Raw genomic sequence first — 71134 nt, 5'->3', positions numbered from 1 at the left:
TATCCAAGCACCCCAGGCTTCCCAGCTGCCTTTGTTCACACAAACCAATCAGCTTCCCCTCACCAATGGCAGCAGGACAAACCCCAGCTCCACACAAAACAAACAGCGGAAGCTGTGATTTGACAGAATACCTGCAGCTGCCAAGATCTCACAGGAGATTGCTCACCATTTACTCAGTAGATAGAGCTTGTCTTTGCCCACTTGGTCCTGTGCCAGGCACACGCTGGCACTGGCTGCTGCCCATTGCTTCAATGTGCTGATTGCCTTCCGAAGTATTACATGGATCCAACTTGCATGGGGCCAGCTTCTTCCTCCCTAATGTGCCTTCTGCTTTGATCCAGAACACCCTGAACACGCAGGACCTCTCCTGTTTGGCTGAGGTTCTGGAGCTGCTGGGCAGGAAGGGGCCATGAACAGGCCATGTGAATGACGTTGTTAGGCCACAACTGCAAAGTGGTCCCCATTTCTCTCCCCATTAGGGTGGCTTTTCCATCACACCAGAACCCTCTCTTGAATGCTCTTGTTCTTTGGACAAGAAATGTAAAGACACAGGGTTGAAACTGTTCTGCTCTCCTCTTGCCTGTGTCTGAGGGAACTGGCCATAAGGGGCTGCTGTGGAAAGCACGTGTGTGGCACAGGTATGATTTGAGACCTTCTAAGAGAGAAGTCATCTGAAATGTGGGTTTTCTTCCCCCTGTTTCTTTCCTGATGAGTCTAAGGCTTAGGTGTTTCTCTGGGGCATAGACGGATGCAAGACACACACAGACACCTGGAATTCTGCCTGGGAAACCACAGACAGAGATGCCAGGAGAAACAGAGCACAGGCTTCATTCTGCAAGAGCTCTATTCCCTCCAAGCTTGCACCTTCCCTCCAGGCAACACCACAGCCTCCAGCAGGTCACTGGCACCATGTGTGAGCAGACCCCCAGAGGCAGGCCCCAAGAGCTTCAGTCAGCTACTGCACATTGCTGAATGTTGGGTGCAAAAGGCACACATCTTCATCAGCATCCTCCAAGGAAAAGGGTAGTGCTTTCCCCTTAGCAAAAAGGACTGGATATAAGGAGTGTCTTTGGGAGAAAGCAGTTTTTGCAGTTCCTGGTATCACCTTGACTTACAGCTTCTGCCAGTCCTGTCATCTCTTTATAGATGGAAACATGTACTATATCTTCAGTCCCATTGCCCTAACACTCCATTTGAGAGATTCTTCAGAGAAATACAGCAGCAAATCTGCAAGTAACAGATATTTGTAGGTAGGTCATTCCTGAAACAGCAGGTACCTGGAAGCAACTGTTTTGACTAATGTGCTATCACATACCATGAAGCAGCAGGGCAGAAAGAATAATAGTCATGTTATCTGATTGATCAGAAGTTGGCACAAACCTCTGATGGGGAGCTGGGAGCATGACCAGGAACATTTGTACAGGAGTTGAAGGCTGAAAACAAAAAATACTGTATAGCCAGACACACCATAAAAGTTGCATTTCAAGGGTAAAAGCAGAAGTGGGGGGAATTTCTCACTTGGTCTTTTCTTCCACCTGCTGAGGTCAAAACAGGAGGCTTCCAAAGCAAAGGGCAGACATGACTCAAGTGTATATGAAACTTCACAAGGAAGTTGTCTCAAGTCCCACAGGAATCACATCAGAGCACCTCATCCGCAGCACTGTGCTGCCCCACTCAGATGCTCATACACTGTCTGTGTGCACAGGAGGAGCTCTTGTTTTCAGATGGCCAAGTCAGCAACGGGTGGGGTGGTGCACCCAGCCTGAAAGTGCTTATCTAGAGCATAGCTTGGGATAAAGGCCTTGCTCCACTGGTGCAGTCAGGGCAACCTGTGCATTTGGGCATCACTGCCACAACAGTGATGCCTTACTTTAAAAGCAAGCCCTACAAAACAGATACGTATACACACACATTGGTTGTGGTGGAAACGCCATCAAAGATGCCTCTACATGTGGTCTTGGATTAGGAATAATTTTGTGAGGATGATGAGGCACTGGCACAGGTTGCCCAAAGAAGTGATAAATGCTCCATCCCTGGCAGTGTTCATGGCCCCGTTGGACAGAGCCTTGGGCAACATGGTCTGGTGTGAGGTGTCCCTGCCCATGGCAGAGGGGTTGGAACTGGATGTTCTTAAGGTGCTTTACAACCCAAACCATTCTGGGAGTCTATGCTAATGTGTTGAAAATACTGTTACCTGTTATCCTTGTTCAACAGAGCAGAAAGTGTAGGTCAGAAGCAGCAGTGGTTCCTGGGCCGTAGTAGTTGCAGATGTGCTTAGGCTGCCCAGAAGGTGGCAAAACTCCTAGGGATCCATCCTCTCAGCTCCTCAATGGTGCTGTGGCCTGCATGTGGTTAGAAATCCTTTGCAAAGCAGGTATGTGGGCCCTGCCAGGAAGAGGCTTGACTCACCCGATACCTGCAGGGAGGTTGCTCAGGGTGGAAGCTGGATGTCAGTTGCCCAACCGTCCCCTCCAGCCTTCCCATTGAAGTGCATAGCGTGCAAGATAAAATCATCTCCAGACAGCTTATGACAAAAAGTGGAGTATAGGTGTCTGGGAGGTTGGAAAGAAAGAACAGAGAAAGTTTGTTCTTATCCAAGTGGATTTCCTGGAGTGATGAGTGTGTCTGGCATGTTCCTGCTCTACATTTGTACATCTGGGTGGGCTGACACCACCTCCATTTTTACTGAGAAGGGAGCAGTTATCTTTCCAAGTACTCTATTAGAGCCTGCTCTGGCATGGCCTCTACTGCACCAGTCCCAGCACCAGCCCTTGTACACCTTCAGGAGGGAGCATGGGAGAACTGACCTGTACTCACCTGTGACCGTGGCAGACAGGAGAAGCCCTTTGCTCATTCACCAGGTGTCCTAACACATGCTGTCTTCTCTAGCCAAACACCCAGGAAAGTGTTTTTTCCACCAACAGATGTTTAAGAAAACAAAAAGAAACCCTCCCAACAAATAAACAACTTTCTGAATTTAAACCTTTCAGGCAGCCTGTTCTGCTTACTGGTGCTCATGTGAGCATAAACATTGACACATTTTACACTGAAAAATGTGGAAGCATTAGCAGTGGGGTTATTTCCAGGTTTGATTGGTTTGATTTTTTTTTTCTATTTTGTGCTTTAAATCAGCTCAGAAACCTTAAACTCTCTCCAACACTTTCCCTGCCACTCACACCCTGGGTCATGTCAACATTTCTGGTCAGATAAAGCTTTTCATTCAATCTGGGTGAGTTTTTACTAGCAACTCCCTGATTTCCTGAGACATAAGTGAACAGCAGCCCTCCAGTCACCTCGCAGTGAACTCAGGAGCAGCAATTTGACGCAAAGGAGCCAGGAAGGGGAGGACGGGGCTGGGAAGGCAGCACCAGTGTCCAAGCTTGTCCTCAGCCTGCACGCCAGCTGTGCTGCCTTCTCACCTGCAGGAGTCCCATAGCCTGAGATGTTGGGTCTATGTCCACAGACAGCACAACGTGCATCAAAGGAGTCTGCAAAAGCCCAAGCAAGAAGGTTGTGTGGAGGTTGAGGCAAATCAAGCTCTTCATCTGCAGGGGTTGCACAGTGTATCACTAACAAAACAGGCCTTTTAACTTGATCCAGCACCCTGCCTGGATAAGATCCTCTGTTCATTCTCCATTGAAGAGTGGAAGGACAGGCCTTCAGGTTTCCATGTGGGCAGGTTTGAACCCAAGTTTCCTGTTCTAACTAATGATTAGGGACAAGGGGACAGACCACCTCACCAATCTGCACTGAGGAATTCAGCAGAAAAGCCTTGGTTGCTGCTTAAGGTGTGCACCAGAGAAGCCCCAGGATTTGAGTTACTGCACTGGCTGTGCTCTTCTGTGGGTGCATCCTAGGAGATGGCACAGCTTTTCCCTCTGTAAGTTATATTATAGCCCTTAGTCCTACAGCTCTGTTTAAAAGGAAAACTAACCATGTGATTAGCTTGGAAACCCTAAACCCTTCCACTCTTCTAACCCCCGGGTTTCCAGTGTGAATCTCAGGGCTGCTCTGGTTCTATGCCGTGCATGGGAGCACCGTGACCTCTGGTGGCCACGCTGGAGCTCGGCAAGCGTTAGAACAGCTGCTGCCGTTCCCCCGGAATCGCTGTGGTAGGTTCAGATGGCTACAAAGATGTCCCTAAGGATAAACAAGGTCTAACTAATTGCCTTAAGAGCTTTCTCCCTCTTGAGCCACAGAGAGAAGAATGCAGCCTGCAGCAAACCCACTGTCCCTTGCAGCATCGTTTTGGAGGCTGAAGGCATGCAGAGGAGAGTCAGGGATCCCTGTGGAGGGGACAGCTTGGGACTTTGTGCTTTCATTTCCCAGCGTGTTTGAGTCATGAGGGAGATGACCTGAAGACAACATTTGGCTGTACTTTGCTCTCAGTTTAGCCTGAATTTTGTTGTGAGTGTCCAGCAGCAGGTATTTCAACCAGCTGAGGTGCAGTGTATACTGACAGCTTAAACCAGTATGTGTTTCAGGGCTCCCCTAAATAAGTGGGGAAACTGATCTGAAGACATCCCTGCTCATTGCAGGGGGTTAGAACTAGATGAACTTCGAAGGTCCCTTCCAACCCAAGCCGTTCTATGGTTCTATGATTTCTCCTTTGCCTTTGAACTGTATGTGTATCCGGGAGTGGAGCTCTTTACCCAGTGAAATGACCAAATCAGTGATGGATGTACTGGTGTGAGTACACACCCCAGGGGGAGCCAGTACAGCCAGAGATGTGGGGTTGCAGCAGCCTGGGCCTTCCTCCTCTGAGGCAACAGAGATCCTACCAGTTTGCACCTATTTTTTATCTTAAGCTGCAAATAGCAGCTCTGCAGCCCCTTCATTCCACTCTGCACTTCAGTGTGACAGAGGAGGTATGGGTAGACAGGACAGGCTAAAACGGGGGGTGAATCAGATATAGGTTGAATAAGAAAGGTCTTTCAGGTAACATTGCTTTACATGTGTTAAGATACAGGCAACAAATCTGTTCACAGGGCCAGGAGCAGTGGATTGGGAGCTCAGGGAGCAAATGTAGAGTCATGCAAGTGCCAGCAAAGCTTCTCCTTAGACTTCTGCACTTCCACAGGCTGGCTCATGCTCCATCAGAGCTCTGGGGCCAGCATGATTAGGAAGTGCATAAGCACCAGCTCTGCCTTTGGCCCCTATGTGGCCCAAATGAAGAGTCAAGAAGCTGAAGAGCAAGCTGATTTCCTACTGTGAGTGCAGAACTTGTGTTCCTCGGGCTCGTCACACAGCTCCTGGGGTAAGACAGGATGTGTAACAATCTGCCCAGAGCCTTGGCTACACCAAACAACTCAAGGGCCAGCAGGGAAGCTCTAGGAGCCCCTCACTTGGATGAGAGCCTTTTCACTTTCTGGATGTGGGGCACAGTCCTCCTGTTGTCTCACATGAGGGCAGAGAACACAGAGCTGGTCACATATCAATACTTTCCAGCTGGTTTCCTTGGTGACACGTCCAGGCACAGCCAGAGACTTGCATGAAAGTCCAACTGTTCTTCCCTTGCCTCAATGGAGACACAGCAGCAGAAGGCCCAGAAACGGTTCATTCCTGTAGTGTGGGACTGATTTTGTGACCTGGGTGCTGGGTACCACCTCCTTGAGCTGGGGAGCACTTCTCTCACCCAGTGCGGCACGTAGGCTCGACACTGGGGTCAGTGAGGAGATAGTGATCTGTCTGCAATGGCTGGGGAAGACTCCTGTCCTGTGCCTCAGGTCTCACCAGACATCAGGGCTGAACTCATCTGTCACTTACTGTCACAGGGCTCTGTCTGAGGCCCCTCTGTAGCACTGATGAGCTTTCTCAGGGATCATCCTGTGTGGAAAACAATGACCCTGGTTTTCTTCATCAGCCTGAAGAGCAAGGGCTCTTCTTGAGTATCTCCCTCCAATCAAGCAGGCTGTCTGTCCTGTGATTTATTATCCTGCTTCTAGTGAAACATGTCCTGTCTGCTGATGGCCACTGGCTGTTCCCACTTTGCCCAGCAGTGAGATTTTCAGCTTCAAGGTGCAACACTGTGCATCGTGGTATTTTCAGCCTTGGCCTGACCTTCACATTAGCCTCAGGGTCAAAGTCTGTTGCATCAGTTTGCTGCCACTAGAATGTCCTTTATCAAGAACAGTGTCATAAGGTTATTGGTTTCTTATGTAAGTGGTAGGAAGTGATCACAGGCTTGTCCAGACCCATTTATTGTTTCTGAAACATCAAATAAAGGTGACATTCATGGCAGAGAGCAGTTTGTAAATGCCACAACTACCCTCTAGTGACACAGACTCACCACTTACCCCTACAGATACACCTGTGGTTTCTCAAAGATCAGTTTAGTGGGATCTGCATGCCAGGTGGGGTGTAACATATCCTATGGGGACTCAGGCTGTAGGTGGCACTTCCAAACACCCGTTTCTTCAAAGGGTCACTGACAAAGCTGTTTCACACACACACACAGAGTGGTGCCATGAGGTAGGAGGTGGGATTTAGAAACATGCCAAATGCTGGAACAGATTGAAATCAGAAGTATGACAGAGTCCCACCTTAGATAGCAAATATGAAAAGTGTTTCCCTTCTCTTTTCACAATGGAGCCGTACTGCAGGAGAAAGCACCCACCTCAGCCAAAGGGACATGGCTCTGGTTTTATGGCAGTTGTCTTTTTGCAGCTGCTGTCCTTTTGCTCCTGAATGCACAAGGCTGGCATAACCCATAAAGTGGAGATGCTGTTTGGTGAGCACTTGGGCACTCAGGAGGAACAGGAGAAAAGGTCCTGGTTCTCCTCCAAGTGTCTCTTGCGGCTGAGGGAGGAACCACAACTTATTCCTATAGTTTAAAAAGTCATAGAATCATAGAATAGTTTGGATTGGAAAGGACTGTAAGATCGTCCAGTTCCAGCTCCCTGCCATGGACAGGAGCACCTCCCAGTGCACCATACTGCCCAGGGCTCTGGGCTTGTACACTAAAAAGAACATTCTTCCTAGTAAAGTATTTTCAACAAAAGAAAAAAATCTAAGTGCATTTGCACTGCTGAACACTTTGTTCATTTTCTAGGAAAAACTTCACACAAATGAGGAGGGTTTGGCAGTTTTTGAGCTTGCAGAAGACCAGCAGCAGTCAGAGGCTGCCTAACACAGGTAAGGCTGCTTTTGCTTCCCTGAAGCCCATACTTTGCAAACAACTGATCCAGAAAAAAGGTGTAGCAGCTGTATTAAAGAAATTACAAAGACTTTCTGTGTTCAGACCAAGCAAGCCTGGACTTTCCTAGAAGCTCTTCCCATATGAAGGGACTGATACTGCCTGGTCTGGACATGGAACCTAAGCACCAGCTCTGGACTCCAGGTGGGTAATAATGTTCTACTGTTAACATACAATAATCAGAACTACTTCTGATGTTCACTCCTGGTATTCTCTGCAGCTCAGCACCTCTTGGCCTGTTTACTTGTATCAGTTTGTGCAACAGGCAAGGTAGAAGTCTATTGATATATTCACCTCCTCAGTGCCATCAGCTGCTTGCTTTGACAAAAAGGCTATGTGGAAAGGATCCAGACACTGCAGAGTGAGGAAAACCACCCTGGATTCATTATGTCCCAGTCATGCCGGGACAAGAAAAGATTCCAAAAATTCAGAATAAATCTTAATTTTCATGACACAGCCGAGAATTCACAGTCAAGTGAATACCTTCTGGGCAAAAGCCACCCATTTGACAACAGTACAGTTATAATCCAGACACGTCTACTACCAGCAGGAAGATATGCCACTAGGATGGTGCAATGAAGTAAGCAACAAAACAGGTTTTCTAATTGGGAAAAGCATTTTGAATAGGCTGCTTTAGAACCTGTTTGTAACCAGTTTGGCTGTCTCCTGAAATTGCTACCCCACCTAGTTTTCTCTTCCCTCATTTTTTTGCAATTTCAAACATTCTGAAGTTGTATCCAAAAGGAAGAACTTCCCAAGTATAACACTGCAGAGAAGTGCCACAAAAAAGTGTTGTAGCATACTATCATTTGGGAGTGGCACTGACATCCAGGTGAGGTTGGCAGATAAACAGCTCCCAGTCTAGATCACACCAAGCTAGCAATCACAGGCCTTGTGCTTTCACATCCTGAGTCTGTGTTTATGTTTGCTTTTCAAGTGATTCTGTCTCATCAGTGTAAGGAAAAGGTGAGTTTCTTTTTCCTCATCTTCCTTTCTCTTATTCCACTTCCCTCTGTTCTGGAGAGGCATGCTTGCTTCCCAGGGCCTGATCACATACTGACCAACAACTTCCAGAAATACCTGTTTATTTCTGCCCACAGCATTTTTAGAGACCTCTCAGAAAGACATCCAGAAGACAATAGAATCAAAACATCTGGGACAATATAAAAGGTGAGTAGAACAGAGCTTGCAAGGTCCCAGCTCACCTAGCGGACACAGGTAGGGAAGAGCAGGTCTCCCTGCTCATCCAGTTCTACAGGCCATATCAGCTTGCCAGGCTCTCCATCCATGACAAAGCCACGAGGCTTCCTAACATCACTGCTTCTCCACTGCCACCTTGGCTCTCTAACTGAAGGAACCAAAACTTCCAAAGAAAACACTGCTTCACGGGACAGCTGACAGTGATGGGGAAAAGGTTCAAGCAGATGTAAGTAGGTTTGTCCTGTCCGAGTAGGGTAGGACAAACTGTCACCAACTCCCTGGGGATGGTAGCTGCAGCAGCAAACAGCAATACCAACGCCCACAGGGTACCTGGGTTGAAGCTGTCACCCTCTACTAGCGTACATAAAAAAAGGCATTTTTAAAATTGACTTCCCAAGGCATGCATAAAGGAGCTCCCATTTCTTCAGGTGATAACACTGCTGACTGAATCACCCAGTGCACATTTGAACTCCCTAACAAGTGAGCATGCCCTTCATGGTGCTATTCAGACCAGTGTGTGGGTACAATCACCTGCCTAGCAAGCCCAGCTGTAGCCCTGGTTACATCAAACCACTTCTCACTGACCTCTAGGAACCCTCAAGTTAGGCTCTGGGTTAGAATAAAACTCTCACTGCAATTCTTATCAACACCATTTATGTAAAAGACATTGGAATTTGCAAGACAGCTCCAGCCCCAGTCTGATTCTAATTGTATGCTTCAATCATGCTGGGATAACAATCAGGGAGAATAGATAATAGGTCTTGCATCCACGTGGTAGCAAGTAAATACAGCAGTAAGCAAGACCAGAACTATCTCATGATTAAACACACCGATAGGAGAAACTGAAAGGCACACGTCTTCCAACACTCAGAAATAATCTAATTTAAAGCTTGCAGAAGACATTGTGATTACAAAATTGAACTTAGGCAAGTCTAGCTTAACCTGAGTGCCAGAGGACCTGACAACTAAAATGATCTAGATCATTATATAAAATCCACATCATGAAGTCCAGATTTAAAGTCATTGTTCTGTCATTAACACCATGCTTAAAGTCTTCCCTGCATCGTGCCTGAAGGAGAATCCCAGTCACAAACAGAATTTTCAAGGGCTAAGAAATACTAGCCTATAACCATGTACACAGTGAGAGCTGGGTAGTTAAATTCTTCAGCTATTTGTAATACTCCCATCTTGTGACAGTAGTATCTGTGAATGAGGATGGCAGCACACCATTGCACCTACTTCATAACTAAGTCCCAACACAATGCTTGGGCATTAAGTTACACTGTGTTTTATTATTATTCCCCCTACTAACTTCCAAAGTCATGCCTCACTCAATTCAGCTTAACGCAAGAGCTCCAGAATGCCCTTAGCAAATCAAACACCCTTAACACCTTTGCACTGAAGAAAAAAAAACATAAATCAAGTCCCATTAGCTGTTACACTGCTATTGTACCACCTTCCACTCAAACACTGGCCACAAGGTATCTTCTTTCTTCTCCTTCATGTCAAGAAGAAAATACAGTCATGCTAAGAAGAGAGTTTAAGTCACTAAATTGGGCTGAATTCAAGCCCTGGCTTTTCTGCCTTTTTCTGTGCAGCTCCTGGTTTTAAAAACAAAGTGTAAGAAAAATGGAAGAACTGCCTCAGAATCAAAATGTTATATCTCTCTGCACAAATAAATGTGGCAAAGGCATCTAGAGGGGCTTTTTGGGGCATCCATGCTTCTGCCCTCATTGGATTTTGCATAGAAAAAGCAAAGCTTGACAGGCAGTGCCTCCAAGCTACTTGCTCTAATCTTGCAGGTGCGCAGTGTTCAGCAGAACACAAGTCACACTGAAGGAAAGAAGCAGGCCTTGTTGGATGGAAGACCCCACAGCCACATCATGCTTCATCTCCTGTTCTGCTGCTTCTTATCATACTTGCTCTTCTTTCCCCATGCCAAAGAAATCTGCCCAAGGATGGAGTGCAAGTGTGGAGCCTATTTAAAACACTCCCAACAACTACATGTTAAACACACACCGAGGGTATGAGGTACCTTTAGATGAGTCTTTTCTAGTATTCCTGAAGGGATGGTGATTTTCTAGTTTAAATAGCTCTGAGGAAGTTAAGCAGCTACTGGTCTGTACAGCTAAAAACACAAAACCTGAGCCAGCACCCCTATGCACCGATGTGATGACAGCCCCAGTACAGGGTATATTGCTACTGGCATCCACTGCCCTACACTTGTGTTAGGTCACTTTACCTGTGTAATAAAATATATTTTATTAAAGCAGGATAAGTCACTGAATGAGTACTACATGGACATACCTATTTTTATTAAAAAAAAGAACAATTGATGCATGTACTGTATTCAGTCTTTTAAAATTTTTATTCACTCCTCAAGAGTCAATAAGTTATATAAATCATAGTAGTTTTCATTTCCTTACTGAAGTAGTCAACAAGATCTTATATTTATGCTGAGTCAGCAGCACATTAGATCTTTAGAAAGAGTGTGTTGGGGTTTGGTTTTCCAGAGGTTCTTCTTAAAAACACTACCTCTCTGCATGAGTTTCCATGAAACCTCTTTTTCATTGCTAGCACAGCACTGCAGTTCCCCAGGAGGTTCCAGAGCCACTCCAGGTGTCAGTCACTTGGCCCTGTGCAGGCCCATTCCCACCTGGAGAACCAGCCCTGAGGCCAGCAAAGTGGCAACCACACACCACAGCCACCCAAACCCTTCCACCTTGCCACTGCTCTTGGAAGGAAGTCACAGACTGCACTGGAGCTCCCTGCTGAAGGTAGGGTGAATGATTTCATTTGACAGATATTAAACCAAATACTTTTGTATTTAATTAACAGTTCCAGAAGGTTAAAACTGTAGATGAACACACAGAACTTCTGTCAATGACAATGAACTGAGGCAGTAACATTGTCATCCCCATGCTTTAAACAGCATCTAAAGCAACTTCTAAGCAAGTATAATTTGGGATACTCTTGTAGAACTTAAGCAGTGATTTCTGTTTGCTTTACCTAGTAGGAAGGGTTTTCAAACACTTTAGTAACTTATAACTAGTCCCACAGTTGTCATTTTCCCATCTGCTGCTCATAAGCAGATGTTCTGCGTTGTATACCAATAATAGATTTCCCCCCCCATTAACGATGCAATCTAGTTTTCGTGGTAACACACAAATGCATTCTACTCTTGTTCCTCTTCCTCCACATCCTCATCTTCATCCCCTTGATCTCCAGACTCAATATCGTCTTCATCTTCAACCTGAAATTAAGGAAGACCTGTTGTGAGCAGGAACATCCCTTACTCCATTCCAGTCTTCTGAAGGCAAGGCAAATGCTAACAGAGCAAAAACAATCTTCAAGCTAATGTAAAGTTCTCATGGAGTATCAATTAGTGCTTAATAAAAACAACTGTCATCTTGTCAAATCAACTGCCCATAAGGCTCCCCAAAACTGCCCTGACAGTTCACAGTGCTGCTTAAAAAGCAGACTAAAGTTATCTAGTTATCACTTGCATTATTTGTGGAACGATCCTTAGGATTGTATCACAGCCATCATCTGCTTTCGAGTTAGCAGCCAGAATGAGCTACAGCAAAGCATTATTCCAAACATATATGTGAAAAGTGGTTTTCCTCACAGGAGTTTGGCAGGTACCTCTCAAGATCCCTAACTTGAGAATGCAGTGGACCTGTTATTTTGCTTACCGGTACACCAAGATCTTTCAATTTGATCTTCAGTGCAGACAGTTTCTGGTCCTGGTCAGCCAAAAGCACAAGAAGATCATCTTGTTCTTTCTTTGATTCTGCAACTTCTTGCTGAAGTTTAATTTTCTCATCTTGCAAAATAGCAACTGTACTGCTAGATGAATCCAGGTGCTGTTTCAGTGATTCTTTTTCCTCAGAAAGGGCTTTGACTTCACTCTGGAACAGGAAAAATACCCTACCAAGTTACACCATAAGCATAGTAACAGCTAAAGCTTTGTTTCCTACAAACATGTTCTATGCGCTATTTATAACAGCTCCAACTCCAGCAAGTGCCCTGTGGCCTTCTCCCACACACTTCCTTACCCAAACTTCCCTTATTACCAACTAGGAGTAAGGTGTAGGTGGAAGGGTAGGTGGAAGTCTTAGTAGTGGCCACCTTCCCCCAGCTATACTGGGCTGTCCTTGTCAGAATAAAGCTATCTCCTAGACTGTCATCGCCAGCTCTTTCAAGGTAGACAAAGCTTGCATTTCCCAAGTGAAAAAGATGCATCCAGCTACCCCTGCACGGCCTGAAACATGTAAGATGTTCGTGAAACAAACCACTTCCACTCAAAGCCTCTCCTATCACAGAAGTCCTCCAAGTGAAGACTGAGTATAAAATAACTTGGTTTAGTGTTCATCTGCTACCAACCTTCAATTCTTTGATTTGCTGCTCAAGTTGTCCCTCCAATTCAGAGCTGTGTGTTACTATTGCACCACTGTCTCCTAATACAGGATCTGCAGTTGTGTTCTGTGGACACAAAATTCAATAGAAAAGCACTGAATGCCTCACAGAGAAAGACATTGAGCCGAGTAAGTTATACAGTCAGCTAGAGAATTTACAGGCATATTTTCTTCTTACAGTGTAGCCAAAGTGTGGCAGTTACAGACATCCTGGCCTGCAAGGCATCAAGAAAGAGGTCTGTGCTTCCTGGGGTCCCAGTAAACACATACACATGCACAAAGAAGAAAACAAGGAGTAAGCTTTATTTCATATAAGCTATGCTCTTAAGAGACAGGGTTTTTTTCTGGGCAGACCCTATTTATTACAGGCCTTTATTCAGATGCTTTCTAAGTGCCAAAGATTTTGCTTTATTAGGCTAAATAGCCACAGTTTTGTATGTGACTACTAAAAAAGGCAAGTAGTTCAGTCTCAGCCAGCCCTACCCAAATTCCAAAATGTGGCAGCTGTCTTTGACCTATAACTACCCTGTGGCAGGAATTCCAGACAACTGCTTCTCCAGTGATGCCCTGTTTAAGCCAAAGCTCTAGGCAAGGTCTGGAGGGTGACAGTGAGCTGCTCAGGCAGCAGGGAGCACTCAAGAGGCCCCTCTCACAGGCACACATGGCCAACACATGTGCAACAGCATTTCAGTTCACAGCTGCTGAGACTTGTGGCAATACAGGTGTTAAAAGCCTTCCTCTCTGCTATCTGTCTGTTAAATTAAATACTCAATATTTTCCCCACACAACTGCTCAAATTTCATATTTGGTGCACAGATCAGAACAAACCAGCCAGAGTAATAGAATCAGACTGGTTTGGGTTGGAAAGGACCTTAAGATCATCTAGTTTCAAACCCTTGCCATGGGCAGGGACACCTCACACCAGACCATGTCGCCCAAGGCTCTGTACAACCTGGTTTTGAACACCATAAGGGATAGAGAAGCAGCAGGAGTTGAAGCAAGTGCATCTCTCACTGAACAGATACCCTGTTCTCATTACAGCAGGGTTGTCAAGCAGGGCAGTCAAGCAGGGCACACCACAGCCACCCTTGTTTTAGACCACATTATTTAGCTATTCTGTAAGGCTTTACGGTCTCATCTTTTCAATGCACAGCATGAACAAAAACCCAATCAAATTCTGGAGGCATTTGGAGGCTGCACAGATGCACTTACCAACTGCTATTCAACCATATCATCAACTTCCAAATTAGTAATCCTCAATTGTTTGCAAGAGTAAGAATCCCTCTAATGTCCATGGTATCATGCAGTTGTGCCTCAAGAGCCTATTTCCTTTGATTAGAGTGAGAGCTTAAATAAAGTGCTGAATAGTTGGCATTCCTTTGTTAAAAAAATACTAAGGACCAGTGGTCTTATGGAGCACTAATTGGTCTGCAAATCCCCTCTTCCCCCATGACAGACCTGTCTAGGGAACATGTTACTTCATTTACAACACTCTGGGAATCACTTGCTGATGCGTATTCCTAAAACAAGGCTGGGTTAGGACAAGGGCTACAGACAGCATGCAGGAAAGCGAAGTCTCCAAATTTAGTCCCCAGAAGAGAAAATAAGTAACTTGGTCACTGGTACCATTACTTGTAGCTTTTGATTCTCTATCAGAAGCTGATTGATTTCTGCAGACTGTAGTTGTAGCTGACTCCTGAGCATTTCTAACTCCTTTGGGAAACAAAGACAAAGCCATACTGTTAATTTGATAAAACAAGATAATTATTCACAATACATTCTTCTTCAGTTAAATGTTACCTAACTGTTTCATACTAGCATATGCAAGAGAAAAGCTGCAATCATTTCTCTGCAAGACCAAACCAGTCCCACCATTTTCCACCCCGCTCTTAGGAACTCTTTTCTATGGCATGCCCAACCAAGGCACCTGTGTGAGCTTCAGTCTCCCTTATTAAGGTGTTTCACACCACTAGCGCTCCCATTAACCTCCTCCACTCATTACTGTTCTTGGTGCAGAAACCCATTATGACCAATTAATCCAGTCACATTAACTTAGTTCTCTAATCAGAGAAACTCTGCTAAGTATTTATGAGCACCAGCTCCCACAAATTACCCAATGTGCACTTGTACAACATTTACTCCATGTTGTACATTTAATACCTGGAATCTTTCATATGGGTATTTAAAGATACGCTTTTGCAATGAATAAACTGATTTTGCAACTCTGAAGCAGCAGTTTGTCTTCTGCTGCCTCAAACCTGCTTAGCGGAAAAAAATGTTTCACTTTAGATACATTATCTTGATGCTCCAAGATGCGTAGCATCATCACAGGAAGGTACACCATCAAAAACTTCAACATGCTCAGGGATCAGTGCTCCTCCCTACAGTGTGACAAAGCTCCCTGCCTGTCTCAAGCTGCCACTGCTGACCACAGCTTTGCTGAAGTACCCCAGCTTCACCTTTTGTAGCTCATTATTGTGCTCCAAGCCACCAGATCTGCTGTTCTGGGAAGACAGCTCTGTTGTTCCTATTTCCAACTGTGAAGACTTCTGCAATAGCAAAAGGGACATCAGCCATAGAAGTAGATAGTGTAAATACAGTCAAGTTGCTAGAACCCAGAGCAAATTCTGTGCTTGTATAGTCCAAGTTTCCAACATAAAAGGTTAAGAAATGCACAAAGCTCTCTGATTACATGAGAGCAGCTGAGTAGTCCTCTCTAAGGTGGATACAAAATCATCTTTCACCAACCCAAATGTGGAAGACAAGTACAAAATAAAAGCAGCATGCATCATCTGAATTTTGGCAAGCAGGCCACCATAAATACAGTTGTATTTATTAAGTAGAAGCTTAGTTGGGGTAATGCCTAAGAGGCACCTACCATTTTTTTCCCACCCAAAACACCCCAAAACTCCTGATTCTACAGTATAACAGGTCACACAAATTACTTTTGGAAACAATGGGAAGCAGGAAAGGCTTTGCTCAAGCCATCTCCCATCCCATTTCCTATTATCAGCATGCAATCAGTTAGGATGCTTTGACTGCCATCATAATGAGGACTTAGCTTAAGGCAGATGACATTTGAAAATATCATTTGGAAGCTGCAGCAAGTTCTGCAGAGACAGCACTTACCAATTTTTCAATCAGAAAATCCTTTTCCCTTATCTGCCCTTGCAGCAGCTCATGCTTGTTTTTCCATTCTTCCAACTCCTCTTTTAGTTTGCTCACTTCTTCCGTCTGAATGCCATTCATCTGAAACGTATCCCCATGGGAATTGTGATGTTGAATGTCCTTTCCTGAAAGGCAGAATTTATTAAACTAAGGTCACAAACACCATTTTGAAGTTAGCTTCAAACACACCAATTCAAGATTTTATTGCCCGTCACACAGGGCAACACAAGGAGTTCCAACTCAAGAACCAGAGCACAGTACTTAGGAATTCTCTATCAAAAACTAATAAAGAGCTCTATTTTGTCATTCCTTCAAGCATGTATCTGTGGCTGCACGAGCATGCTGCTTCAGTTGTTCAGTTCATCCAAAGTAACATCATAGACAAATCATCCTACAGAGGAAGGATGTCCTTATATATAATTGTAATAGTGAATAATTGTGAAGGCAGAATTAGTTTTGGAAATCATCACATCCAGTTTATCAGGCATCTTGACCTTGCAATAACTTGAATATACTGTTCTGATTCAGACACTTAGCAATCTCTCCAGTGATGGTGCTAAGCCTCATCTTGCACATCTGCATACAGTTCTTCCTCAATTCATTATTTTCATCCACAGACCTGAGTTCCAAGACTTAAGCACAAAGCAAGAACAAATTTTACCTCATGCACATTTTCAAGCTGTCCTGTCCGATTTCAGTGCTTTGATTCTTTAACTTTAAAGGCAGTTAAAGCAAAACCTAATACTTTTAGATAACAAAGCAAATCTAATGCTTCAACAAAATTGCTTGAAATGCCCAACATCAGCCTGAAAACAGTGTATTTAATCTCTGGGGTAAGTTTTTCATATGCTGCAGAACATACCACAGCATGTCTGAAGTGACAGACTGTATTTTTTTTATCACACTTTGAGCCTACCTAGCTGCACTTTAAGGAGATTATATTGGTCCTTATGCTGTTGGATCTGTGACACTTGCTGGGTAACTGTTGCTTGGAGCTGTTCATTTTGAGACATTAAAGTGGTAATTCGTTGTTTTAGTTCTTCAAGCTCCTGGTCCTGTGAAAGAAAAAAAAAAAAAGCACTTCTGAAGACGATACTGTCAGGAAGTCAAGTAAAGACAGAAAAACCTCAACTACAGCATGACACACTACTAGTCCATGCTACCTGTATCTGATGAGCAAGAAATCCTCAAGCAAACCTAGATAGCTATTCCAAGGAAAAAAGCTTGGGAAAGACAGGAGAAGCCTACTACACCAGACCAATGCATTCCAAGTCTTCTGGAGGAAACCTCCAGCAGCCTCACACCAGAGAGAGCACAAGAACAAGAAATCTATGAAGTCTGGTGACTGTAGTTGTTCACTACACCATAACCTGCATGCATGTGGGGCACTTCAAGTCTTCCAGGAAGTTGTGGGAACTGCTGTCACTGCAAGTTCAGGAAAACCTCACCAGCAGTTCAGAAGTGCCCCTTAAATCCACATATACCACTGTGCCCCCTGTCCATTCCAGATCCCTGAACTCAACACACCTGCTTCAGTCCCCATTAACTATTATTAATTAATTATTATTAATTATTAAATTAGCTTTGCTCTTCTACTTTTCCCTCTAAGCTGCTGCAACTAAACAAGCAAATTCCCATTGGAAAAAACAATTAGGAGTTCAACCACAGCAGGTATACACAAAACTTCACTAACTCCCATTCTTCATTCAGCCACACTTCATCTGTCATCTTCTCAAAAGTGAGAGCCCAGAACTAAGAGTTGTATCTCTCTGTGAGGAGCTACAAGTTCTCGAATTACTCATTTGAGAAGACTTAAACACAGGAAAGAACAGATATATCCCAGGAAAATGCTTTATTTTATCCAGTATTTTAAACATTGGTATTTAATTTGAACCAGAACTTGGTTTAAGTGTTTGTAGAAATGTTTCTGCAGTGCTAGTTTCCTGGTTACTTCATTTGGAACACTGGGTATCAAACTGCACTGGTGCCTCTGAAAGCCAAACCAACCAATCACTGAAGGCACATGTACAGCATAACTCCCTCTCACCTGCTCTCTGATGACTTTTTTGTATTGAGTCACAATGTTGTCATGCTGTTCCAATGTCTTCTTGACCTCCTCCTCCTTTTTATCTTCCTCACTGGACTTGTAAATAGCTTTACTTATGACACCTGTTAAAAAGAATTCACATTTTTGCCTTACATCTATCTCACAATCCAACCCAGCTTAACTGAGTTCAGGGCATTAGAAACTAAACCTCCACTTCAAAACCAAAGAGATTTAGGGAAACTGACATCTTTTATAGCAAGGTTTGCAGGCTCGCTGCTTTACGCAGATTCAGAAAAGCAAATGCATGTTTGGAGTCCTCCTTATCACAAAAGGTGGGGTTTAATTGTTATGGCTCCACCCCAGCTGCTGCCCAAGTGCTTGTGCAGTTAAGTGAAAGACATGGGGCTGTCAGGGCAACATGCAGATGAAACGCAATTGGGCAAAACCATCTTCACTGTTCCTGCTTTTTTTTCCTTCTGTAGACTGATTTGAGTTGGGCAGTATTACTAATCACAACATCAGTTACACTTTAAGAATGATGACAACCAGTTTCTTTAGCGAAGGACAGAAAACACTAAACAAAGGGCTTATCATTTTTGAACAGGCCAGGAAATACAGCATTCATCATTTTTCTTCCTGAATCAGATAGAAACAGCCAGTACCTAGATTGCTTACTTCCACAAATGGAGCATCTATGACCATCACAGGCTCAATGCTTGGTCTCTGTGTGAGCACAGGTAAATACACGTCCTGGCCACAGTATGAGAACTCAAAGGATGTAATAATAATCCTTTCACCTAAAAATTAAAAGTTAACCAATCTGTACAAGCCCTGATTATAGGCTTGTACCAGGAGTTAATACTTCAACTGTGAAATTACGTGCACCTATTACAGTAATATGTTTTTCAGAATACTCCATTTTAGTATTATCACACTACTTTTAAGAGTGTTACATTCAGCACATTCAATAGTTCAGGCATCAGCTTGTCACAAAAACAACAGAAGCAAGCACATCATCTCACCTTCCAATTCCTTCACAAGCTTGGTAAATTCATGATCAAACATCATGTGCTCTGGGCTGGAAAAACCAGGCTGGGGTTTCTGAGCAGCTCTGGAATAAAGTTCATGTTTGCTAATGAAGCCAAGCTTCTCAATGAAGTTCTCCCTGCCAATCCTCTTCTCAATCAGTTGCTTCAGCTTCTCTCTGAAAAGATAAATCAATCACAGTGCAACAACTGAAAAGTGAACCCATCCTTCCCTCAGTGGTTTTTACAGTTACAGCTCTTGAGTATCTGTCTCAAGTCTGAGCCACAGCAGATGCTGCATTCATAATGCCATTTTACAGTGACCACTGGCATCTCTGTTCCCAGAGCAGGCACACACAGGTTCAGAGGACCTATACAAAAGAGCTACCTGCTTTGCTTAGCTAGAGGTGGGTCAGTTGTTGTGCTTCCCATAAGGAACATACATAAAAAACATGCAACCAAATCTATGCTGCACTGCTCAGTTAATCCACCACCTGCCATTCACTGAATCTTTCCCAACAGTCCTCTTCCTTTTACACCATACTTACTTCCTATAATTTTCAAGGGAATTGTCATTGTAGTAGATGGAAATGCCAAGCAAAAGTGCACACAGGCCTTGGACGAGTTGCTCCTCTTCTCCCAGGTTTTCAGCTATCTGCCCTGTGAGCTGGACTCTTGTTAAGGATATTGGAGATACTTCATAAGCACCATACATGTAATTTAACATTCTGTGTATAGATTCCCTGTTAAAATTCTTTGCAGAGATAAACCCAAGCTTGATTAGGAAGCAGGCAAAAGAGCTGAAGAAAGCCTTGCAAAGCTAGCTCCTGTCATGGAGGACTTGGGTAGTCAGTGGCTTTCCTGACATTTCTTCTCTGTCTGCTCAAAGAGATTGAGTTGTTCCAAAAAAGGCTTGCTGTTTAGATAAAGTGACAACTTCAGCCTGATGTACTTTAGCCAGATTTCTTCCTGAAAAGCAAGCAGAGAAATACGCTTCACCAGAAATAGGGAGCATTCCTCCTACCTCCTGGCATAAGTCACCCTGAAAATAGTAGTGGGCTTGCTGCAATCTAAAAACTGCCTTTGCTTGGCAGAACACAAAGAAAGCAGGTCAAGGATACAAAAGGTATATTGGCTGGATTGTGAAGGAAGTGGGTGACAGCAATGGAGCAGTTGCTGAGCCAAGTGCAAAGTAACATCAGAAGTCCAACCCTGGTCTGGACTTTGCTGCCCTGGAAGAATAAACCCCCCCCATCATTAACTTTCCACAGTGGAGGGCTGAAATACCAAAAAAAGCCTGTACTGCTTCAGAACTCACCCATTCACCATTGTAAAAACCATGTCTTTCAAAATACCCATTTGTTAGTTATACTGAACACAGCTTTAGTACTTTGGTGAAACAAGTATTAAACCATTTGTATCTGTTTTCAGAGCAAACCAGCAAGCAACACAGATATGAAATATGGCTCAGTGCAAATTAGCACCAGTATAAAAGTCATAACAAATTAGTTCTGCATTTATAATTCACACTAAGGTAACACGGAGAAATGCAGAGACACCACCCTGTAAAGGAGCAAGGTGTAAATTAAGTCAGGTAAGGATTCCCGGTAAGAAGGCATGCATCACTAAGACTTCCCCTGCTGACTACAAATTGCTACGTCTTCCTAATGTTATTTTGTAAGTCAAGAAAGATACTGCTGTAGTGGCTTTTGGTTCAGACAGCATGCAAGGCAGCAAGAGGGATGCTAACTGTAGTATTTGGCTTTGCTAGTTATCATCTGCCAATTGCCTATCTTCTCGCTTTTATCTCCCTTGTCTTTGCTGCAGGTACTGTGGACATAGCAGCCTTGAGACAGGCATACCTCTCTTCCAACAGTCTGTATTCAAAAGGCAACCAAGAAACATGTTCCCTGCATGAAAAATAGAACTTCACACAAGCACCCATTAAGTTGGGCAAAGTAACTGGAAGCTGAAGTCAAGTCTCAAAGGGACGATGAGGCACACAACTGCTGGGATGGCTTCACTGGGGGCAAGTAGAGCAGGCACAGGGGGAAAGGCAAAGAGATGGTCATCAAAAACAAAGAGCCTGTGCTTGAAACACTGAATTTCCATCCTTGCCTCTGATATACTCTAGGGCTGAAGGCAGTGTTGGTTTTAACTTCAGCTAAGCACTTAAAATAAAAGCCCCCAAGATCTCTGAATAAGCCTGCCCACTGAAACAGCTGGTAAGCAGCAGTCTGGCAAGATGCGTTTCTGCAGCTCCCAGCTCCTGACTGCGAGACAGACTGGAGTCGAATCCAGCAGCTCTGGCAGAAGATACCAAGCTACCGAGCTCTGAAGCAGCTGCCTTCAAGGACTTCCTTCTGAGGTACTGTGATTTGCTGTAGTACATCTCCATCATTAAGACAAAATGATCTCCTTAAAGGAGGAGAACAGATATTACAGATATCAAGACTGTGGCAGTCATCCCTAATGCTGCACACACAGGTAAGCCAGCATCTGGTCATTTTTCATAATTATCACCATCATTACTTCCTGCGACCCAAGTGAACAACATCAGAGCAGCAAAGATCACACCCATCACCACCAACTGCACAGCACCTGACTGTTGTGTTTCACGGCAAGTACTTCATGCCCTACCAGCAATTCTTATTTAGTCTTTGTTATAGGTTTGCCTGCAGCTTTGCTGCGATCCTGTCGTGCTGTTGTAGTAACAGAGATTATCTTGTTGCTGCTGCCCTTCTACCTGAAGGTCATGACTGGTTTCCACTGATCTAGACCTCACTGTGAGCTGTGTAGCCACCACCAAACTATATGCTCCTCTGGCCCTCTCCTTTCCTCTGGAAAACACCACCACACACTGATATACTATGATAGCACCTACTGTGACAGATTACAGCTCTCCATGGCTGTTGTTTTGCAGTTCAGGGCTGGTAACGATATAACCCCACCCTGCAGGACAACTGATAACCAGCTCAGCAGTGAGTTAAGTAACACAGCCTGAAAGTCAAACAACTCACGTCAGGTATTATTTGCTAGTAATGAGATCCTTGCTATTCACAACTAGTAGCTCAAAGATTATAACATCTGCTGGCAAGTACAACCTACAAAGTCCCCAGGAGGCAGGTTAAACATGGATTTTCTTTTAGCAGTCAGGAAATCAGCAGCACATTCCCGCTGCAGGTTACACCAGCTGTTTGCTACAGGCCAGTCTGAAAAAACACCATTTCTAGCAGTTTTAATTTTCCTTGCAAGAAAGCTCATCTGTTAGGTGATGAGATAGTGAATGAGTCTGCCCCACTGGAAAGAAAGCACCAGTGCTACCCAAGATCCTTATCCCATAGTTTTGTGGAGAGAATCCCCTGGAGACACAGAAAGAGCTTGTTATACTACGGAAAAACCCAAACCCAACTGCAACACAAAGCTGTAAGTGGAAACACATCAAAAAGCAGTTAAAGAAAACCTCCCCAGCAAAACCAAAGGCAAGAGAAAAAGGCCTGCTTTTGGCAAGAAAACGCCCAAGCTGGGCCAAAACATACATACCCGTCTGTCGATCTTATCACCCTGCAAGTTACACACATATTACTTGAGAAGCTTCAAGTACAAGACTGTTCAGAAACATTCCCCCCCAAAGTTTCAGTCCCTTCCATCATGTAATGGTAAAGAGCCACAGGCAGTTTTGCTGACTCAAATTTACCTCACACAAAAAAAGCCACGAACAGGATAAAAAGGAGCACTGTCAGTTTTCAGGTCAAGCAGATGAAAAAGTCACACGAACCAATTCAGAATTCCAGCATTCTGCTGGAATTATTATCAATTGCAGCGAAGTCTAATAGCTGCCAGAGTTATCCAGCTCCTCATTACTGTAATCATTCAGGGAAGAGTATCCAGAATAGAAGCAGATGTCCCAGGGAAGCATGGGCTCACAGGTGAGCTTCACTTGCTCAACACAGGCAAAGCTAACAAGCAAGCTTTCAAGTTTTTAACAGCAAAACCAACTGCAACCAACATATGAAAGCCTGGTATTCTCCAGACATTCCCAGTTAACAGTTACAGGTTAAATACTATGCAGGAACCCTTTCAACGACACAATGCCACTGGGGATCCTGCCAGTTTGCCTCTTCTTTTAAACCAAGTTTAAGGTCTAAATGCTTCAGAACCCTCTACTTAAGAGTAAGCAACACCAAGGATCGATCACTGATGAAAAAACAAAATGTGCTGCTTTTCCCCCTAGAGCATAGGGGGGTTTTAAGCAAAGCTTAAAATGATCTGCAAAAGACAGAGAACCCTCATTCTCCTTAAGCTAGATGACTAGATGGCTGTCTAGATGACTAGTCTAAGACTAGGTGACTTTTGAAAGTCTCTTCCAGCCCACACTATTCTATGATTCTATGCCTTCCTGTGATGCTCCTGCACAAGTGCAGCATTCCTCCCAGATACCTGGAGCCTTAACCCAGTGTTGTACCTGCGAGAGGATGTTGGTGCATTGCTGCAGCAGCGACACGGGTGGATTGCCAATGCTGGTGGCGAGCTGAACTCTAAGGAGCTGTTCTTTCAGAGTGGCATTCTCCTGCAACGCATGGGCCAGGGCCACAGCAGCACACCAGTTAGAGAGGGAGTCCGTGGAAAAGAGGCCCCCACAAAGCAGCTGACCAGCTGAGACGGAGTTACCTGTAGCTACCAGAATGATCAAGAAGTATAAGGGAGATTAAAACAAGCCACAAAACCAGGCAAAATATTTAAGATATCAGCATACAGTTAAAATGCAGAAAAATTAAACTAGTCAAGTCTGAGAGAAAACCTAAGCCAAGAATGAATGCCAAAGATGGACTCTTCATCAGGGACTGAAGCAACAAGACAAGGAGTAAAGGATTTAAACTTGAACAGGGAAGTTTAGATTAGATCTAAGGAAGAAGTTCTTTACTGTGAGGGTGGTGAGGCACTGGCACAGGTTGCCCAGAAAAGTGGTGAATGCTGCATCCCTGGCAGTGTTCAAGGACAGACTGGACAGAGCCTTGGGTAACATTGCCTAGTGTGAGGCATCCCAGCCCAAGGCAGGGGTTGGAACTGGATGATCTTAAGGTCCTTTCCAACCCAAACCATTCTGTAATTCTGTGATCTTGCCCAGATCAGACACTCAATGTTTTTGCAGAAGACATCAGCCGATGCATTAAGCATTGGCAGCAGTTAACTCGTTGCAGAGACACTAACTCTGCATACCATCAATAGTAGATGGAAGAAGTGTTGAAACAATTTCTCCTTGGCCTTTTTGGTTTTTGTAGAGAAAGCACTGGAAACAATAGAGTACAGCACAACGTAGCACAAAAGGCTGACGCTCATTCACCATGGACATCAGAAGTACTACAATCGCAGGCCTGTTGGGAAAGATAAAAAACATTAGGGTACAGCTGCAAATGGAGACAACCACAGGCAGACAATCTGTAGTGCATTCTACAGGTAAGGAAAGAGACTTTTGCCCATTCCATATGTTACAACTGGAGTAAACCCCTTGATTTTAATACCCAGGTTTTTCAGGTCATTAAAACACACAACAGTATTATTTACATATGACTGCCAAGAGCTAGCATTCCTCCACAGTGTCTCCATTGCCCATCAAGTCCCCTGCTGCTCCCTGCAAGCTTCAATACCACAGAAGATGCCTCATGAGGCTATTAGCAGCTTGTAATACAGAATGCTGCCCCTCTACCTTCACCCTCCTATTCGACAGTGAGATTAAGATCTCCTTAAGCTAACATTTGCTGTTCCCCAGTCTGACTAAATAGCAATTACCTGCCTGTTTTCCTGGCCTTTAACTTCTTTTGTAGGCTGTCCTCTGACCAACAGTTCATCCCTATCCACGAATTTCTCAGCTATTGCTCAGTCATTTTTCAGGTGTCACATAAAAAAAATCAGTTCTAGGTCATATCTGTGTAAAATACACCTGACACCTTCATGCTCTAAACACATCAATGTGAACTCAATTCTACTGCTCTGTATCACAATTTAAACAATCCTTCAGATCAGACTGCCATGGCCCATACCAACACAGCATTACCTAACACAGTTAAACACTTTCCTTCCTCTACCTTGGTGGATTAGAAGGTGCATTTACAGAGGCAAAGTAGTCTTGATTCATCTGGCATCCTCGAATGACCTCTGATACAGTGTTTATGGTCTACAGAGAGGACAGAGAAAAAAAATAAGACAGTTAAATGTGTGCCATAATCTACTACCTAGGTCACTCAAAATTATTCAAGGTTACCCTGACAGCTCAGTATCACAGAACACATACTCAGCATATTCACTAAAACCATTTCAAATCAAATCCAAACAAGTAACAGCTGTGAAGCAGGCTGAGGGAAAGGTCAAGGGACAGAAAGCTCTGACGGATCTATTGCACCCAGTTACCTCCAACTTTATTTGCTACCTCAGACCAGGCTTCCTATGACAGCCCGTTAAAGTAGACATTTTAATGGAGTTGAAAGATGAAACCTTCTAAAACATGAAAAGAACTGGAATGGAGGCCATACCAAAGTATCATGGGTTCAGCAGTAGCAGGCATTTTTTCTCCTTCTTGGTAGCTGGTGCAGTGCTGTGTTTTGACTTTTGGGCTGGGAACGGTTGCTGATAGCAAGGATGTTTTGAGTTACTGCTCAAATGTTTGGTTTGTCCAAGGCCTTTTCGTCTAGTTCCAACTCCCTGCCATGGGCAGAGATGCCTTACACTAGACTATGTTGCCCAAGGCTCTGTTCAGTCTGGTCTTGAACACTGCCAGGGATGGAACATTCACCACTTCTTTGGGCAACCTGTGCCAGTGCCTTACCACCCTCACAGTAAAGAACTTCTCCTTATTTCTAACCTGAACTTCCACTGTTTCAGTTTAAACCCATCACTTGTCCTATTGATGAAGGGTTCCTCTCCAGCATCCTTGCAGGCCCCCTTCAGATACTGGAAGGATGCTATGAGGTCGCCATGCAAGTTCTCCTCTCCAGGCTGAACAGCCCCAACTTTCTCAGCCTGTCTTTGTACAGGAGATGCTCTAAGCATGCCATTTTATCAAGGGAAAAAGCACCTCATTCTACTGCAGGCAGGGCTTCCTAGAAACTAAAAATGTCTCATCACTGGGAATGTCCCAAGTCAGAATACTTCTAGACTCTCTCAAGAGAGAAAAACAAACCCACTTCCACCCCCCCCACCCCCCCAGAACAGGGCAAAACATGAATCAATACAGCCACTCTGGGATATGCTGAAATCCAACAGAGAAAATTAGCAAATAGGAATAACTTCTGGTTGCAGAATATAATCTAAAAGACCATCTTACATTGATGCTGCCCCCTGTGAGACACTGAACTGAAATCAGACTCCACTGTCCATTGTCTCAACGGCTGGTATGTATGAGAAGCTGAGATGGGATTCCACCTTCCACTGTCTCAGAGATGGGTGGCAGAAGTTGACATAAGACTCCATCATCCATTGCCTGAGAGAAGGCTGTGAGGAACTGAAATGGGACTCCATGGTCCACTGCCTGAGAGGTGGGTGGGAGGAGCTAAGACTCTTCCACCCATTACCCCCAGGACTGGTGTGAGGAATTGCTGCCCATTATCCCAAGAATTGCTACAGACCTGCAGCTGGCTGCAAGGCTAGTGAACTAGTGTTACCAGGAACATGTAATATGTGACATGAAGCACAGAGGTACTTCCCCCAACTCATAATAAAAGGGGGAAAAGATAGTCACCAGGTAGGACACCTCTGTGAGAGCACCCTCCATGAGGACAACTCCAAGGACACCTCCATGAGGACACCCACCTCCGATGACTACTACAGACTCTTGGGGACACTGTTCTGATACCAACTACAGACTCTGAAGAACTCCCACCACTGAGGATGACAACTGAGAAAGACACTGCTGCATCCACGGTGGTAACTATATCTCTGCACCCTGAATTCTTGCCTCATTTCTGTCTTTTTTCCAATCTGTCCTACTGCTACCCCCTTTTTAACAATTTCATTTTCTATAATTGTCTTTCTGTAATAAACGAACTGATAGATTATGGTACTTGACCTCATTTTTCTCTTAATTTCATTCTTGGAATCACAAACAAAACAGGTCTGACACTCAGGTTTTCTCCTGTTGGACCCTGACACCCATACAGGAAACTGACATCTGTGGCATCTGAAACTCTTAGCAAATAGCCTAATTCCACTTTGTCTCTGCAGCAGTCCATTATCCCTGTAGACAACAGCTTTCACCCATTTAGTGCCCCCCCCCCCATCACATCAGTCTGCTCCCTCTTACTTCTGTCAGGATATCAGCAGGAACTCCTGTTGCCATCAGGATTGTACAGAGCTGCTGTAAGAGCCCACAGTGAAACATTGCTTTCTGACAGCTGCTGGTAGCGCCAGGAGGATTTGTGGGAGACACAAGCACCCGCACAAGCTAGAAAAGACAAAGAACATCTTTATGTGAAGAGAGCCTGAGACCACCTGAAACACCAAACAAAACTGATTTACCCATTTTAAGTTTGGCCATGAAACAGAATTGCTCCTCAAAATGGAGATAAGAAATAACAACCGAATACCATGTTCATCTCATTGCTACGCTGGGCCGTTTGATTTTGGTCAGTTAAGCCCTCTAAAACCTTCAAATTTCTGACTCCACTGCAAACCTTGAAACTATGTGATGAGAAATCAACCTCTAACTATCCTCCTACTTGGCTCACCATTTGTCAGAACTACTTTTCGGAAGGTGACAAACTACCTTCATCATTAACGTTCAGCTTCTGCATGAAGTGCCACAGAACAGGAAAACCTTATTCCCATTTTTGGAGGAGTAAGCAGAAGGAAAAATGCCCAAAAATCAGTAATTACGAATCCACAGTGAAGGCTGCTGCTAGAACTGCATTAATGTATTGCAGCCATACATGAACTCATGCATGGAGACTCCTCATACAGATCATCCCCAGTGATCTATTGAAATCACTGTTAAATATTCAGTTCCCCAATAAGCCAGCCACTCCAAATCCACAACTTGGCACTAGTGTTTGTGCTGAAGGCAGTACATCTCATGAATGTTGGTATCTTATTCTATCTACAAACACATGGGTCTCATAGTTGACTATTAAGTTAAACTTACTCTTCACTGAAGAGCTGAAAGTGCTGAAAACAGTACTTAGGAGATGAAGTGTTTTACCTGCAGCATTAGGTGGAGATTAGTTACTTTCTGTGCAGACCACCCGCAGTTGTCATCTCCAACCTCAAACCAAGGCTTCATACGCTGAATGTATGAACCTTCCTTGAAAAAATTCTGATTGGAATTATTATTCTTCAACAAGTTTTGCAACAGGAGGAGACAGTCTTCCACTACTATTCCTGGTGAGACAGAAAACGCAAAGAAATAATTAGAATATTATACACAGAAAACTAACTGGCTTCTCCCCACACTGAGTATGTTCTAGACAGAACAGCGCACATGCTTCTGAACTCTTCCATTCTTACCAAACATTAGAATTGGATCAAGAACTGTGAACCATACAAATGAAAAAATAACCAAAGGTCACTCTAAATTCAGTACATCAATGTCAATCTAGCACATTTCCAAAGAAACCGTAACTGTGCTTGGTTCGAAAGTCTGAAGCAGAACTGTTATTTCCAAAGAACACACAATTTGTATGAGTTCATTGGGTGGGACGGAGAGAACTTCAAACAAAGCCTCAAACCACTTCATGTCTCAAAGTATACCTACTTCAGAGTAAGGCTACACAACTCTCTCTCTCTGTTGTAAGCACTAAACTTAAGTTCCTCTGGAACTGCATCATGATTCAAATGCAGCAATTCTTAGTGGATTAGATATTCATTCTCTTCAATCACTGGCTATATCTTCAACTCATTTCAAAGCTGCTTTCTTGGTTATTTTGGTGGAGAAGCAATTCTTAGGAATAGCCCTTACAATGAGCCAGTTAAAACTCAACTCCCTGGAGTTCCAACAGGGTTTTTTACTCTCAGGTTTTAACCTGTGCTGAAAAAGCACTATGGATGTTTATCAAGTATGTGCTCTGTGAAGAGAAAATCCTCAGACAACTTTGCCCATAATACAACACTAGTGAAGGCACTGGTACTGCTGGGATGCCTCCAAATCTTGCTCAGTGTGAAGCATAAAGACTTACTCCTTGCACTCCCAAACACACACAAGCAGTTCTGCACTTGAGAGTGGGAGAAAAAAGAGAGACCAATTTAATTCTCCCACTCAGAAGAGCTGCAGATGGGAGAAGCAGACACGTGGGGGAGAGAGCAGAGAACTCTGAGCATGTAAGACTTCACATACCAGCTCACCTAAAATTATTAACTGCCTCAAAATAGCAGCTTTGAATCAAGGCTTGCTTAATTCTTTCATGCCAACACACCTGGCATAATTCATCTGGGAGAGAAGCATTAACTGCTCCTGCATACCACAGAAAAGTCATGGAACAGCAAAATGCCTTGTTACTAACATAGATCCTGTAGCAAACCATAGCTGATGGCAAACTCATGTGTTGCTAATAAAAAACACCTAAATGTTGCAACATTTTTGTTCAATTTTTTTAATACCCTTTCCCCCCAGCTGGTAAATGATTTGGCAAGGGGCTGATGAGGAAACTGAAGTTATTAGTGAGGCTGAAGAAACTCTCCAACCTGTTATTTCCAGCCACTCCAAGCATTGAAGGATCTCACAAGAGGAATGCAGATGCTTAACTCAGTAAGTGACAAATGCAGTACACATGTATCTGACACTGCCATTCCAAGTGTACACATTCACAGAACTCAGCCAAACAAGACCACACAACCTCATGCACAAGTGCTCAGAGGCATTAACTGATGTCTTAACTACCTATCTCAAGACTAGGTTTCAAAAGATGCTCAAACCCTGCCTACTTGTTCCATCCGGTTTTGGTACTACCAGGCTGTACGTTTTGATCCTTCTAGCCACGGACACATGCTAACATCAGCCTGTAAACATCATCCCCCAATGGTTTATGCAGAAGTACATGACTAAGTCTTGGATTTTTCTGTACCTCCATCACTGTTTCCTTCTTCTGTTATGATATCCAGAAGTCTCTCAAAGGCATTCTCAAAGGCAACAATCTTCTGTATGGCTGCATTACTTTTTGTCAGTTGCTGTAACAACAGGACTCCCTAGACAGGTAGGGCAAAGAATAAATTAAACTTAATTTTACTAGAACTATATTGCCTTTCACAAGTCACAGCTCTTAGAAGGAAACTAAATCAGCAACATAATCCTGTTCAGAATTCTGTACTTCAAAACAGAAGCACAGTACTGTTAAAAAAGACACTAAGCAGCTATAAAGAAGAAAAAAGGAACGTGTAAAGCACCTCATCTCTTCTGTAATAATCTGAGTGTTTTGGCAGCTAATGAGGAAAGAGGAAGGACTACAATTAACCTGACAGAAGGTGAAGAGAAATATTAGCTAACATACTATGAAAACCCTGCACAAGGGTCAGTGTTTGGATTAAATATCCAGTAATGGTTTGCCTTTGTTATGAGGACTGCAGCCTGACATCCAAAGGCCACACAGCTCAGCTGTGGAGTGAAATATTCCCAATTAGCAACCACAATCATTTCTTCACATGTATTTGTTTAACTTGATCCAAATTCTGCACAAGTATATGCAATTCAGGTGACAGTTACTTTTTATGAAGAGAATAAACCACCTTTGTTCTGTACTTACATCATTTCGTATAACCTCCCTGGAGTCCGCTAGTAAATCCATGAGTCTGGAAACACCTGCAAGAAACGCATAAAGAGCAAGCATAAAGAGCTGCAGCCCCTCTAGCCCTTTGCCACGATATTTGCAGAGCCTTCAGGTTTATCAGCAAGAAACTCAACCACTCACCCATAGGGCTGACAAGAATTATTTGCTGCACTTGAGGTCCTTGCTGCTTTAAAAGAGATGTAAGGAGTTTCACTCCAGGCCAGCGAACATGGAAATCAAATTCCTACAAAGATAGAGAAGAGGACATCAAGTAATAAATTCCTCAGTATTCATCTTCCTCTTCTAGATCCCAGTTATGAATAGACATCAAACAGATAAGATATTTCACCTGCTGTCTACTTTCTTTTCCATCCATCCTATCACAGCACTCAGCCAGCAAGTCAAAACACTATACTGTTCTTTGTATTTTATCGTCAGCAACTTGAACACTCAGCAGCTTCCTTTCCTCCCTCTCCTCCAGGGTAGTTTTCCAAGCTGTATCTTCTTTCTAAAACCCAGTCAGTCTGATCCTGCAGGGATCAGCCTGTATTAACCAGAAATCCAAGAGAGAAAAAATAGCAAACTCTTCTGCATCTTCTTCCTATTACCAAAAAGTAGCAACAGCTTCTCTTAAAACCGGGTCTTGTCAGTTCTTGAGCTTTCTCTTGCTGATGAATCCATGAACAAACTTGACCAACCACAACAAACCTCTGGGCTCCCCAGGTCATCTCAAACTCATTTAACTGACCTGTTCATCTAGGTCACCTCCAACCCCACATTCACCATGTCTAAGACTACCTCACAATTGACATAGGCTCCACTAGAAAGCCAAGAGAAAAGCTTTATCCATTAACGTCATCTCCTGGTACAGCATGATATGTCTCTCAGTATTCCAAGTATGATATTACTACTCACCTCCACAAGAGTCAGCAAGAGTGTGACATTTTCGTGCTGTTTAATGAATATCTCTGTGAACTGACTCCCCAAATCATCAACTTTTGTTAAGTTTTCTTCTATAATAGTAAAAACAATGTATTACAACACATGATTGGAAGAACTTCAGGTCATTGTAATTTTTGTTCTTAAAGTAGGGCCACCAGAGACAGAAAGGTCTAGAGTGACTACTCTCAAAACAAACACTGACACAAGCTTTACACAAAAGAGAAAAAACTGCATTACTCTAAACATGGCTTTCATTGAAAGGTGTTTTAAAACAGGAGGAAACAAAAAATCTACTAAACAAATTCATTTCAGCATCGAAAGGAAAAAATGTTCTTCTCATTGATCACACTTCACTGCAGAGCCATAGCAAAGGCACTGCTGCTCATTTTTTACATTGGGTTGCCCTACAGATCATGCATATGTACATTCATTCCATGCTAGCTAAGGGCTAGCAGGCTCTAGAACAGCTTGAAGCATAAAGCACAGAAAATACATGGTAAAGCCACTAAATTTCTGACCAAATCTGAAGGTCTGGTTTACTGAAGTGAAGGCAAAACAAGGCTTCTTCCTCCTGATTAAACTGCAGGATTTACAGCCTTACCAAGGAGTCCCTAACAAACCATTAATAACTGAGCAGACATAGAAAGGGTCGAAGACTACACATAATCTTCCAAGTGTACCTTGTTAGGGGCATGGCAAAACAGAGATATCAAAGGACTCTGCTATAAATACTTGGTGCTAAGAAAACAATTTGAATTCAACCAACCCAATTCAGACTGTTGTTAATGGTGTTTTGCTGCAAGGCATCACTTTATAGTATCTCATGTTGAAGTATTTCCAGTACAGGAAAGAGATATTTGTTTGGCCTTTCAGACATCATAGAATGGTTTGTCAGAGAGTTTTGTCAGAGATCATTTGCTCTAACACAATGTGTGTATACATATGTATTTGTATGGTGTCCCTGCCTATGGCAGAGGGGTTGCAACTAGATGATCTTAAGGTCCTTTCCAATCCTAACTATTCTACAAGTCTGAATTTTGTTCTTGAAACAGGCTTATCAGTACATAGCTTATACGAGGGAGAGAGAAGCAGCACCTATCTGCTGCCTTTTTTTTTAGCTGCAGAAACTAGGAAATACTATCAAAAGATGACAAAAGGGAGGACAGGCTGTGTGCAAAAATAGCTCTGGCACAAATCATCTAGCAGAACATGAGTCCCACAGTGAGCAATCTGAGGCTGAGGAGCTCATCAAGTCTGGCTCACTCCTGGTTTACAAGAGTAAATTAAAACCTCAGGTAAGCCACTGCCACAGAAGTCTGGCTGCTGCACTTGCTACTACAGACTAAGGGGAAACTCAGCTGAGAATCATACCCAGACTACAGGCACTGCAGCTTGCTGTAAACCAAGGAAAGCCTGCAGACATGCACTTTCTTTTCCTTTTAAATAGATGCTCAAGTCAAAATATTTCACTTGGAATTTCCCCATGAGCTGTGACTGAATATCTTGTCCTTTACCCAGGATCTTACCCAAGTCCTTTAACTCAGCTACAAAGTGCAAGTGTTTGAATTATGGATTCCACCTAATTCCAACTCTTGTCCTTGTACAAGTTTCAGGTGCTAAGGCAAAGCCTGAGCAGTACATACAACTCAGCCTCTTACTAGTTTGCTATACTTTTTATTTATGCCAAAAGCTCAACTCTAGGTCAGGATATTTAGGATTAACCTATAAAAGAACCAAATTAAAGTTGTCTTTTTACTTTCCTCTCAACTCTAGCTTTATTTTAATCAGTATTTCTTGTACTGATTTTTTCATTTAAAAAGAGAGACGAGCCAAGCAGAAAGAAGCTGGCAAACTGCATCTTCTATTTATGTGGATACACCACAGATCTTGCAGCCGGATTTTTCTCCATAATTACTCTTTTCATCTACATGTTGACAGGGCTCAAATAAAGAGAACAACTATCTAGTAAGATTAGCTCTTAATGATTCACTACGAAGCAGCACTGCAAACTGGAACTTAACAGATTACATGCTTTGTGATAAAACCAGTTTACAAGAGGAGAACATACACAGTGTTAGTGAGAACTTACGGTAGAAGGGAACACTGTATTTTAACATGCACTGCTTAAAAGAGACACTGTGAAGGATGTGATATGCAGCTCATGCCTATGTGCCCAACTTCAGGGCTTCTTGAAAACAGAAGCTCTAGTCACAAAACTTTTGCCCACTAAAATCTTACCATTGGGCATGCTTTCATGACATCCTAACAGGAATTTATCAGTATCACAATCTCTGGAGATCGGCTGGCATTGCAACATGCCCAAATCACCCAAGAAATAAAACTGGGTAGACACTTCAGCTCTAAAGGACATGAAGAAGTTTTCACCAAGTTCTACCACAAGTCCTTACAGTGTCCTTTTTAAACAACAGTGTTACAGGTGTGAGCAGCAACTGTGTCTAAAAGTGCCATATTTATATAAGTAAAGGTTCTTTTACCTTCAGAATCATCTGTCAATGCAGATAAAAGGAAAAGAAACAAGAGAAAGGTTTACAAGTTGAATAGCTTTCTAAACAGCACAATGAATAGCAGCATAAGCTCAGATTTTCAAAGTGGCCACCCTAGCTTTGTACAGCAGCAATTACTCCTTCTGGTAGTTCTTATGAAGGTAGCCAAACTAAACCACCCCATAACTCTTTCAACACTGGCAATCTTACATACATAACTCAAGTTTGTCAATTCTTTGCTCATTCTAATAGACTGCTAAATAATGTGGATTTTCATGTTCGCCTACCCAAAAGCAGAATGGAACTAGCCTTTTTATTTGTTGTTGATGTTTTCCTCTTAAAAACTTGGAAACCAGGTCTACAGCCATTTGGCTTAGAAACAGTTTCCCAGGCTAGCTGTATAGTGTCTACTTCTACATTGAACTGTCTTGGGAAGGACAGGCATAGTCTCTTTCTAAAATCCTCAGTGGGGCTGGAAAAGGTTTTCACCCTTATACATCTTACCACAGGCTCCTGAAATCTCTCTCAGTATCACATAGTAGTGTCCCATCTGACAGTAAGTCAGAACTGCCCTTTCCTTATACAAAGAACTGCTTTATTCTTTATTTACAAACTAGAAAAAACAATTCATTATTCTGTTCCAACTCAGCCGCTCTTCATAGAACATAGCTTTTTATATTAATAAGCAAGAGATCCAAGCAAGAGATCCAACACTACTTTAAAGCAAGCTGTGTATAACACTATTTTTAGCACTGTCTTAACAGCTACACAATAACAAAGCAAGTCTCAGCATTAGTAAATCACAGGGCATTACAATTTATGATTTGAACAAAACCATCAAGGGAAGCACCTCCACAGTTAATACAGCTATTGCTACCAAGCACTTACCTTGCTCCTCCTCTTCTAGGTCATTCGATATTACATTGTAGAGAGTGTCCAAGGCATAGCCAATTATTTCAGAATCTGAACTGCAAATAAAAGAACCACTTTTCTTTAATGATTTATTTCCAACTACTCTTACAACACAGGTAGTTCCCTTGGCAGCATGAGACCAAGTGAGAAGGACTGATGTTGACAGACATTTCATAATACCATGTAACCATAAGCTGTCTGGTCCCTGAATGGAGTCAAACTCCCTTTCCCAGTTCCATTCCCTCAGGTGGCCACATCCAGAAAGTCTGGTGACTTGAAGTGACTGCAGAAAGGTTCACTGTCAGCATGTCTCCTATTTCCTGAGTCACTCCTTCCAACCTGCTCCTCAAGTATACCAGCAGGAATGTCTGGGAGGGATTCGGACCACATCCCAGAAAGTCATCCAAGGGAACAGCAGACAAGCTTCAGCACCAACCCAGGAAGGACCCTCCCTGCCACCCCATCAGTGGGAACCAGGAGCTGAAAGCCTGTGCTACACATGACTACAGTAAGTTTGAGATTCTCCCAAACAGGCCAGCCTCTGTGTCACCAACTTGGACTACATCCAGTTATTATGGGGTTTTGAACTTCAGGCACCCCCAGGAAGCTGCTGGGCAGCCAGTCTAACCCTAAAGCATTATTAGTACACCTGCTTACGCCAAGACTTTTATCTTAATAAGCCCTGTTTTAAGACAGACCTGTTTCTTCTGCACTATGAAGATAAGCAATCTGTAAACCCTGTTACAACACAGTTCAAGAGTTGAAGGGGAATGTAACTGTTTTCGTTCCTTGCTTTATTGCTCATCAACCAGAAAAGTGTGAAAGCACAGCTGGCCAAAAAACAAAAGGGGAATAAAACCTAACATCACAAAGGAAGGCATCTCAGAGTGCAGAAGCACTCTCCTCACAGCTCTTTACATGTCTTGCCCAAGCATCAGAAGAGCACACTGTCAGAACAAGACATCTCAGTCAAACTTTCACTGATCTCTAAGGCACACAAAGCAAGTGCCAAAGATAAGCTTGCATGGTAAGAAGCTCCTAGGCAGGTTCAGACTAAAGGCCTACAAACCAACCTAACCAGCAAGGTTAAAACCAAGCCTTAATTGAGGCCAGGTATCTCTGCTAAACCACTAAAGATGACAGACCCAGAGTAGTTGCTGCAATCAAGAAAAGTGGAGATACCTCAAGGTGATTCACCAACTGTGAGAAGACATGGTGGAGCAACTGATACCTGCACTTCTTGTGCCACTAAAGGAAGGGCTTTAGCAAGCTGTCAAAGTGACATCTAACCTCCCTTTCTGTGAGTGACACTAAATCAAAAGCTAGAAATCAGGCATCAGTGTAGTTTGTTCTTTGACCTTGGGTTTTGATTTGAATCCTTGTCCTGCTGATGTCCTCCCAGGGTACTGGCATTTTTCCTCTGTGTTACTCAACTCATATCACCAGCTTTTAAGCTGGGCTTTAATGGAAACAAAACAGGGGAAAATCATCTCCTCTGCCAAACTGTTAACCAAAGCAGGTAAAGCAAGCTTTTACTCCACTGTCACATCCAGAAGGTATGCTTGGACTTCCAGCCTGCTTATGTTTTCCCATTATTGACATTTTAGTTCTTCAACACAATACCACACGGCCTGTGATTTCCTTTTCATGTCAGTGAAAGAATTTCACATCTGAAAAACACATAGAAATTACTTCCTGGAGACTTAAAATGCAAGCTTCAGCCTTCCTTTCTTTATCCCTTGTTAGGGACATCACAGAAGCTACAAAAGGATAAGCAAATTTTACACACACATGGTAAAAGCAGGCCTTGTTTCTCTTGTCACAAGAAGAGCACATCACAGAAGGAGGACATCAGCATCTTTGCTGTTCACTGCCTTGCTACCATCTGCCGTTCACCACATACAACATTTTTAGTGAATATTCTGTTCAGATTGAAGCTGTGCAGCTTTGGCTCTGTAGAGAAAAGCAGTCAAGAAACACACTTCCAGTCTCTCACACATTGATAAATGATACAGCCTTATCCAACACAACAATCCAGCGGAAACCACTTCAGACATCTTGCGTCCTGGTGCTTTCCTGTGGCACTTGGCCAAAGCATCAGTGCCACACTCCCTGAGCTCACACACAACAGAAGAGACCTAGGGAAGCAAAGGCACCATGTAGGATGCTTCCAAGATGCTTTTACCTATTCTCCTAACACTAAGGCATTTCACTGTCCCAGTAGAGACAAGCATCATCTATACTGGAAAGACACACATAGAACAGCGGAGTGTTTCCATCATGTCATCAATCACAGCATGCCTAGAGAGGAGGGCATTTTATTACCCCTAAAAACTCAAGTCATGCTACAGCTGTGAAAGGGGTAGTGACATTTGTGTTACCCTTTGGTTGGAAATAAAGGATACCATTACCTCTTACACAAGTTGTAATGAGAAGTATATTACAACACAAAAATTTGGAACTAATAGCACAAAAATAAATTAAGTTTGTGCCTTATGAAAACAATTCTCTCAGGTTCAGGTTAGGTTTCAAACTATTAAAACTACCATAGTGAAATGCAAAAACCTAGTTCCATCAGTAAAAACAAAGCAGTTAAAGATCAAGCAGGCTTCCCACTCTGGTACCTCTCTCACATCAACAGTTAAGTGGTACTGGCCTTTTCTGAAGCCAGTGCCCAAATAATCCCTGGTGGAATGTGGCAACATCTAGGCAGCAAGTCAGGAAAAGTCTTCTTGCAGATCACAGTTCATACTTCATATTACAAAATAAACATATAGCCTATGAACACTAGTGTGTATAAGAGTCTGGAGCATTTAAAGGCTGACTTACAAGCTTTGTCTGGCTCCACGATAGTTGATGCTTATAGCTGAAAAACTAGTGCAAGAAGTCTGCCTTACACAGAACAAGTTCTAAACATTCCGGCAGGAAAGGGAGCTTAAAACAATGTACAAGTAAACTGTGTGTAAACAAGTGGAATGACATGTTCATTTAGAAGTGGCATATTTCTGTTCCAGGATAAATAATTCAAAGCAACAGTCTAAGATCTGAGACAGAAATAAGAACAGACTACAAGCAGCGCTCACCATTTCAGCACATCCAGGCCTTCTCAGACAGCTTTTTTACTCAAGGACTACACAATAAAAGTTGACATAATTCTCAAAAAAGAGTTGTGCTATCCTACTTGACTCAGAAGGTCTTAAAACCAAATGGCTTTTTGATTAGATACTGCTTTCACAATGAGCTGCTTTACATTAGGTAATAATCTATTCTTACCAACAAAGTTGCTTCTATTTTGCATATTACTAACACATATTCCAGCAAGGCAAATGCTGCTGAAGATCAGGCAGTTGTGCATCTTGAACTATGCCATTAATCTGGGGTAACTACATAATAGGAAAGCACTTGTTCTATTCTCACGTTACAGTACTTTGTACACCAGCTCTCCTTTTCACACATGCGCTCAGAACCAAGGAATTCAGAGACCCATGCCTTCTTCTGGCTCCTCCCCATAATTCTTTCCAACCAACCACCTGCAAAAAAGGCTGGAGACCAGGTAACGGCTCACCTGATATAGCCCAACCAAGCTTTGCTTCTACTCAATCAGGAACTAAGAAGGGAATCCCAGTGGATGAGGTTCACAGTCTGGTGTACACAAGACATAGCAACTACAGGCATACATCCCAAACAACAGGCAGACAGGTGGGTAACATCTCAACCACCAAAAAATAACAACCATCAGAAGCTTAATGGCCAAAGGGTCACCTCAGGTGCTCAGTCATCCATCCTCAGGCCAACCTAACATCACTGAAAATACACAATTCCCACCCCCCTAAAGCTAAGCTGCAGAAGAAAACAGGAGTCACTATCTGGACTTCAGCATTCCATTTGCCTGGTCCCTTCACATGTCTAATAAATTAAACCTTCTCTAATCTTAAAACTTACAGCAACAATCAGTGTACAGAACTAGCACACGAGTCACTCACATGAATGAAGTAACATGTGAGAAGACAACTGGAGTCTGTGATTGACTTCTGTTTTCTCTGGTTGCATTGCTGCTTCTTAGACATAATCTTAAGCAGCTGCAATGCAAACAGAAAATAGAGGAGGACAGGAGGTGGAAATGATCATTTGCCACTTCTACAGAAAGCTTCAGAGCACCCCAGGTAGACACTGAAAGGTGCATAGATCACACCTGTGGGCACACATGGAACAGCAGGGATGGCACAGCAGCACTCTCCTCTGTCAGACCTCCATCCTCACAGTTCAGCAAGCCTCAGATGAGCCTGCCACTCATTTACCCACCACTTATTCTGATGAGCTGGCTCTGGTTTGTATTCCTGAAACTAAAAGTCCCCAAAGCCTTACCTCTACAACCACTGACACCAAACAGTGCACTCACACCACCTGCAAACACATAGCTGAACTGACCAGATATGTAACCTTCCCTTTCACCACCCGCATCCTACAAGCCAGACATTCATTTTTAGCTGCCCGACCAATGGAAAGGAAGCGACAGAACTCACCCAGACACCAGCCCTACACCTCTTCACATCTGGCATAACTGGCCAGGCAAGGAAGGCCACCACCAGCAGCCTTTGGGTGAGCACAGCAGAACTTCTTCACATATATACCTTAAGCAAAGCAAGATGCCTCCTTCCAGATACTGACTTCTGCTTTCCCAATTCTTCTTTGTCTCAGCACTAGGAGACACCCTCTTACTTCCCATGTGCACACACGTAACTATGCCACATATGCCCTTATGACTGACCTTCTATGTATGTATTTACCACCTTCATGTTCAAATGCAGGCTAAAAGACCTTCACACAATACTCACCTACCAAAACACCAGGAACACGTGCCATTTGAACCTTCAATCACCACAAACAAGTTCCAACATGTGGTTACCAACAAGTACACCAATGCAGTCAATTGCAGGAAAAGACAGATAGCAAAGTTGGGTTTTTTTCAGACACTGGATTGCATAAAACTACACTGTGGTCCACATGAAGGATTTAAATTAGTGTCATCTGGCTTACCAGCAGTGAGCTTTTGCATTTACTTGAGTACTTCTAATTAAATGCCTGCATTACTCCCTATGACAGGACTGTTCTACCAGTTCACTGGATGACACATTTGCTGCCTTCAGTCTTCTGCTCTTAATCCTGGCCAGCTCACCTTGTGCCCAGTAGCAGGCTGATTCATGTTATGTCAAATCCTGTGTTTAATGAACACTGTCATTTTGAGTCCCCTTTTTCACAGCAGTGGAAAAAGACCACTAAGGAACAATGAGATACACTAAAGGTATCACCTTTACTCTGGAACTGGTCTTTCAGTCCCTCATCTGAGTTCTTGGAATTCAGTTCTTTTCCCCTCGAAATAGGCTCTAATTACCATCACAAAAGAAGCTTCCCTGATGAATGAGTTGATGGAATCCCAGTTTCATTAGTACAGCCAGGAAACACAGTATTTGTGGGTTATGGGCTGGGGGTGGGGGGCTGCCAGCAAAGGCAGTGACATGCTTACCGGTCTGTCTGGAGAACGTGGATGAGATGTTCCATCGCCTGCGTGCCCACCTCCAACCGGTACTTCTGTTTGGAGAAAAACTGAGTAGTCAGTGATCTAGCTTAAAGTCCAAACGTGACTTTGAAAAAACTCATCACAACACTACTATAAACTCCCTTGGCTCTTCAGGACACTGGGCGCTTACCTTGGATAAAGATTTAAGAGCACGGACGGCATCCCTTCGGTCATCCAGTAACGTGGAAGAAGCTACACGGTCACACAGCTTCTGGATCTGGAAACGCATCGGGCGCAGGTGAACATAGACAAGGTCCCACTACCACAGCCCGGCTTGCCAGCGCCCGGGAGAGCTGCCGAATCCCACACGGATCCACGAGTCCCGCTCCCCGCGCAGGCCGCTGTCACGGCACGGCCCCATCCCAAATCGCCGCAGCAAGCTGCCGGGAGGAACCCCGCGGCCGCTGGCTCCCGGTGCGACCCCGATCCTCCCGCCCGGCCAGGCCCCGAAGGGCCGCGCGCTCCCCGCTCACCGTCTCGGCACCGGAGGGCTGTGGCCCGGAGCTGGGGCCGCCCATGACGCCCCACAAGAAGCTCATGGCGGCTCGACTCGGCTCAGCCCCCGGAGCCCGGCCCGCTCCCACCCTGCACCAGGCCCACCGCTCCCGCACAACCGCCGCCGCTGCCCCCGCGACGGAAGCAGCCACCGCGCCTGCGCCGAGACGTGGCGGCGACGTGGCCGGCCGGCAGGTGGGCGGGGCCGGGCGCTGCCACTGGGCACCGCCGGGCTCCTCCTTGCGCCACCGCGGGCGTCGGTGGGGTCCTGGGAGGGCTGCTTGCCAGCCGCCATGGGGCGGACACGTCTGCCCTGTAATTACTATCGTTATTAGGCCTTTGAGGTGGAACAGGAGGAAACTCAGCCTTCACTCCCCGAGTCACCCCAGCTAACAGCGCGCTCTGCCGTCACTGCTTGCTTTCTCAGTAGGGGGAAAAATGAGCAATAGTGGGACCACCAGGGCACCTGGCACAGAGTTCGGTATTTCTTTCAGGCCAAGCAACAGATCCGCGGGGCTGGGGGCATGAACCTGCCTCGAAACTACCCCTGTAGCCCATCTACCCCTGGCATCTCAGGGTCTTTCTGCCCAGAACGGATGCAAGACAAACCCTAAGGGTTGGAAATCAGAAACAGACCTAAAGCAGAGGACTAAGCAGCTAGGGTTTTTTCCAGAGGCTGAACTGCTGCAGCACTCACTGTTCCTGCTCAGGAACCACAGCCACGAACCACACTCCCAGCACTCCACCTGGCCCAGCCCTCCTCACGGAGGCCCACAGGATTTTCAGCTTGGCACAGTTTTCTTTTCTTACACACCCTTTTTTTCCTGTACATATGAAATTACAGCCAATTTTATAGCAACAATAGCAAATTAAGCCAGAAACTGTGACAGAAAGTTACCTGACTCAGGAATAAAACTAGTTTGTTCCATTCTAGGGAGAAAACTCCTCTTCCAATGTGATTTAAATTAGGAGCTTTGGGAATTTTATTTTCCCTATTAACTAAACAATGAAATCAATATTTTAAATTAAAATAGATAATTGAAAAGTAATAATTTTCTCTTTCCATGTTCAAAAGCTATTCATTTCCTCTCCCAACAGACATCAAACAGGCATCAAAAAAAACAACAGACATCAAAAAAGATCTCTAAAAAGATGAGCAAACACAGCAGTCACTGCAGAACAGGCTTTTGTCAGACCATTCATTTCTAACTGAATTTCTTGTCACATCAACAACACAACCCTGAGCACTTCATCCTTCAGCAGCTGCAGCAAACCTTTCAACCTAATTACATGAAGATGCAGAGCTATCCCATCTCCTCTCTGGAATACCTCAACCCCTGCAAACTCAGCTCTCTGCTGCCTTGTTTCCCCCCTGTGAGGGAAGCACCTTTGCTAAGCAGCTGCCTTCTCCCTGGCATGACCTCCCTTAACAGGTCAGAAGACCCAGAATTTGAACACCCCCCTGCACAAAGCACAGACTGCCACCAGGAGCCTGCTGGGATTCTCCCCCTCCTGTGACCATGGTTTTCCCCACATAGACACCACCTACCACACATCCCAGAAGGGTTCGTACCTCAATGCGCAGCCTTCATTGAGGTTTACTGGCAAAATAACGAGATGCAATCACAGCCAAGGCCCTCTCAGTGGGCGCCAGCAGGGGCAAGCCAGCCTCAGTTGCAGCGCACACACACCTAATGCTGACTTTGTGCCAGCTACCCCACAGCACAGAACCTGGAGTGGCCCAGTAAAAGAGACACGGGTTTTTCGTTGACGAAAAGATCTCCTCCTAACCCAACAAGTCTTGGGCATCATAAGGGTTAAGGAAGGCTTCCCCTTCCCAGCAGGGAGCGCTGAAGGCACTTGCCTTAGTGGGCAAGCACAGACAGGTAGCAGAACTCATCGATAATGCTCAAGTCGGGCATGAGGAGGAAAACCAAGTTCTTTTCCACAGAGTTCTTTACTCCAAAGTACATTGTATATCCATTCAGACCTGTACAGCCTCAGGGACAGAAAGTGATTTGCTTCTGAGAAAGACATTTGAGGCACCACAACTGCTAAAGACATCTGAGGTATGGATGTCAGCGTCTGTTCAACATGGAATTGGAAACATGATACACTCCAAAGTCCAGCTTCTGCCACTATAAAGAGGGATTGTTTGATTTTTGACCAACAACTATTGATTACTTCAGGCCTCAGCATAACTCCAAAGACTTCTCCGGTTCAGTGAGGAGCTCTGAAGCTCCGAGTTACACGAGGGAAACTCCACACTAAGACACCCCCGTTACACAAACACTGACCATCCTTGCTTTTTATGTGGCTGGAGAATACCCCGAAGCAAGACACCATCCCGGGTGACCAGCAGCCGCTCTGCGGCAGCGGAAAGAGCCAGAACCCTGTAACGCCCCGCACCGAATTCGCTGACAACCCCCCTCCAAGGCCCCTCGCGCCCTGCCCCGCTCTCGTCCGAGGACAGCCGGGCACACAGCAGTCCTTCCCGCAGCAGGAGGAGGAGAACAACAAAGACGTCGGGAGTTCCACGATCCCCAGGTGCAAGACAAGACAAAGGGTATCTCCACTCGCTGCTGCTAGCGTCACTGCCCTCCTCCGCGACACGCCGCGGGACAGCGGCAACGCAACGCTCCCGCAGACGTCACCACGCCAGGGCGGCGGGGATTGGAGGAGAGAGCCCTGAGGAGCCCCGCCCCGCCCCGCCCTCTCGCTTCGACGCAGGCGCGCGCGTGCACGCACGCACAGGCACGCGCGCGCGGTACCCCCGGCCGCCCCTCCCCCGCCCGGCCGTGACACCGCCGCACCCCGCTCGCCCCGTCCTGCCGCCGCCGCTGCGGGACGAGCTGAGGGACAGGGTCGCCGCGCCCGGTACCGAGCAGGGCCTGGGGGCAGACACAGGTGCACGGCTCCGCGCACCGAGGCTTTTCTCTTTCCCTTAGGTGAGCGATGTGGAATCGGGGCTAGGCCCCGCCAATTGCGGGAGGAAGTGGGGGTGGGAGAAGGACAGTTTAACGGTCGCGACGCTGAGGGGAGCGGCGAGCGCCGGGAGGCAGCGCCCCGGGCCCTGGCTTTTGCCCTTCGCTGGCTGCCCTGCCCGCCTCGGCTGCTGGCTCCCGGCCTGGCTTCCCGGCCGGAGGGGCGCGGGGAGCGTGGGGGTGACGGCTGCTTTTGTTCGCCGTCACCTTGGCGGCGCCGTGCCGCCTGTCCGCGGTCGCGGTTCCGCCTCGATCTCGGGGGGAGGCCGCGGAAGAAACGGCCCCTCGGAAGCCTCTTCAGGCGCGGCCCTCCGAGCCCTGCGTTACTTGGCCGCAAATGCGGCGTTCTGGTCCGCGCTCGCCTCCCCCAGCTCGCATCACGCCTGGCCTTCCGGGGGCCTCTAGAGGTGTCTGCGTTGGGCATGTGCAGGATGCCGCTTCCTCTGTCTCGCCGGCACTGCAGAAGCGGCCGTAGCTGCCCACCCTCTGCTCAGCTCGCCCTCCTTTTCCCTCCCGAACCGGTACTGCGGTGGCATCACTGGCTCGGAGATCTCCAGTTCTGCAGACCTCGCCTCTCTTTGCTTCCTCTCCCCTAGTCACAACCTGAGCTTCTCCCTTTTCATAGGTAATATGGCTGAAGTTGCTGCAAGCACCTTTTATTCTGCAGATTTTGATGTCTTGAGCTTTTCTTGTTTGTTTTCTGAGCTGAGCTCAGCATGTTCTGAGGCTTTTGCTCCCCTTAACCTCAGAGGGCTCAAGCAGAGGTCATTGTAGCTCCAGGGTGGGTGCACAGGAGCATACCCACTATAAAGCTGTTAAATCCTGTGGTTCATTGAGTGGCGCTGGATCTTGAACTTTGTGCCAAGCATCACCATTGGAAGAACCAATGCAGAAGAGTGACATTGTAGGAGACCACTGTTTGATTCCAACCAGAATGAGTTAGTCATGTAACTTTTGTTGTGGCCTTCCATGTTGGTTGGCAGTTTCTGGGCCCTACATGTGTGTTCTAGACCCTTCAAGCTGAGTGTGCAAGTGTTCTTTGCTAAAGAAAGATGTGTAAAGATACCAAAGGTAATTTTGAAGTGTTGAGAAATAAAGTGAGTTATTTTGTTCCTTGCTCTGTTCTTGAGCAGGTAGATTACTTATACGCGACCTGGATGTTTAATGTCAGCAAGTTATTCTTTGGTCTCCAATGGGATGGAGGAGTAAAAGGGAAAAGATATCTTCTCTTGCTTGGCATATATTTGTTATATAAAGCACTCTGCTGTTTCAGATTTTTCTGTGTTTGTTTGTGGGTTTTCCCTTCTCTCCCCTCATTTCGCGGACACTTGTAATTACAGAGTAGTAGCAGAATGAAGATCGGCAATCAATTTACTCTGTTGGCCTGTGCAGCACAAGCTGTGTCCTGCTCAGTGTTGTGTGGTTTCCCCTCATGTGGAGCTGCTGTGAATACCTGAGCTCCTTCCTGAAGGTAGTGCAGCAGTCTTGTCAAAGCCCTGCCAATGGATATGGAGCTTGTCTATTTGTATTTGGAGCAGAGAAGGTCATTTAGCTTCTGCAGATAACTTACCATAAAGGAGGCTTTCTGTGTTCATTGTGATTCTAAGTACCTGCCCTAGGAAAGTCTTTTCATTTTTAACCGTTCCTTCTGGTTGTGGACTCTGATAGCTAGGGTGTACTAGAACAATATTGACCTACCATCTGAAAAACTGTTGTAATAGCAGATGTGGGCTTTGCTTGTGGAATGATAATCTGTATCATATGATTTTTTTTCAGTGATGAAGAAAATATTTTCTGAGATAGCTAGCTCAAACTGAAGAGACAACAGAATGAGCAAACCATCCAGTTTACTTGTCTCATGGTTTTCCTGTTGAATAAAAATGTCCTTTCTGGAACTGAGGTATCAAATTATACATTCATTCTTACACTTAAAGAGTGTTTTACATCATAGAAGAGATGCTGAGGAAACACAGTATCTTAACAGAGTATTGAATTTGAGCATTCCTTCTTATTGTAGCAGTTGTGACACTGGATGTCATCTCTTTTGAGAGTATTTGACAAATGAAAAACTGCATTGCAATTCAGGGAACATGTGAAAAGATTAATATGTCAGGCTAGTAGGTATATCTCATGAGCTACCAGGAGAAAGGCACTGAGGCTGGCATTTAATGAAAGAGAGAGATACAGTGCCTATCCCAGCATGTGTGGTGCTATTGCTGCTGTTACTGCTGTTCCCGTGGTGTTAGCTCTTTAGACGGCACAGCTTAACTGCCCGAAAGATGGTCCCCTGTAGTAGTCATGCCCCTAAAATAATACGGAGGGCTTTTGAGCTCCTATCAAAAACAAACAAACAACACATCCTGAAAGACAGCTTGATTTGAAATAACTGCATGCTGCTCTGCCTTGGGGTGCAGTCAGTTCAGATTGTAGTGGATTAGGGAAAGATTTTAAAGTAGAGGGATTATAGTAGGTTATACAGATTCACTGGCTCTTACTGCAGATGGAGGAAGATGTGAGTACTCAATCTTGCAGAGCATGAGAGAAAGTGGTTTCAGTACTGAGCCGGGTTGTTTGGAACTTTCGATTGTTGTTTCAGTATTTTCATTTCAGTCAATGCTTATTTTACCATGGAGTACCCACAGCCTTTACAGGGCTGGATTGTCAGTTGTCATTTGGACTTCTAGCTTTACTCAAAGTGTGGCTGCTCACACCATGTATTGCAGTGGTGGGGTCTCAGAGCCATGCTATGGACCCTGGTAGCAGGCATGATCTTTAGGGCATTTCTTGCTTGTCTGCAGTAGGAGTTGCAGTTTAAAAGTGATAATTCTGATCTAGGAGAAACCCATCTGAGACTGTGAGATCTCCTGTCCCCTTCCCTTCTGTTTTCCCTCTGCTCCTGTGTTGTGGGAAGTAGCACAGTATTCCCTGTGGCTTTGCTTTGTGTGCTCACTGCGTGGGAAGCGTGTTTCTGATTTGCAAGAGCATTTTGCCTAATTTTCTGTTCTGTTTGAATAGTATATTCAAATCTAGTCAGTGACTGGGATACAAGTTGCAGACCTTTGGATTTAAGAACTAGCCACACTGTTGCACATTTGTGTAAAACTATAGCTTGATATCTGTGTGCCTTCAGTCATGAACAGACTGTTCTATGGAAGAGCTGTTTAAAACAAAACCAGTTGCTTACAGTTTTTTTAGTAGACAAACGGTGAGGTCTGCATCTCCCTCCCAAAGCTTAAAAATTTGTCTTGTTGGAGGTTTCTTCATGTTCAGATGACACCTTTCTGAGCTTGAGCTCCTGACAGAATTCGGTTCACGGTTTGGTTATTTATGAAGTAGAATTGGTGAAGCATCCAGGCAGTATCACTGTTGCTGGTCTGTCTTGAAGCAGGATGGAGATGGCTTTGAACTGCCTCTTTTGGCATCAAAGACTTGGTGCCAGTTTGTTCTCTGGATACTAAATTTGAGCATGCATGCTGCCATTCTGTGACCTTGCCACGGATGACTAGTCACACTTGTATTTTCTGCAGGATAAGGGAAATAATAACAAGGGAAATAATAACAAGAAATCTTGCATATATTTTATGTAAAAAAAAAGCTTCTCTAATGCAAGAGCTACTGCTTGAACACGATGCATACCAGTGAACATTGCAACTACTCAGTGTGTAGCGATCTTCAGTACTTTTTCAGAAGCAGTTGCTGTGGCCCCCCCTGTGTTATCTTATAGGTGGCAGTTTTACCTTGGTTTGTTGTGAAGTTCTTGTTGTTTGGTTGGACTTTTTTTAATTTAGTTGAAAAAGTGACAAACACAGTTTAATAAATAGTAAGTAAAATACCCTTCCATCTTTTATTCATTTGCTTATTTTTGCATGCAAATAACAAGTTCATTTCTCTCCTAACTCTCCTATTGTTTTTGTTTTCTGGAAAGATGTGACCATGGAAATAAATCAAGATTTGAACTTGGTTGTTTGAGATAACAGTTACAAACTTACTCAATCCCATCTGTGTGCTTTGGGTTACGAATTTGAGTCATGCCAATTGAAGTTATAAGAACCATAGCACTGGTGCGTGTGCATGTTCCCTTAGCGGTAGAGTCTGGTCCTTGAGATGGGTGCCTTTAGGTTCCCTACTTCTTAATCTGGTCCAGAGGAGAAAGAGATTCCATGTTTTGTTTAGTCTTCCAGCTTGCAAGTCTATTACAAAACAGGTGGCATGGCGGCTGGTTCTTCTTGGTTCAAGAATGTGCTGCAGACCCCATACGCCTTCGTGGTAGCACAAGAATTAGATTTACTGAGTAGGGTGGGAATTGCATCTTGTCAAGTAATTGTTAGGTCAGTTGGATGTAGGCAGGGTTACCAGTGGATGAGCAGTCGCATGGATGCTCATGTTCCCCTGTCTGTGTAGCTTACGGCCTTATCAGTGTGCATGAAGGAGTGAGGTTCTTGAACAGTGCAGTTGCACCATAGAGAAACTAGCATATTAATTTGTTGGATTGCTGATGCTTGCCACCTCAGTTTTGGTTTTTCTGGCTTGTATGTACGTATGTCTCAAGTAGTCAGTCTAATGAAGACACTTTCCCAAGGAATGCTCAGGCTGATCTGAGAATGTGGCTCATTTAATTCAAATGAGAAGAGCGCTCAGATTCTTTTTAGCTGTTATTCCTGGACTCTTCAGCATGTACCAATGAAAATTGGGAAAATGGCTTGTATGGAGTAAAATAGCGTAAATTTCACTGGTTCCTTTATCTCCAAACACCCCTTGGGCTTGCTAAGATTTGGGTCCTTGAGTTTAAGGATGTGCTATACTAACTGGGATACGTGGAGGTTTTAATCTTCCTGAAACCTGGTTTCATGGCACTCATCTTGATAGCAAGGAGTACCCATATTTTTATTTTACTGCCTTTTAATGACTTGGAGACCTGAGCAGTTCATTAAGCTCCTGCTACCCCTACTGAGATCTCAGAAGAGATAATGAAAGGAAATAATACTGAGACAGGTGAAGAATTGTACTGAGCCATCATCCTGTAAAACACTGATTCTGTGATGTAAATCAGTAGAGCTGTCACTTGAAATATGGGCAGAGGTAGATTGTGCTTATCTCTTAGAGCAGCCAACTGCTTGAAACAGCCAACTGCGGTTTCAAATGCTTAGGGAAGAATTGGCTGTGTGTGCTTGCCTTTCTCTGATTTTCTGAAAGGTTTCCAAAAGGTTTCATCGGCCTTTTCTGAAACAGGACAGCTTCCAATGAGGAAAAGATTTAGAGTGATACAGATCCAATGTAGTGTAATGACTTGTCACGGATTATTGTTTTGTACCCAGAGGCATTTTCAGTGTTTCTTATGGCATGCCAGCAATTTGTTACCATATGTACTTTGCTTATTGCTATAGTCACAAGAATGCGTACTAGCTATGATCTGCTTTTCAATCGGTTCTTGAAAAACCAAATGTGATGAAGTTCCATCCTTGTGTTCTTACAAGTGATTGTTGTGAAGATCATATCACCAATTTTGTATTGTGCTTGTGGGGCAGGAGAGGAAAAAAAAATACCTCACTGGGAGAAACAGGTCATTCTTTTGTTAAGTTTTCTGACTAAAATTCTCACATGCATGCCATTGCTGTAGTGTGAGTCATGTTGGGAAGACCCCTGAACTGGTCATCTCTGAGGAATCAAAGTTTTCCTTCCCAGTTTTCAGGAAATGTGAATCCAGCCCACATAATTACTTCAGAATATTGACGCCACCATCTTTGTTACAGATGTCACAGTAACCTTTTGAAGCAGATGTGCTTGAGATAAGAGTGTTACTGGCTGACCCAAGAAAGTGTATTCCTGCTTGTTTTGCAGTGCTGTTGAACTTGGATTTTTAATTGTGCATCACTTTATTGCCAAAGGCCTAAATTAATAATGCTAGAGGTTTTAAACAGGCTTTTTGTTTGTTTATTTGGGTATTTTAAGAACCTGTTCTGTAAGGGACTTTGTATCCACTGTTCCTTCTTTGTCACAGTAATGCATAAATTGACCAAGAATCTTTTTATTTACACAAAAGAGGTTGGGGAACGTGTTCTGAATTTGTGGAGTAGTTCTGGGTGAATTAAGGTCCTGTTCAGACTGTTTCAATTCTAACATCATTATGCTCATCCTTTTACAGGGAAGTTGTGATACATAGGGCTGTCTCCAAACTAACGTGAATATTTTTAATTGCAGCATTTGACACTGTGTACCAAAGAAATGGTGATGGAGAAGCCAAGTCCCCTGCTCGTAGGGCGGGAGTTCGTGAGACAGTACTACACTCTGCTAAATAAAGCTCCTGACTTCTTGCACAGGTGATACTTTCACTTACAAAGTGACTAATGTTTTTGAACAAAAATGTACTTTGTACATATGCTGTTGGTTATAAATCAGATAAACATTAAATTCCAAGTACGGGAAGAAGTGGACCAGGCTAACTTTTGGAAAACCATTCAGTTTTACTGAAAACTCCTTAAGCTCTACAACCAAGTCTGATCACATGGCATGGTATCAAGGTATTTCCTGTGTGGAAAGGTGAGCTGCTTCTCAGATGATAAAATGGTAATGTGGACGTATTCCAGAAATACTTCTAAAAAGATGGAAAAGAAAAGGAAAAGGAAATTGCAGAGAAAGCACGGGCATAAGATAAGTCTGCTCGTTATTTCAGGATGCCATATTGTGCATTGCCTCTGAGAAGTTTTTATCCAGATTGTGATTGCAGATTTAAGTATAAATGTCATGGCCTAGACACAAGGTAGTAGAGTAATACAGTAGGCTTTTTTTACCTGTGTCCACTATTTAACTGGTACTCTGAATGTACTTCTTAGTTCCTTTTTTGTCCCCTCTTTTTTTTCTTCTTCTTTTTCTGGTTTTGATTGGCTGCACACAGCTTGTCACTTAAGATTTTGCATTTCTGCATTTGGTCTTAGACCAGCATGAATGTAATGAATAAGGACAAAACTCACTGCTTGATTTGTCTTGTCTCAGAACTCGAGCTAAGGTTGGTGAAAAATTGGACTGTTTGAGCACAAGCATACTTGAGAATTCAGTCTTTGGACTAATGCCTCTTTTCATCTATAGCTCTGAGGTAGAGAAAACAAATGGTATCATTTTGACTTAAATCACTGGACTGCTGTGGAACCATGTTCTTTTCTGTATTTAAATCTGTTTTTAAGGTGTCTCAGAGTGTATTCCATGCTTTCCTAATCTATGTTTAGTAATCTAACAGAAGGTAAGAACAAGATCTTGAGCAATTGCAGATTTTTTCCCTGCCCTCAAAACTTCCATGAATGAATCAGATGAGATTAGCATGGACAGAACATGGACAAGTATGTCCATGTAGCACGTCGATACCGGATACACAAACTGGCAACTTACTCTGACCCAAGAACTGCATTCCTTAGGGACATCACGTGCTCTAGGTATTTTGCCTTGGAGTTAGCTTCCAAGGCAGTGCTGGGGCAGGTCTGTCACTAAGTCACCATCTTGTTGACATGTGTAACTGTCCACTGCCTGTAAAGCTCAAGCAGCTGAAATTCTTTTAAGAGACTTAGAAAGGGTTTGACTGTACCAGATTTTCAAGGCAAGAATTATGGAGTAAGTGATGTGCCAGAAATCCTGATACCAGAACATCAGGGTCATTTCTAAATGATATAAAAGCCCAAGTTAGTAGGATTAAGTTTCTTGTTGAGTGTGCTATCATTTTGTTCTGAGACCCAGAAATTGTGTGCATAAAGCAAAGAGGCAAAGAAGAGTTGATAGATGATTAGACCATGCTTCACAGCTTAATACTAAAGGTGGGGGAAAGTTACATCAGTTCCACAGTGAGATTGTCTTTTCCTTCTATAAGGGTTATTTTCAGTCGCAGTTACACTGTATATTACAGTAAATCACCCATTCCTCAAGCTCAGTGTTGAAAATAGTCTTTGATTGTGCTCATAAGAGCATTTACCTCATAAGAGCATTACCTACTCAAATGGGTGTTACAGTGATAGTAACTGTAAGCTTGGCAGGATTTGGGGGTGGGGGGTGATGGTTGATTTGATTTAAGAAGCAAAACACTGTCGGTATGTGTGTTTCTTCCCTAACTGCTTCAGTCAAAGAAGACGGGCTAGCTGACACATGCAGTAGGAACACTATGGAGCTGGTGTTCCTGGCACATTTGAGATGCGGACTGGTGTTTTCAGACAGGGGTGATAGGAGGTTGGCAGAAGTGTACATGTGAGGAAAATTGGTGTCTGGGATGACATTCGGCCTGTTGAAGACAACTTTGGTGCTTTATAGGAGGTACTGGGTATTACTCCCACCCTTTTAAATCTCAAGCTTTACTTCAACAACTCTGAAATGCAGCACTCCAAACTATGCTCTGTGTGTGGTACATTGAGTGGGAATGGGGAGTTGTCCACAGAAGTTACCTTCTTGCAGGAATTCTCTTTTCATTAAGGACTCCAAAAATGTTACAGACTTTTACAGATTTCTCTTAAATACGTCTGCACAAAAGCATCCTAGAAGTTCTGATCCAGTTTGATTGAATCAGAGCTGGTTCTTGAACTGCTTGTGTGAAATGTCTTCTAGCCAGTTTCAGCCTCTGTCAATGCTGTTCCTCTTTGGGGCTGCAGCGATGCTATTTTTTAAAAGTCAGGCTCGAATACAGAGGACATTTGCCTTTTGGTTCCTTGGCCCCACCTTGTTTGAGTTATGTACTCTGAGAGGACATCTAGTCTTCCCTCTTTCTCTTGATGTTAGCCTCTACAGCAGCTTGCTTGCTGCCACAGAAAGATTTGTAAAAACATGGAATTTTGACTCTCCCAGCCGAAACCAGGGCATGTGGCTTCCTGGTGCTTGATGGCACTCCTCCTTGAAGGTTTGGACAGAAAGTGTTAAAGTTACAGTTTTTTTTACTAAAAGCTTCAGAAAGAGCACTGGCTAGCCATTATTTTTTATTTATTTATTTATTTATTTCATTTGTGTTATTATTATAATGCCCTATCCACTATTGGTCATTATCTAAAGATTATCCAGGGGTTATGGGTAAGCAGAGATCAGTTTGCTCTCAAATGGGTGTTACGCAGTGTAGTTTGCATCCCTTTTGCACTTCAGGTGAATTTAGATGGCTTTACTGGCTCCTTAACTGAAAATCTATAATTACATATAACTAAAGACTTCACATTTTACTCCTTTCCTGATCTGCAGTTCCCACTCATGAGGTTCTCTGTCTACCGAAGAGTTTGAGCAGTTTTTAAAAGCAAGTTAAAACTCTTGGTCCCCCTGTGAAAGCAATTAATAAGCTATGCTGACTGTGAGGAAGCTTCCTTTGGTAATTAGAGACTGAAAAGAGGCTTTCCTGTCTGCTTATGGACTCTTTCAGCTGACTTCTGCTTTTCCTCGCTGTTAGGAAGTGCTGAACCCTGCTCAAAAACATGGTTATGCAGTTGGTGTAACAATCTAATATGTCTTGGGCTTTTTTCTGGACATAGCCACAGGAGTTAAAATCTGCAGTTGGTATTTTCAGGAAAGTAGAACTGGAAAGAATTTCTAGGTTTAGTAGGATAAACAAAGAAATGGGAAAAGAGGAAGTGCTAGTGTTTAAGCTTGTATCTTAGTACTGACCAAGTGAAAGGTTGAGTTTAATTTAGGATCTTAATGTGTATCTTGGGCAAACTGGAATACAGAATATTAAGCTTGTTCCTGTTTCCTTGGAGCCTGGGAAGTGGAAAATGTACCTTGGATTCCTGTTTGTGCTAAAACTCCTGATGCATTGAGCTCTATAACTTTTGTCTAAAATATTTTTTTGATCTTGGTTCTTTTTCACTGCTATAACCCTTGCATCTCTTCATTTGCAGGTTTTATGGCAGGAATTCTTCTTATGTCCATGGAGGACTGGATGCCAGTGGGAAACCACAAGAAGCAGTGTACGGTCAAGCTGTGCGTATCACAATCAGTCCTGTAGTCCTCATCCATGTTCAGAACTTGTATAAATCAGTCTTATTCTTTACCAATTATGTTGACTTTCTTATCTGGTAAATGCCATATTGTGACACTGTCCCCTGTGCAGAGGCAGATAGGAATTTGTTGGCTTGGATATTTTCTTTTTCTGTTTGATTGTTGCTGCTTTTCCTGTGGGTTGTGTTTGATTCATCAGCTTTGCATGTGGACTGCAGAAAGTATCTTTAGGATAGGAAGCAAAATCAAGAGGACCTGTTAGACTTGTCCTATTGATGCATCTTATTTCAGCTAGACTTGGGAAGGGGACTTTGAGAGTTAAATGGAATTCTATATGTTACCAAATTCTTCCTTAAGTGGAGTTTTCTTACAGTAGAAGGTAACTTTTGAAGAAATTAAGTAAGGAAGGAAACACAAGTTTTCACTTTGGTTGTAGCTCTTTATCAGAATAATGCTGTTGCCTAAACGCACCTGCTCACATGGTAGCCACATCTTTGAGCAATGTGGCTCTTCCTCAGGGCACGTTTGGTTTCTTCTCCTTTCATCAGCAGAGCCTGATTTGGAACCACAAAAATCTTGGTGGTGAGAATGTTACCCCCTCCTGTGACATTTGGGTGCTTTGTGGATGTGTAGAGAGTTGGTGTTTTTTTGTTTCAGGGTAGTGTGGGAGCTTTTTTAACCACAGTGTAAATGCTGTCCTCTCACAGGCCCTACAAAAACAGCCTTAAATAGGTCACATGTTCTAACATGGCTGGAAAAATGGGATAGCAAGTTGTACACTATTGTGAAGTGCTTGAACCATAGAATGATTTGCATTGGAAAGGACCTTAAGATTATTTAGCTCCAACCTCCTGCCATGGGAAGGGACACTTCATACTAGACCATGTCACCCAAAGTGCAACCTAGCCTTGAACACTGCCAGGGATGGAGCATTCACCACTTCTTTGGGCAACCTGTGCCAGTGCCTCAACTTCAGACTAAAAGTTAGATGAGCTCAGGTAGACTGTTCTCAGGAACCAAGACAGTTCCTGATTCCTATACTTCCCAGTGGGGTGCTTTTATGTTAGTTTAGACTTGGGTATTGAAAAGGTCTAAAGCTCTTTACAAAACCAAGTGTGGCTAAACTGTAGCTCTTTATTTCTAGGAGATCCACAAGAAGGTGATGTCATTACAGTTCAGTGAATGCCACACCAAGATCCGTCATGTGGATGCTCATGCCACTCTGAGTGATGGAGTTGTTGTGCAAGTCATGGGAGAGCTCTCGAACAATGGGCAGCCCATGAGGAAGTTCATGCAGACTTTTGTGCTTGCTCCAGAAGTAAGTATTTGTAAGATTGTGTTTTCTTTCAAACAGGGATGATGGAAACCTGACCGGTAACTACAGTTCGTCATAATGGGGCAAAAAATATGTCTCTTAGAGCTTGGCCTGGAGGCGATCGTTAAATGTGTCCCAGTGCAGAGAAACAAGTTTGTTGGATCCATCTTGAGCTTTTTTATTTTCTTAGACTTGAAGTATTGGAGCGGTAATACAAAGCAAATTGGAGCTTGCATCTGGGAGCTGCTTTGGCACAGATCAATAAAATGTACTGTTCATCTCTGCAGATCAAGTCTCTAGTGTAGTTCTGTACTTTGTTCAAGTCTGTTGGCAGATGTGAGTGTGGGTTGATGCTGCTGGGATTGAGATCATACTGAGAGCAGAGTAAGGGTAAAGGGTGTTTTGTGTTCTTTCTACTCTTTTCCGCATTGCCTCACAAACTATGGTGTTGTTGGTGATTAATATTTCAGTCTTGTTCAGTTTCTTTGTTGTTACCCTGTCCAGTGCTAGAAGTGTACAGTCACCCCCTGAAGATTCATTCTGTCTTTGTAATAGGAAAAATTCAAATTTCTTCCTGAAACTGAGGGACTTTAGGTTTATTTAGAATCTATGATTACTGTGACATAGCATAATTGGGAGGTTCTTGCTGCTTGAAACTTCCTCTTTCATTTGGGCAGAAGTTACTGTTCAATTGTAGAAAAGTGGTACTCTTTGGAAAATAGCTTTAGTGAAATAATCCTAGGTCAGATTGTTGGTGTGTACCACACGAAGCTTCTCTCTCAGACACATCTTTGTTGTTGATGGCCAATATACTGTATATGCAAAAAAAAACCAAAAACAAAAACAATGAAGCATGCTGCTCTTTTACAGGGCTCTGTTCCAAACAAGTTCTATGTCCATAATGATATCTTCAGATATGAAGATGAAGTATTTGGAGATTCAGAAGGAGAACTTGATGAAGGTGAGAACTGTACGTGTAGCTCGTTCTTGTTCTTCTAGCAGCTCTTTCAGAAGTGTCTAGAGGTGGAAAGATGTGAGCTGTGTGTCTTTCTGATGTATGGGAATAATTTGGGAGGTGGGGCATAGGTTGTGGTGCTGAAACTACTTGCTGGTCCAAACGTTCTGTGTATGGAAGGTTGTGCAGTAGTACCTTATTCCTTGAAGGGCTGAACTGGCTCAGGGTGGGTGGTGCTTGACAAAAAATGGAAATAAGGAGCAATATTACTTCTGTTACCACTGGCTTTGTCAGGTAGATTTGATTTCTTGGATCAGTTTAATTTTTAGATGAAGTAATTTGAAGAAGTCAGATTGGCTTTCCAACTATGACATGTAGTTCACTTTCATATCATCATCACATTCAGTAATTCATTTCTTTTGGGGGCTGAACTTAACCTGGGTGTCTTTTCCCCTCTGTTGACTGGGACAAAGCAAATCTAAGTATGTATATACATGTGTTCACTGGATAATTTCTAGGTTTTATTATGAGACAAAGCAAATTCGAGTGTGTATACACATGTGTTCACTGGATAATTTCTGGGCTTTTTTCATCATGATTCTGTGGGACAGAGCATCTAGGTACCTGTATTTGAAGTTAATCCTTTCAGTCTGATGTACTGAGACTTTTATGAGCTAATAGTGCGATCTTTCCTGTTTACTGCTACCATATGAAAAGTATCTGACCCATGAGCATTCCTCCCAGACCTTCCTATCAGCAGCATGTCTCTAGTTTCTCTTTTTTTTGGAAAACAGTAAGAAACAAAGCTTATTGAACAAGTGGAAGTGTCTTTTAGCTTTCCTTGCAGCTAATTTTGCCTTATTTTTGTTGGTGAAGCTTTATTTTGAACCCTACTACTTTAATATGCTTTTATTTTTAGTGCAGTTTGTGTGCACTTGCAGACATTTTTAAAGAAGTGTTTCTTTTTGTGTCAGAGTCTGAGGAAGAGGTGGAAGAGGAGCAGGAGGAAAGACAACCGACACCTGAACCTGTGCAAGAGAGCACGAGCAGTACTTACTATGAAAACCATGCTGTAACGTAAGAAGTCAATTTTATTGTATGAAGTTGCTTTTTTAAATGAAAACAGAATTGCTTTGGTTTTGGATTCCGGATGTGATTTTAATAGGTAGTTTAGGAAACTACTACCCTTGATACTGGTCTGTGTTATATTATTTTGAAACATTGCTTTTTGAATGGAGAGAGGAAGTGAGGGATGCTCTTATGCTTGTTATTTTCACTTTAGTTTCGAACGTGAGGTGAAAAGGTAGCAACCCTTAATGAAGTCTTTGTTATTGTGCCACATAAATTTATATCAGTTAGGTTATACAGTGTAATTTATGTGAACAGATGGGTTAATAAAAGAGTGGTTAATTATACCTTCTCAAATTTGGGTACCACTTGGAACTGAGAGGAAGGTCTACTTTTTGAGAAATAAAAATATATTTACTACATAACTAGATGATGTCTATTAAGTGCATCACTGACAACCCTAAATGCTGTTCACACAATGCTTCTGATGAGAAATCTTATGCATGAGGGGTGTCTGCAGGAATTCTGTCAGTGACTCATTCAAGATAATGCAGGAAGTTTTAGATACCTAAAAGCATAAAGCCATAAGTCTTGTTTTTGGGTTACTGTGGCAATCAGAAGGAAGTCGTAAACGCAACATTCTTTAGATAGTCACCTGTGGTAGGAGCTACATAGGCAGAAATGTCTGAAATTTTGTAAGCTTTTGGGGTGCCTGAAGAGAGGACTGAAGAACTTCAGTTCCCTTATATGTCACTCAGAGCAGAGAAGAAATTGTGTGTGAGTTTCAGTAAACAAGACTCACAGCTCCTTTGGCAAGGAACTTGTGTGGCAGTTTTGTAAATAACCTGTGTGTTTCATTCAAAAATTGACTTCATTTATGCATGTAGCTTAATTTGCCATTGCTCTCTTGCTGTGCTCCTATTCCTTTAGGAGCATTCCTTTGTTCCTATTCCTTTCCTGTTGCTTATGGGTTTTACATGTCTGTGTGATTTTCAGATTCTCTACAGAGAATTGTAAACCATGTCTTTGCTTCATCAGGAGTAAAAACTGGCTTTATACGCAACTGCATGAGTACAGCTTAACTTCTAATAGTATCGTACATGTAGGTACATATGATAGCAACTGAAAATTGAGTGACCAGCCATTACCATAGCATAGCTTCTAAGAGGTCATAAAATACAAAGCAAGTGATAAGCTGCATAACATGCACTTGATTATTGTAGCAATGGGATAGAGGAAGCGCTAGAAGAATCCTCTCATGAACCTGAGCCAGAATTGGAATCTGAAACAAAAACTGAGGAGCTGAAAGCTGAAGTAGAAGAAAAGACCCTTGAGGAGCTAGAAGAGAAGTCTCCATCTCCACCTCCCGTAGAACCTGTTTCACTCCCACAAGAGCCACCAAAGGTTAGTTCAAAGTTGTATCTGTGCTTCTAGGTGCAGATGGTAAACCAAAAGATTTGGATTTGACCTTAGCCTTTTTGAGGGGCCAAACCACTGCCTTGTTCAGTGTTAATGCTGTATGAACAGCTAGACTTGAACCTTGAACTTGTAAAGATGCCAGGTTTCACTAAAGGAAATAATGTTTTTGAATTCTGCTCAAGTCACCTATTGTAAATTTAATGCTCTGCTTGTAAAGTGTATGTGTTGTCACTTATGCACATGTAAACCTTTTTAAACGTGGAGTTAATATATGCTAGGAAAACACCTCAAGCTACCATCAAGAAAAGTCGCTTACAATGGGAACCACTGCTCTTCCTTGAAAAAAAAAAGTAATGTATTGACACTTGGCCAAACTGCTGGCAGTATGGTCTACAATCAGTATGGGGGCATCGACTGTCTCCTTCAGATATGATGCCTGATCTTAAAAACCACTGTGTGCGTCACCTGATATGGTGACACCTACGGTTGTTTGAAAGAGATGGGAGGAACCAGTGAAAGCTGGACAGAGGTCCCTTTGTAGCTCCCATGTTTATTTTTTTCCCAGTCCTTTTTCTCTTTTCTGTTACTTTTAAGTTCTGGTATCCACTTTCTTTCTCTGTGCAGAAGACACTGAACACTGCAGGGTTTTCAGTCCTAGGTTTAGTTATATCTTGGAAAGCAATAATCTGGGGATGCTGAGGGAACTGGGCTCGCTCACATATCAATAGTGGGCATGGTATACACTTGCTCCATGCCACTGGAGTCCACAGACAAATAGAACTGCAAATCCTTCTCTGTTCTTTGTTGTAATGCTTGCACAAAAATTATTTAACAGTCAGATATGAACCGAAAGTGTGATTTCAGCAGACGAGTTTCCCTGTAGGAATGTCAGTGGTTTACCATGATTAGTAGCCTAGGTTTGTTGCATTTCCTGCAGGCTTTCTCTTGGGCTTCAGTGACCAGTAAAAACCTGCCTCCTAGTGGTACTGTTTCTTCCTCTGGAATTCCACCCCATGTTAAAGCACCAGTCTCACAGGTAACCCATCTGTGAACACCTTGGATTGTCTCATTACTTCTGCAGACTGCTTCAGTTGTGTAAATTAACAGATCAATTTGTTTGGCTTAAATTGCACAAATTAATTGTGTCTTTAATGTTAATGCACTCACCTTCTTGTCGCAAGCAAAGGCACATACACATAAAAGGTGTAACTTTGGATGATGGTGACCTTAAAATCTGTTCATATGGAGCCAGGATATCACTACTGACATTTTTGTGACCTATCTTAATGGGATATGGTTTGGTTTACAAGGGGAAAACAAAACTAAACAAAAAACTCGACACAAAATGGCTGTTTTCTAATATGTGCTTGAAAGGGTTATTTCATTGGCTGAGGTGCCCCTGCATTAAAAGGGATAGCTCCGTTTCTGATAAGGTACAAGATTGCTTTGTAAGGCTGACGTCTATGGAAATATGCTGGATTTCATTATCCATCCATAATTAACTTGTCACAGAACCCTGTACCAACTTATGACTGTGTGAGGAATGGAAGGATTCACATTTCCTTGCCAGGACAATGCCATCTTTCCATTCCTAGGTTGACTAGGTGAGAAGGGGAAAGAGAAAGTTTGACTGGGTTATAGCTCATGTCCTGCATATGCCAAGCCCATGTGAGACAGTCTGAGACTCTCAATTCAGCTTTCTCCCTCTATATAAACCCCCTGAAAATGTGTGCTTTAACCTCTCCTGTTGATGCTGTGTACCAAAGTACTCTATGTTGTAGTAGCTTGTGTCCAACCTTTTTAAAGGACTGCAGTTTTCAGTAGAGCAGCTGCATTATTGCAGCTGTTGATATTCTACTGGTTTCTTCTCAACTTATTTACTGACAGAGAGGAACCTGTCTAGGATTGCCCTTCTGCCAAATGCATGTTGAAAAAGAAAACAACACAGAAAAACAACACCTTGTATGGTGTTGCTTCTGGTCTGAGGGGCTGTGATGGGAATGAGATAATGGCTGTGTAATGAGTTGGGAAGCCTGTCTGTCTTCAGCAGCTTCACCAAGGCTTTGTGCATTTTAGGTAGTATCTGAGCCATTAAAAAAATGTGTTTTTTCTAGAACAGAATAGATTTTCCTCATGCAAACCTCAGATTAGTTTTGACTTATTTGCTCTAGGGATGGTGGATTTTTGTAATATGATTGCAAAAGTCATTTCATATTGTCTGTATGAGAGCAGAATATAGCTTTTAAATTTTGCTTTAACCTATTTTGCATTGCCTCTGCAGATAGTGATGCTTTCTGCCTTTTAGATTACTTGTGTTGTGACTTCATGAATTAAGTAACTGTGTGGGGAAGTTTCTGACCAATACAGAAATGGCACAAATTTCAACTCACAGTTCTTCTGGAGACAGAATCAGTTCTTGGTTCCTTTTCTTGCATGCTTTTCAGATATAGTACATTGAGAGCAGGTAGAAAAGGCACCTGAACAGTTTCTGCCAGGAGTAAGAGATCAGTAGCAGCTTTTTCCTGTTGTCTTGAATCCCTTAATGCCAGATACTCTGCAGGTAAATGAGTACAATAGATTGCACTGGTGGGTGGGTGGCTCCTTTGGAATGCTGTTCTAGCGTCATCTAGTGATGTTGCAGCTGTAACTAGTGATGCAGCTGTTAACTGTCCTCTGCATCACTCCAGCTTCCCCCCCATCTTTTAGCAAGTTAAAAATACAGCTTCTGTAGTGTTAACTTGGAACCCCTCCAAGGACTGCACACATACTGTTTTGGATATAAACCAGGTCAGTTTCTGTTGATGGACAGCTGTGGAGTTAACAGGTTAGCATTTCTTGCCATTTTTCTTCTTTTGGGTGATGAGAAGTCACCCTGCCTACACTGATAAATCAGGCCTTCTCTTTATAGCATCTTCAGATCTTCTGACCTGCCATTTGCATGAACATTTCAGCTGTCTAGGGGTGCCATAGCGACAGAGATAGGCAGCCCCGACTCTGGTTTGCTCTCAAAAGTGGTGCATGCAGGAAAAAAGAGCTATTTATATCATTCTTTTACCACCTTAGATCTGCTTGGACTCTGGATGGACTCTTCCATACCATGTAGTGCTTTTGTGGAAGTGATTGACAAGTGTCTTTAGTAAGTTGTGTGATCCACATTTACCTCAGGAACAGTGTGGGGGCTATCTGAGGTATGCGTCTGACCTAGCTACTAGAATCATGGCGAGATCATGTGGGGTTTTCTCTCGTGTTTTCATGTGAAGTGTGGTTTCTTGCTGTTTGCTTGGCTAGTTGTTTCTTGGCATGTGTTTTGATTGTGGCAGACATCTCTAGAGAAGATTTTAAGCCTTGTGAGATTTCCAAAGTAGAATTGTACCAGCCCTTGAAGGCACCTCTTCTCTTTCGTTTTCTGTCCATCCTCTGTTTTGGAGGGTATTCAGTTCCAAAGTTGGTGAGTAAAGGCTGAGTCATGGCTGGTTTTGCTGCCATTGCCAGTAGCATTGCAGTAGCAGGAAAAGGTCCTTTTCCCTCCCCATGTGAGCTCCTGAAGAGGACATACAATGTCACCTTTTGTTTAATTGTTCCCAAAGCCCTGTTATGCTGATGTCTGTGGCATACTTGGCTCCTTTAGTAGTGTCTGTTGAAATCCTTATTCTGTGCCTCTCAGTCCACTTTGTGTGCTATCTGTGAAATGAGAGTTGTAATTGGAGAAAAGATCTGTGAGTAAAAGATGGCAGGGGGAGCTCCAGTGATCTGTGATGAGGCACAGTGAAAAGAGATTTCACAGCAAGGCTGATTTTTCGACCTTACTCTTGAGAGTTGAAAAAATTATCCTAGAAATGGTGGAAGGACAAGCAGAGTAGAGCATGAGTGATAGAAGGGCTGAAATATTTATTGCGTGCATAATACCTGCACGTTTCATGTAAAATACAGTCTTTTTACCCCTGTGAGGTACTCTGGCTAGAACCATCAGTTGTCTTGAGTTCTTAAACGAAAATAAGGGAGATGTTTAACATCAGCTGCTTCTCCACAGCAGTCTGGGCCTATAGCCATTATCCTTGTGTTTAATCTTCCTTGGAGGCTAGTGTTCTTCTTTGTGCTCCTAAGGATCATTTTATTTTTCTAAGATAAGAACCCAGCACAGCAGCAGCTGCTGGACTGCTGTACAGAAAATGGAATTCAAAAAATGTTGGAAGTTGCTTTAGTAACCAAAGGGCTACACTGTTCTGTCCCTTTTTCTCAAATTATCTTTAAAAGCATTCTTTTGCGGGCAGAAAATGGAGTAGGTGTTCTAGTTCCTGAGAACATGAAGGGTGTACTTTGAGCATCATGTCCTTGACATCTGGGAAGCTGAGGAATATCCTCAGCAGGTAGCCTGAAGAAATTGCTGTTTCAGATAGCTTTATTGTATCTGAAATACTATGCTCTGAGGGCTTTTGGTTTGTTCTCTTTCTTTTTTGGTGTTTTCCTTACAGTTGTTCTGCACTCAAGGAAAAGAAACCCCTAAGGACTCAGACTCACTCCAAATGTCATTTGCCCATCTCTTTGTGTTCATCTCAGACTACCTTCTAATCTATGAAGTTTGAGCTTGGCATGAGGAATTTTGTTTCATCTATGTGGGACTTTTAGTCACGCTGAGAATTCCTCAATAACAAAGTGTTGCAGTCTCAGTGCCTGGTCAAACACGGACAATTCACCTTAGCCATATTCTGGGCAGCCACTCTGATGAAGAGATGTTTGCTTTGCACCTTTTAGCAGCGATAACTCAACACTGCAGTCCTGGATTGGTACAGAGGAATTTATAGAGGTGGAAAAAAACACATTGACATGAGTGTATATCTTCTGGAGTTAATTTTGTGCATGCCACTTATGTGTCTTGTGTTGGTGGGGGGAGGGAGCTTGTTTTGGTGAGTTTTGGAGGTTTTTATTGGGCTGGTGTTTAATAGTGCCTGGTTTTCTCCTGTTTTAGCCAAGAGTTGAAACTAAACCTGAAGCTCAGTCTCAGCCTCCTCGTGCCCGTGAACAGCGTCCCAGGGAAAGACCCGGTTTTCCACCCCGAGGACCTCGACCAGGTAATGTAGACCAGCTTCTGTGTCTGCCTGGGACTAGTTACTTACAAGGAGAGGTACCTCCTTCATGGCTCTTGTATATACCTGTGTCATATTTGGCTGATAATGAGCTGTCTGCTCCTTCTGCCTTCAACTAGAAATGGGGCAGTATGATATGGAGTACCTGGCTGGTGATGAGCTGTTGCAAAGATCAGACATAATTTCCTATCTTCTGCTTTGTTTTTCATTAGTCAGGTCATTTGCTTCTCTGCTTAAGCATTTTTCCTGCAACTTGGTGCAGTTCTGAAAAGCTGGCATGGAAATCAGGTGTTTTCTTCCGTGTCCTCTAGTTTTGCTGAACCTTGCAAGTGAGAGCTCTTAAACATCTCCTGTTGTTCTTTGTTTTGGAAGCAAATCTTCCCACTGTGTCAGCCTTAGTCAGTTAGTAATTTTATATGTATTTTTCCATCTTTTTTAATTGTCTAAAATGCCATTCTCAGCTTGGCTGCCTTGTGTTTGCCTTAGTTTGTGAGCAGCCAGCTCTCTGCATTTTCTTACTCATACAGAGTATCCAAATCTGTAGGAGGTTCTGGCTAGAAAACATGCAGGTTCCTTGACAGTCATCAGCAGTGGTCTTGAGAGTTGGAAGCCTTCTGAGTTGTGTTTATCAGTCCAGCCTGGTCGCTTGACAAACTCTGGGCAAAAACTGTCCAGCAAAAGGCCCGGAGTTACAGAACACTGATGAGTTCATAGTCTTCTCTAAGTATGAAAGTCCATCCCAAGTTCTAAGGGAAGGGATGGCATCTGTGATTATCCTGATGTGGCTCTGCCAGCTTGAAGTGGTTAAATCTCAGTGACTGTGTGTCTTCCAGCTCTAGCTAAAACTAATTCTAGTGAAGGTGTTCAGTAAGTGCATACCGAACTGTGGTACGGGTTGGGCTTACAAGTGCTTTTGGCTTGAGTCATTGCCAAGTATATCTTCACCTGGGGACAATGCTGAAAGGATTAAAGGCACCAGGAAAGAACCATGGCATCTGTTACAGATCAATGTTTCATGTTTTTTTAACATGTCATCTGCAGCAGGGAGCAAAAGCTGCGACTTCGGACTAAATCAAGTTACAAGTTTGTGTTTCTACTACTCTTGGATGTGATACAAGTAATACAGAAAATGTGTTGCAGAGCCTGAGTCTTTTAATTCTGGTCTGGGGAGTAGCAGAAGCAGGGAAGAAAAAGCTGAAATCTCAGGAGACCAAGTGGTAAAACTTCAGTCCCACGACCTTGTTTTCAAAGGCAGTCAGGGAGCTGTTTTATCTGCTGAAAGAAACCCTTCACAGAAGCTAGTAAGCTTGCTGTAAATGGGCCTGTAGGGGAAACTGAGGAGAGAAAGGGGTATATACCTACATTGTACTACTACAGGTGCAAAAGGAGTAACACTGTTATGCTCTCACACTGCAAGGCAGGTCATAATTTAGTAGGGAGATACTGGGAAAGGTTTTATCTTGCATGTTGGAAAAAAGACTCATACTTCGGCTGAGCTGGAGAGAACATCAAAAGGAGCGTGACCAGCAGGTTGAAGGAGGTGATCCTGCCCCTCTACTCTGCTCTTGTGAGACCTCACTTGGAGTATTGTGTGCAGTTCTGGTGTCCTCAACATAAAAACGACATGGTACTGTTAGAACAAGTCCAGAGGAGGGCCACGAGGATGATCAGGGGCTTAGAACACCTCCTGTATGAAGACAGGCTGAGAAACTTGGGGCTGTTCAGCCTGGAGAAGAGAAGGCTGCATGGAGACCTCATAGCAGCCTTCCAGTATCTGAAGGGGGTCTATAGGGGTGCTGGTGAGGGACTATTCATTAGGGACAGTAGTGACAGGACAAGGGGCAATGGGTTCAAACTTAAACAGCAGAGGTTTAGATTGGATCTAAGGAAGAAATTCTCTACTGTTAGGGTGGTGAGGTACTGGAATGGGTTTCCCAGGGAGGTTGTGAATGCTTCATCCCTGGCAGTGTTCAAGGCCAGGCTAGGCAGAGCCTTGGGTGATACGGTTCAGTGTGAGGTGTCCCTGCCCATGGCAGGGGGGTTGGAACTGGATGATCTTAAGGTCCTTTCCAACCCTAACTATTCTGTGATTCTATGACTCACTTGTGTTTGGGACAACATGGTGGAAGATGAAAGCCAGAAGAAGTGACTGGCAAACACTGTTTTTAACATGAGTGACAAAGTAAGGAAACTTACTGTGCTGAGGAATTGATGAAGAGGTGACTTAAATCCAGATCTTTTACAGAGTAGATTCCAGTAGGTAGTGAGCTCCTCTACAGTACAACGATCTAAGATGTAACAAGAACCTCTTACACAAACTTGCCCAGTGTACCCGGTGTTTCAGTTAACGTGAATTTTATTGAACCTAACCAGGGAAACCGGATGAAAGGAAACAAATACCTTGTGGTTTTATTACAAACTGTGTAAAGTGGAGGATAAGCTCAAGAGCTGAAGGTACAAAATTGTTGGAGCTAACATGCTTGATGCTGTTCATAGATGTGCTTGTCTGAATCTACACACGTCTTACAACCTCTTTCTTCTTCTTCCTGTTGACTTTAGGGAGAGGGGACATGGAACAGAACGAGTCGGATAATCGTCGGATCATTCGCTATCCAGACAGCCACCAGCTCTTTGTTGGGAACTTGCCACATGATATCGATGAGAGTGAACTGAAGGAGTTCTTCATGAGTAAGTAGCAATTTCAGCTGCAGAGATAAAGCAGAAAAACTGTGTTGTGAAGCCACGTAATGTTCATTTAGGGCCAGCTGAGGAGCTTCTACATGCTGTGACACTGCAGGTGTTGTCTAGAGCAAATGGAGGGGTGGTAGAGCTGGCACTGTGGGTTTTGATATTGTGGCTTTTCCCCTGTGTCTTCCTAGGCTTTGGAAATGTGGTAGAACTTCGCATCAATACTAAAGGAGTGGGAGGAAAACTGCCCAATTTTGGTTTTGTGGTATTTGACGATTCTGAGCCGGTCCAGCGAATTTTAGTTGCAAAAGTAAGTATTGGCGTTGAGTAGCCTCCAAAGGATGGACTGTGTCCTGAACCCCAGATGGTGTGGGCTGTCCAGTTCGCCTTGCTATTGTCTGTGGCATTCAGACAGTTGTAAGACAAACATAGTTTTGGCATAATCATTCTGTCAGGAGCAATCTGGAGTTTATAATAGCATTCCTCAAACCACATTAGACCTCGCATAAGGCTCAACACTTAGTTTTAGAGATCCTTTTAAGCTGGAAGTTGAGTATGGAACCTTTTGAAGGGCAGCCCATGGATCTCTGAATTCTGCATCCTGGGACTGAGGAAGAGGAGCAGGGTGATTTGTGGTTGTGACTTGAGTAACTGGAGAGGAGAAAGCAGCAGTGTGCATTTCTAGAATGTGGAACCAAGGCCTGGTTGAACAGTTCTTCAGGAGCTTTAGCCCTGAGGTGAATAGGCTAAAGTGGGCAGTGAAGAGGCAAAAGATGTCCCTGCCCTTACTGGAGGAAGGTAGTTAATTCTTTGCATGGCAAATGAATTTAGAAATGCCGTTCCCTTTACTGTAGACCAGTGGGACTAAGGTTGTGTGGTGCAGGGAACAAATTGATGTCTTTTGCATGTAAATGAAGGTAGGCTGAGAACACAGTGTTTTCATATGCCTTGTGTAAGCAGCCTCTGTGGAATGGGGACTAACTAATGGTGTGCCTTGACCACTTTTCCCTATAAGCCTATTATGTTCCGGGGTGAGGTGCGCTTGAACGTAGAAGAGAAAAAAACAAGAGCCGCTCGTGAGCGAGAGACCCGAGGAGGCGACGACCGTAGGGATATTCGGCGCAATGATAGAGGTCCCGGGGGTCCCCGTGGAATAGTGGGTGGTGGCATGATGCGAGACCGTGACGGAAGAGGACCTCCTCCGAGAGGCGGCATGGCACAGAAGCTCGGCTCTGGACGAGGCACTGGGCAGATGGAAGGCCGCTTCACTGGACAGCGTCGCTGAGCCCTCCACTGCGGGCAGTCTGTCTTGGAAGTGGTACATTATCCATCGTGTTTGCATTCTTGTTAATTCTTTTTTTTTTGGCTTTGGAATGTGACACAGCCCGTCTGGTCATTTCTTTGATGTGAAAACATCCTTTGGTTTCCAGTTTAAATTGAGGTGGACGTTATTTCCCCAGTTTCACAACAGGAGTCATGCTGTTAATTTATAAATGTAGACTTGGAGAATTGAGGACTGGAAAAAAAAAACCCAGTGAAAAAAAAACCAAACAAAAAAAGACCAGTTAACTATCTGCAACAAAAGTGAACTAAAGGACATGCCCACTAGAATTCAGGTCCTTTCAGTCCAAAACCCTCTGCTGCACATTTTGTGTAAGTGTTCCTGTTTCTGCCTATTACTGTTGGAAACACAAGTAGTGCAATCTGTGCAATTGGAGAAGCTTGCCTTTTTTCTTTTCTTTTTCTTTTTTTTTTTTTTTGTCTTTCTTAGAACACTTGGCTCCAAACAAACTCGTGTTTACACACTCATCCAAATGCACTAATGGGTACTCTGGACTCATTTATACTGACAGCTGCAGGAGGCATCGGAGGGAAAGACCTTCATCCTCTTCCTCAGACAGAATAGCTTGGGAAACGATGCGGGCATCTGATCTGTTTGCTGTGACCAACATATGTACACACACAAACCTTAATAAGACTATGAGTTTATTCCAGAAGGAATCCATTTAGCTGTATACTAAGCAGAACCCTGAGTTTCAAAGTCATAGCCCTGAGTACACAGCAGGTTTGATAGCTCATGTCCGATTTTTCTACCTGCCCCTCTTCAGTACCAGGATGGCTGCTCAACACACTCCTTCCCCTCGCCCCTTCGATAAGCATTGTACAGTGAAATTCGTCTTGACTGTATTTGAGTTCTCTGGTAATGTAATAAGCATGATGGTGCCTTCTCTGAATACATCATTCCAGTCTTGCTGGTGATTTTGTACAGTATAGTGTATTAATTACTGTGCTGCAAAGCCGATCAGCTGCAAAGCATTTAAAGGAAATTGTGGAAAAATTGTATTAAAAAAAACCCCAATTGCAGTATCTTTCAATCAGTAAACATTGATGAAATGATCATCCACCTTGCTTGTCACTTCAAAAGTTCGCCTGTTTTTTTTGCAGAGGGGGGGAAGGGAGGAAGAAGGCATCAAGCAGTGTCCAGGTTGCCTCTTCTCTTTAAACAGCTACAGAAAATGGAGTTGACATCTCCCTTGGATGTGCATTTCAGAAGGCAGTCAGGAATGGTGGATGCTTTTGGCCAGCTCAGAATGGGTAGAACTGAGAATCTTTGGTGAGGGTGAGCTTACCAAATGAGGATACTGCACTTTCCCAAGAACCAAACAGCAGCTCTTAAGCATTTGCATTTTCCAGTTGCACTTTCTTAAAAACTCTTAACTCGTTTTGCACATAACTCTCAGATGAAGTTGGTACTCATGTGACTCTGGACCGAAGGCTTGGAAGGAGACACCCTCTCGTGCAGCTGACTGGTGGGTTTCCAGTGCAGAGGTCTGCTTCCAGAAGACATTCTGGAGCGTGTTCCAAGGTGGGGATGCAAAAGCATAAAGCTGCTGCGCATGGAAGACTTCCCTCCCATCAGCCAACTGCCGTGTTAAACAGGAACATAGGGCAGCACAGCAGCCTGGTTCTGTATTATGCGATCAGCTGCTGGTTTCACTTAAGTTGGAGGATGTTGCACATATTTCTCTGAGGCGCTAGACCAAGTGAAGCAGCATTTGTGTTTTCTCCCAGACACGAGGTCTTTTGTGTTCAGTGGTAAGTCTTGCACTATTTTCATACACTTTTTTTCCCCTGGGCACATTTCTAACAGTTTCCGTATTTCAGTTTTCTGTTGAAGGTCTCACATTTTCAGCTGTTACCTGGAGGTCTGTGGTACTTGAACCACTCACTACCCACCACCCTGTAGGTTTGAAGCCTTGGGACAAACTGCTGCACTCAGCAGTTTGCTACTGGTGTCTTTCATGTAGCTTTGTTTTTTTCCCCTTTTGTAGTGCTGTGGTGTTTTGCTGCCACCTCATTCATTTGGTGGCAATTGGGAATAAACTCGACAACAAAAACTGGAGTATTAAAAAGAGCTACTGAGCCATCCTTTCTGGCTTGCTCCTTAAGTAAATGACACAGGCAAGTGTTGGAACGTTGTCCAGAGAAGTTTACACGGTGATAGCTCACCTGCTGTACTGTGGACTCTTGGTGTTCTCTACCCTCTCGGTAGTCAGTGTACCTCTTAGAGCAAAGGAAGGGACTCACTGACCTTTAGTGTTAGTTGCTGATTCATGGATGGTGGGAGTATTTTGTCATTATGGTTCTATTTCAACCAACCCAGCTGACCATCTTGGCTTTACTAGGCATACAAGACAGTGGATTACCATCTTCATTGCTGTAACGTGTCAAGCAGTATATGCTAGTAGATTCTAGTTTAATTGTTGCAGGTGGAAAGTATTTTTACTTTAAGTTTACATTCTGAATGTGTTTTGACTAAACATACCAATAAACTACTGATGTCTGCAGCATTTATCCATGTCCCTAATTCTCTTGAATATAAGTGGCTTTAGAGCACAGTGCCTCTCTTGTCAGACAGAAGGTGCTGTTTTCAGAACCTGGTTGCTGACTTGTCAGATGGTGGTTGTGTCACATCCTGCATTTGAAGTGCTAGCTTGGTCAAGCTGATAAGCTCTGCTTTGCCGTGGCTGCAGGAACACCTTGCCTGGAGTGCTGGCTGAGGGAGACACAGGGGTCAGAACCCTGGCAGTGGTTCTGCTCACAGTAGGGTGCCTGCTCCAGGGAGGAACATAGCTCCTCTTGGACGTGTCCTGAGTAGTATTCCCCAGTGCCCTGCCAGCCTGCAGGGACACAGCTTGAACAGGTGCTGTAGTGGTGCTGGGAGAAACATGACCAAAGCTGCCTTAGGAAATCTACTCCCAGAGTTCCTTGCTCTCCACTTGAATGTTGCTTACTCTTGGTTCAGTTTACTCTGGTGTAATCCCTGGGTTTAGCCCCTTGTGTTTGGGGGCATTGCCAGTGCCAGTGTTTACGCAGAAAGGCTGCTGAAAGGCCTGCTCTTGCACAGCTTGTAGATAAACTGTGTCTGAGTCATGTGATCTGTG

The 71134-nt window shown here is 43.7% G+C and overlaps 2 protein-coding genes across 6 annotated transcripts; one reads left to right on the top strand and one right to left on the bottom strand.

Moving 5' to 3' along the window:
* Positions 1-10740: 10740 nt before the first annotated feature.
* USO1 (USO1 vesicle transport factor) lies at positions 10741-41371 on the bottom strand. 4 transcript variants are annotated; one of them, XM_031044717.2, is made up of 26 exons: positions 41210-41371; positions 40867-40953; positions 40683-40747; positions 35135-35214; positions 34238-34249; positions 31716-31813; positions 30942-31044; positions 30777-30832; positions 30102-30222; positions 28244-28422; positions 27350-27490; positions 25140-25228; positions 24274-24428; positions 23519-23730; positions 22597-22617; positions 20175-20285; positions 19602-19720; positions 19051-19232; positions 18029-18150; positions 16898-17036; positions 15943-16106; positions 15273-15362; positions 14440-14526; positions 12782-12880; positions 12091-12306; positions 10741-11648 (listed from the first exon to the last, which is right to left on the bottom strand). In XM_031044717.2, the coding sequence occupies exons 1-26, from the start codon at positions 41273-41275 to the stop codon at positions 11571-11573; spliced, it is 2892 nt and encodes a 963-aa protein (XP_030900577.2). In that variant the 5' UTR covers positions 41276-41371; the 3' UTR covers positions 10741-11570. The 4 variants fall into 4 exon arrangements, with proteins under 4 accessions (XP_030900577.2, XP_030900579.2, XP_030900578.2 ...); XM_031044719.2 differs by lacking the exon at positions 22597-22617; XM_031044718.2 differs by lacking the exon at positions 34238-34249.
* Positions 41372-44019: 2648 nt separating this feature from the next.
* G3BP2 (G3BP stress granule assembly factor 2) lies at positions 44020-70538 on the top strand. 2 transcript variants are annotated; one of them, XM_034063162.1, is made up of 12 exons: positions 44020-44179; positions 50414-50532; positions 54061-54142; positions 55305-55478; positions 56346-56436; positions 57405-57507; positions 58722-58902; positions 59855-59953; positions 63884-63986; positions 66561-66689; positions 66881-66999; positions 67705-70538. In XM_034063162.1, exons 2-12 carry the CDS (start codon positions 50438-50440, stop codon positions 67972-67974), a joined length of 1446 nt encoding a protein of 481 aa, XP_033919053.1. In that variant the 5' UTR covers positions 44020-44179; positions 50414-50437; the 3' UTR covers positions 67975-70538. The 2 variants fall into 2 exon arrangements, with proteins under 2 accessions (XP_033919053.1, XP_033919054.1); XM_034063163.1 differs by lacking the exon at positions 59855-59953.
* The last annotated feature ends 596 nt before the right edge of the window (positions 70539-71134 follow it).

Source organism: Melopsittacus undulatus, chromosome 5, assembly GCF_012275295.1.
Source record: "Melopsittacus undulatus isolate bMelUnd1 chromosome 5, bMelUnd1.mat.Z, whole genome shotgun sequence".
In the NCBI taxonomy this organism is placed as follows: domain Eukaryota; kingdom Metazoa; phylum Chordata; class Aves; order Psittaciformes; family Psittaculidae; genus Melopsittacus; species Melopsittacus undulatus.
Note: the sequence above shows the minus strand (reverse complement) of the source record. Positions and strands in the feature narration are given on the sequence as shown.

Coding starts and splice junctions, on each gene's coding strand:
- G3BP2 (XM_034063162.1), top strand. CDS start 50,438: ATGGTGATGGAGAAGCCAAGTCCCCTGCTCGTAGGGCGGGAGTTCGTG. Junction 59,954..63,883: donor TTAAAGCACCAGTCTCACAG/GTAACCCATCTG, acceptor CTCCTGTTTTAG/CCAAGAGTTGAAACTAAACC. Junction 66,690..66,880: donor ACTGAAGGAGTTCTTCATGA/GTAAGTAGCAAT, acceptor GTGTCTTCCTAG/GCTTTGGAAATGTGGTAGAA.
- USO1 (XM_031044717.2), bottom strand. CDS start 41,275: ATGAGCTTCTTGTGGGGCGTCATGGGCGGCCCCAGCTCCGGGCCACAG. Junction 27,491..28,243: donor ATCTCCACCTAATGCTGCAG/GTAAAACACTTC, acceptor TGTCTTTTCTAG/CTTGTGCGGGTGCTTGTGTC. Junction 11,649..12,090: donor TGAAAGATCTTGGTGTACCG/GTAAGCAAAATA, acceptor CCTTAATTTCAG/GTTGAAGATGAAGACGATAT.